The following is a 72,089-nucleotide window of genomic DNA, read 5'->3' on the forward strand; positions in this document are numbered from 1 at the left end:
GTGAATACAGTTTTTAAGGTAAGAAGTAATTGTTATAATGTCAAGTAAAATGTCAGTACATCGAAAAACCTATTTCATTCTTTTAAACAGCTGCATAGTATTTTATTGTATGGATGCACCATATTTGGCATAGGTTTCAAGTTTAATACTCCCAAATAAAATTTTTAATAATTAACAAGTTTTCTTTGCCTAAATATATAGCATTGGGTGGGGGCACTACAATGAATAACATAGTTCTTGTCCTTGATGAAATTCCCTCTAATAGGGAATCTAAGATACGTAAAAAAATAAGGTAGAAAGTAGAGACATATTTATTAATTGCCATGTGGATTTTGGACTCCAAGTTTGGGAGATCAAAGGCTTCATGGGACTGCATCTTCAGAATATTAAAGAATAGGAAAGATTTACTGATATGGAGACTGGGAGATTAGAGGGAGGGAGAAGGTATTTCACAAAGCAGAAACAGGTAAATAAGACATATGAAACTATAGTGTAATAATATAATAGCTACAATTCTCAGTGCTTATGTACCAAGCATTGGGCTACAGTGTTTACATATAATACCCCATATTTCAGTCTCACAGCTTCAAAATTCGAATTCCTACTTAACTAAGTACTACATTGTGACTAAATAAGGTATGAAAGGGAAGATGGGACATCATCAAAGACGACTTTGAAGATCATGCCTGAATATTTAGATTCTGTTTGGTAGATTCTGTTTCAAAACCACTGAAGAATTATGAAGATTATGATTTGAGAAGATAAATCTGACAGGGCTTTGGATGGGTCAGTTACAAGAAGGAAAGGAAGTAGGTTAATTACCAGTGGGGTGACCATATGCCTAGGTTTGCAAGGGGCAGTCCCAGTATATACCAGTTGTCCTAGTAAATTATTAGAAGAACCTCCTTCACTCTCAACAGGACTCTAAAAATGTCCTGGCTTGGAAAATAAATATGTGACTCTAATTATGAAAGAATGTGAGAGCCTGAGTAATTAGGAAAGTGGCAGTATGGACAGGAAGGAGGATGGACATAGAAATCTTGGTGTCGTAGAATAATCAATAGTATGAGTGGCAAGATACTAGTTTCATTAGCAGATGGAAGAAAAATGAGGAAGAAAATATTTAAGAGAGGAAATAATGACTTTAGTTTGCAATCTGATGTACTGGAAGGAATTCATTTTGAGTTGTGTAATAGCTTCTTGGGAATGTGAGGCTGGAGATACAGATGTTCATATGGAAGTGATTAATGAAATCATGTAAATGAATGAGTTTGCCAAGAGATGGAGAATAATCAAAGTTGGCAGAGACCTAGAGGACCTCAAGGAAGACCAATTTAGAATAACCGTCAAATTGTAAATACCGGATGATGCTAAAAGATCTTTCTATAATTACTTATTAATCTTGAGCCCAGTCAAAATTACCTAATGCCCACATGGAATGCCAAGTTTGAAAGTAATTGGTCAGAAGGCCAAAGGACAACTTAAACTGTTTACTGCTTATAATTTCATGACATTTTCATCAATTTCTTTTCTTGTGAATGCAAACTCCTAAATATTATCTAATAAACATATTCTTAGCCCAGGGCTAGGGTGACTGAGACAAGAGGGTGAACACAGCAGTAAGTGATGTGGACCACTCAATTGTCTACATTTCTTGTTGCTTGCTTTTCTGAACACTAATACATGTATAAGAATAATAATGTTATTGTTTCCCACAAAACTTACCCCATACTGTCAAGTTGAGGTTCTTCCACACTTATTAGTGATGACATGAAGGAATCAAATTTAGCTCTATATTATCAGTTATTCCGAATAACATGGCATATTGACAAGTCACTTAATGTTCACATGGGAAAATCCATGACTTACTGTTTCACTTATATACAGATGAAAGGCCAGGTTCATGTTAAAATTCATCTATGTAATTGATAAATGTATATAAAAAGGCATTTTGAATTTACTTGCAAGGCTGCATTAATGAATGAGAAAATAAGGTGCAATTTTAAATTTTATGAGGCAAATTCATATTTTTTTGCTCTAAAAGTTGTATGGAAGCACTTCAAATACAAAATTTTGTTTAATGTCTAGGAAGTTGAAATTAAAAAGTGGGAGTATCAGCATGCTTTAAAAACTTTTTTCTTTTAACTTTGATGCTTCAAGAAGTACCAATAACATACGTAATTTACTATAAGTCTAACAGGAAACAATGACTTCAAAACAATTTATCCTTCCCCTCATTTAACAAAATTCACTTTTTGGAGGAAGAACAGTTTTAAAGCAGATCACTTATTTCTCCATATAACTGGAAACAAATGGTTCAGCTGACTGGGGTTATATTAATTTATGGAAGGAAAATAGAGCAGGATGAAGAATCTTTTCAGGTAACTTCAACATATTCCAATCTTTAAATACTGTCAAAAGTCATCATGCAGCAACTCAGCTACAATTTTGTGGAGAGTCAATAAATGACTATGGCTCTAGGATCTTGTTAGACACGTAGTTGTTTGAAATTATTAAGTCTCATCTTTCTTTTCAAAATAGGCTGCCATATTCATGACATTAAAATTATTCTGCAAATCTTCATTCGCAATATATTTGTCAGTAAGAATAGCCTTTGCAGGTACTGAGCAGCTTTCTTTTTCCCAGTATGACTGTACATCTAAATGATTATATCATTGGTATATTCAGAGGTTGGAGCAAAATAAACTGCTATCTTACAGGTCCTCTGCATTTCTAGAGTCTAGTTTTTAAAGCTGAGATCTTGGACAGGCTATCTCTTTGAACTATTTCCCCCATTTTTTAGGGTGGTAGTAACTTGTCTTTATCAATGCATGGGCCAGTAAATGAAACAAGTGTGGCAGTTTGAAGGCTTTATGGCCCCAAGAAAAATCCTGTTCTTAAAGCTAATCCATTTCTGTGCATGTAAACCTATTGTAGTTGGGAACTTTTGACTAAATTACTACAGTTAAAGGCCTTTGACTAGATTGTATGGCCCAGAGTGGGTCTTAATCCTATTACTGGAGCCCTTTATAAATGGAGGGAAAAAAGCTGCAGAGACAGAAAAAGCTGCAGAGACAGAAAGAAGCCTTCAGAAGTTGAAATCAATGAACCTGAGAGACAGAAAAGCCACAGAGAAACCTGAAACTGAAAGCAACCTGGCTGAGAGGAGAGGGGAGAGATGAGTACACACTGACATGTGCCTGATCACCCACAGTTGTAGCTGTGTTGTTTCCATGAATCTTTAATATTTCACATACATTTGCATATAATGAATGGCTACACAAAATGCTTAAAGTGTCAATCATTGTTGACCATTAAAAAAGAATCAGAGAAAGATTTTTTTCAGACTTTTAAACCTCTGAGTATGAAAATTCTCAGTATTAGCATAGCTATTTATTTTTTAATAGAGAAGTCATAGGTTTACAGAAAAATCATGCTTATACCACCATGTTATTAACACTTTGCATTTTAGCCAAGTTATTCTGCCAGGCAGATTTTTATAAGAATAGTAGTAACTTAAAATATGAGTTGTCCTTGTAAAACACAGGGATCTGTGGTAAGGAATTCACCTGGGATTGGTACTTTGTGAATCCCCACATTTCCACCAGATTTTGTAGAGAAAATTCATCAGCAGGGCTCATTCAAACATTTCCTGTTTCAAAGAAGTAGTACAAATCTAAATTTAGAACTTCACTTCCACTTCCAGAGAAGACAGTGCAATGGATTGGATTTAAGCCCCTCACTCCGATCTGAAACAATTACAAAATTAGATTGTTATATGAAACAGTGGCTTTCAAAGCATTGAATAACTGAGTACAGCATAAGGACAGTGATCCTGAGAGATGGGAAACCGAGTCTTATGATTGCCCCAGTCTATTGCTTGCAAGTTCCAGGCCACAGGGAAGGCAGGAGAGTCTGGGGAGGCCAAGGGAGCTGTAGTTCACAAGGCAGTGTGTCAGAGAGGGCAGGGCTATGCATAACATGAGCTCTGGAGATATACAGAGGGTTCCCCTTGTGTCTTCAACCAAGTACCACTGATCAGCGCATGCATGACAGGAAACTACCCAAGGCTGGAAGAAAAAAACACCCCAAAAGTTGGAGGGAACAATACCCGAAGCTCTCACAGGGCTGGAATAGTTCTTCTCACCAACCAGAGAGGAAAATTTCATAATTCATGGGGCATCTAGTGGAGTACTCAGAAAGATTTTTGCCTCAGTAGAGAGAATAATTAGACCAAAATATATCCAGCATTAAATAAGGTAAAATTCAAAATATCTGTGATCAACAAAATATTATCAGCCAAAAGAAGCAGGGAAATATAATCCGTAATGAGAAAAAGCAATCAATCAAAACTGACACAGATCAAAGAACTAGTAGACACGAATTATGGCAATTCTAATTGTATTCCACATACTCTGGAGCTAGAAGGAAGAATAAGAATGTTAAGTTGTAGAAGACATATAAAAGGACCTATTATACTTTCCTAGAGATGAAAAGTACAATTCTGAGATAAAAAATCAACTGGATGGATTAACATATTAGATACTGCAGAACAATTAGTAAATCTCATGACTTTGCAATAGAAACTATACAAAATGAAAGAAAAAAAGGAAAAGACTAAAAAAAAAAAAAAAAAAGAAACAGTGCATCAGTGAGCCATGTGTATTAGCCACAGGCAGGGGTGCTGATGCAAAATACCAGATGTTGGTTGGTTTTTAGAAAGGGTATTTATTTGGGGTAGGAGCTTACAGATACCAGACCATAAAGCATAAGTTACTTCCCTCACCAAAGTCTATTTTCATGTGTTGGAGCAAGATGGTTGCTGATGTCTGCGATGGTTCAGGTTCCCTGGGTTCCTCCCTTCAAGGGTCTTGCTTCTCTCTGGGTTTAGGGTTCCTCTCTTCCCAGGGTTTGCTTCTTCCTGGGCTTAGAGTTCCTCTCTTCCTGGGGCTTGCTTCTCTTTCCTCTGAGAGCTTACTTCCTGGGGCTCCAGTTTAAGGTTTCAGCATCAAACTCCAACATCAAAACTCCAATATCAAAACCCCTCAACTCTGTCCTTTGCCATGCCTTTTATCTGTGAGTCCCCACCCACCAAGGGGTGGATACACAATGCTCTACTGGCACAAGTTTACTTGATTAAGTAATCAAATAAACCTCTGAATCCAATATAATCCCATATGCCCAGAGGAAAAGACCAGTTTACAAACATAATCCAATATTTCTTTTTGGAATTCATCAATATCAAACTGCTATACCATGGTACAATTTCAAGTGGCCTAATATACATGTATTTTGAGTTCCTGAAGGTGGGTGGGGGACAGAAAACTTAATTGGAAAAATAATGGCTAAACATTTCCAAATTTGATGAAAACTATAAATCAATGGATCTAAGAAGCTCCCTGCACCTCAAGCACAAGAAGCTTGGAGACTACTACATGAAGCCATAACATATCAAATTACCTTTCTTAAAAATTGGGGACTGTACTTGGGACCTCGTACATGTGAAGCATGCACTCAGCCACTGCTCCACCTGCTCCACCAATTACTTATTTTTTTTTTTAAAGACATTTTTATTTCCTCCTCCCCCATTGTTTGCACTTGCTGTGTTTGTCTGTCTTCCTTGTTTCTTTATAAGGCACCAAGAACCAAACCCAGGACCTCCAATGTGGGAGGGAGGCACCTAATCGCTTGAGCCACCTGTTGCCTGCTTTGTTGTGTCTGTTTTTCTTGTCTCTTGTTGGTTGTGTCAGCTTGCCGTCTTGTCTTTTTTAGGAGGCATCAGGAACCTCCACCCCTAGCTTTGCTGTGTCTCTCATTATGTTTTTTTTTTAAGACTTTAAATTTTGTATTTATCTCCCCCACCCTCATTGTTTGCACTCACTGTCTGCTCTGTGTCCATACACTGTGCGCTCTGTCTAATCTTCTCTGTAGGAGGCATTGGGAACTGAACCTGGGATCTCCAAAGTGGGAGAGATGCTCAATCACATGAGCCACCTCTGTTCCCTCTATAAAGATTTTTTTCACTTAACCCCTTTTTCCCAGATGGTTCTGGTCCGTCTTCTCAATGTTTGTTTGTCTTCTCCAGGAGGCACCAGAAATCGAACCCAAGACCTTCCCACATGACTGGGGAGTTCCAACAGACGGAGTGGCACCTGCTCCCATTTCTTTCTTCTTGTATCTCTTGTTGCATCAGCTTGCTGTGCCAGTGTGCCAGCCCACTGTCTTCTTTAGGAGGCACCAGGAATCAAACCAGGGACCTCCCATATAGTAGGTGGGAGCTCAGTTACTTGAGCCACATCTGCTTCTCCAAATTATGTTTTTAAAGGGAAAAATCTTTAAGCAGCCAGAGAAAAAAGACATATTACATGTTGAGCAACAAAGATAATAACAAAAGACTTAGAAACAATTCAAGCTAGAAGATAGTGGAGCACCTTTAAGGTGTTGAAAGAAGGAAAAACTGTCAATTTAGAATTCTAAATCCAGGTAAAATAGCCTTCAGAGTGAAGGTAAATTAAAAATTTTGCAGACACATAAAAGAAAGAATACATCACCTGCAGATCTGTTGCACTATGTTAAAAGGAAGTCTTTTAAGCAGAGGAAAATATTACTAGATAGAATCTGGATCTATACGAGGTATGAACACCACTGAAATTCCAAGCTTATGCATAAATGTAAGTTAATATATATACCATAAACTCTAAAGCAACCACTAAAATAACAAAAAGCATAGCTAATAAACCAAAGGAAATAAAATGGGACCATACAAAATATCCAATCCAAAAACAAAACAAAATAATAAAAGAAAAAGGACACAAAGAAACAGGACAAATACAAATAGTCAAGATTGTAGATTTAAACCCAATCATATGAACAATCACATTATTATAAATGGTCTAAGCATGCCAATTAAAAGGCAGACAATGAGAGACTAGATAAAAAAGCATGACCAACTATGTGCTGCCTACAAGAAAGCCACTTTATATATAATGACAAGAATAGGTTAAACATAAAGGAATGACAAAGATACTGTGCTAACAGTTATCCAAAGAATGTTGGATTGGCCCTATTAGTATCAAATGAAGTACATATCAGAGTAAAGATTATTACCAGGGACAAAGAGAGTCATTTTGTAATGATAAAGGGATAACTAATGAATAGGACATAATAAGTCTAAGTGTTTATGCACCTAGCAACAGCACTTTGAAATACATGAAACAAAAGCTGATATAACTGTAAGAAGAAATGGAGAAACCCAGAATTATGGTCAAAGATCAAGGCCCTTCTCTTTTATTTTTTTATTTTATTTTATTTTTTTTTAAGATTTATTTATTTATTTAATTTCCCCCCCTCCCCTGGTTGTCTGTTCTTGGTGTCTATTTGCTGCGTCTTGTTTCTTTGTTCGCTTCTGTTGTCGTCAGCGGCACGGGAAGTGTGGGCGGCACCATTCCTGGGCAGGCTGCTCTTTCTTTTCACGCTGGGCGGCTCTCCTCACGGGCGCACTCCTTGCACGTGGGGCTCCCCCACGCGGGGGACACCCTTGCGTGGCACGGCACTCCTTTGCGTGCATCAGCACTGCGCATGGCCAGCTCCACACGGGTCAAGGAGGCCCGGGGTTTGAACCGCAGACCTCCCATATGGTAGACGGACACCCTAACCACTGGGCCAAAGTCCGTTTCCCCAAGGCCCTTCTCTTAATAATTGATACAATAAGCAGACAAAAAATAAATAAGGATACAAAAGGGTTGAAAAACACTACTGACCTAATTGATATTTGTAGAATATACTAGCCAACAGCAACAGAAGTGAATATGGGACATTTAGCAAGATACATCACACTTTAAGCCATAAAAAAAGCCTCAGTAATTTTAAAGAGCATTCAAAGCACACAACAAAGTATGTTCTCTGACCATAACGGAATTAGGAATCAATAACAGATATTCCAGGAAGATATCCAAATTTTGGGAAAATAAATAACATCGCTAAATAACCCATTGGTCTACAAGGAAATCAAAAGGGAAATTAGAAAATATTTTAACCTGAATAAAAAAAATTATGGGATATATCAAAATTTATGGGATGCAGGTAAAGTTGTACTTGGAGGGAAATTTATAGCACTCAACACTTATATTAGAAAAGAAAGTTATCAAATCTATGACCTCTGGCTGTTGTATTAAGCACCTAAAAAAAAGAGAAAATTAAACCTAAGGCAAGTAGAGGAAAAAATGAACAAAGATCAGAGTAGAAATAAATGAAAGAGAAATCAGAACATAGAAAAAAATGAGCAAAATAAAAGCTGTTCTCTGAGAGAGTCAGTAAAATTATAAACCTCTAGCCAGACTGAGCAGGAAAGAGAAGACACAGATTACTAATATCAGGGATAAATTGACATCACTACATATTCTACAGAAATTAAAAGAATAACAAGGAAAATAATGAACAATTTTATTTCTATATATTCAACATACATTAAATAAATTCCTTAAGACACAAACTATCAAAGGTCACTCAAGAAAAAATCATCTGTATAGCTATAAAGATAATAAATTTGTAATTAAAAACCATCCCATAAAATAATACATAGGCCCTGATGGTTTTATTGGTGAATTCTACAAATTATTTATGGAAGAGGTAATACTTCCAGAAAGCTGAAGAGGAGGGAATATTTCCCAATTCATCCTACGAAGAGAGCATTTATTTCTTTCTATCTATCCATCTATCTATCTATCTATCTATCTATCTATCTATCTATCTATCTATCTATCTATCTATCTATCTCCCCTCCCTGCCCCCACACCCCGGTTGTCTGTTCTCTGTGTCTATTTGCTGTGTCTTCTTTGTCTGCTTCTGTTGTTGTCAGTGGCATGGGAATCTGTGTTTCTTTTTGTTGCGTCATCTTGTGTGTCAGCTCTCCGTGTGTGCGGCACCATTCCTGGGCAGGCTGCACTTTTTTTCACACTGGGCAGCTCTCCTTACGGGGCACACTCCTTGTGCGTGGGGCTCCCCTACGCGGGGGACACCCCTGTGTGGCACGGCACTTCTTGTGCGCATCAGCACTGCGCATGGGCCAGCTCCACACGGGCCAAGGAGGCCCGAGGTTTGAACCGCGAACCTCCCATGTGGTAGACGGATGCCGAGTCCGCTGCCCAAAGAGAACATTACCTGGTGCCCAGATCAAAGATACTACAGAAAAGGAAAACTACAGACCAATTCATCAATTATGAACATTGATGCAAATATTACAAATAAAATTACCAAGTTTGGTTTTACCATATTAACAAGTTAAAAAGGGAATGCCATATGATCCAGCATCTGAATAAATGTAGAAAATGCATCTTTTCTTGATAAAAGAGAAAAACCCACAGTAAACTAGGAATTTGATATAGGATATGTAGGAAAAACCTACAGTTAACATTATACATATGTGTGAAAGATAGAATACTCTTCATCTAAGACCATGAGCAGGCCACAAATGTCTGCTTTTACCACTTCTATTCAACACCTTATTAAGAAGTCCTCATCATTGCAGTAAGGCAGAAGTGACTAGCTTTTTCTGTAAGGGGACATAAAGTAAATAAGTTAGGCTTTGTGAGCCAGTCAGTCTCTGTGGCAACTACTAAACTCTGCCATCATAGCATAAAAGCAGGCATTGATGATATGTAAGTGAATGGGTGTGGATGGGTTGAATAAACTTTATTTCCAAACCTGGCGGTAGACTGGATTTGGCCTGTGGACAGTTTGCTGCCTCATGCAATAAGGTAATTAGAAGAAATAAAATGGATACAGATTGAAAAGGAAGAAGCAAAACCATTTTTATTTGCAGACAAGATTACTGTCTGTTTAGAAAAGATATTTGGTCTATTAAAAAAGCTATCTGAATTAATAAGCAAGGTTGTAGGATAGATCAAAATGCAAAAACCAATTGTATTTCCATGTAAGAGCAATGAAAAATTTTAAGTTGAAATAAAAAAAATACCATAAGTATGAAATACAAGCCCAATAAAAATCTCAGGTTTTTGCAGAAATCTACAAGTTGAATTTAAAATGCACATGGAATTGCAAAGTATCTAGAATAGTTAATACTTTGAAAAAGATTAACAAAGTGGAAAGTTTTACTCTGACCAATTTTAAGACTTTATTATAAAGCTACAATCACCAAGACAATACGGCATTAGTTTAAAGATAAATAACTCAAAAGTTATTAAAAAAAGTTTAAGTATTGATTAATGGTCTGTTCATTTTCAATTAGGTGCAAAAGCAGTTCAGTGGACAACCTTTTCAGCAAATGGTGCTGGTGTACAATCACATGCAAAAAGTGAACTTTGATCCAAACTTTGCATGACATACAAAAATGAGTCCAAAATGCATTAATGATCTAAATTAAAAATTTAAAACATGAATCTTTGTGTCTGTGTTAAGCAAAGATATCTTAAAGAAGACCAACAGGTACAAGAGAAAAAAAATCATAAATTGGACTCCAACAAAATGAAGAACTTTTGCCCTTTGAGAGATAAGAATGAAAACACAGATGGGAAAAAAATTTATTCGCAAATCACTGATCTACCATAATAAAGCATTTTTATCCAGAATATATAAAAAGCAGTTAAATCTCAATATGAAAACAAATCTAATGAAAAAAAATGGAGGAAATATTTGAACAGACACATCAATAAAGATGCATAGATGATCAAAATACAAAACAAAACAAAACATGCAAAGATACTTAATATCTTTAGTTATTAAGGAAGTGCAAATCAAACAACAAGATACCACTACATACATATGTCTAATGTCTAAAATTTAAAATAAAACTGACCACACAGAATATTGAGGATATGAGCAACTGGAACTATAAACCTTTGGTGGGAATATAAAATGGCACAACCACATTAGAAAACATTTTGGAGATTTCTTAAAAAGCTAAATGTATGTGCTAGACATTCCACTTTTAGGTATTTACCCAGAAGAAATGAAAGTGTTATGTTCATACAGACTTGTACATGACTGCTCATAGAAACTTTATCTGTAATAGCCTGAAACTAGAAACAATCCCAAAGTCTATGAACAGGTGAATGGATAAACAAATTGTTACATTTACCTCTGAAATATGGCTTATTTCACTTTTAAAATACAAGCTCACATTTTGAAAACTATGGCAAAAACCTTCATGTGAAAGCCACTGCACAGCAAATTTCAAAATAGTTCTATTTTCCACAGAAGTTTCATTCTCATTTCTTCAGGCAAGTATGATGACTCTTATTTATGTTTGTGATTACATCAGATATAAAAATGTTAAGTACAAGAATAAACCTGTTAGCAGTCTAAGTTTGTTGTCAATGCCTCTGAAATCCTATTGGCTCACTTAAATTTTTTCCTTTGCTTTTATTTGCCTTTGGGACAAGTTCTGACAGTGGATTTTGCATTTGGTCTTTTGATCTTTAACTATCAAAGGAAAAGAAAAGATGAAAAGATGGATAAGCTTTTGAAAACTCTTAGCACTATGCTCTTTGTCAAGAAGACTGAGCAGAGATACCTCCTTGCATTATTGCATTTAAGAATTTTATAGAAACCTCAAAAATTTTTGTACTTATTTTCCTTAACTTCAAATAAAAAGGTAGAGATCTATGCAGCATACAAAAGTCCTGCTAAATTTGAATAGATGCTATTTCTAATAAATTACAATTTTGCTCTTTCAACTTCCTGAGTGGCAGGGTTTTTTTTAACCCTGTTTATTTTGGTGGTAAATATTTACCACTGTCTCTATCCCCTTCTAATGCTAACCAGTTTTTTATTAAATTAAACTTTACAGACATTCTCTGGAAACCACAAGGTGAAGATTTAAATACTCATTAAACAGATTTAAAAATACTTATCTTAAAAGATAGATATGCTTTACTGAACATAATAAAAAATATTCTATACTGCACTCTCATAGCACATCTAGTTTTCCGTAAGAAATTTTTCAGGGTGCTTGTTAAAACTACAAAGCATTTTTGTATGGCTATCTTATCCTGAAAGTTCTTTGAAAATTCAAACTCAAAATTTCTAGAGAAAAGCAAAAGAATTATACTATCTGGTATTCTCCCTTCAACAAAATTTCACCTTATTTTATGTTCTATTCAGACTTGCAGGGGAGAGGGCAGCAAAGATATCTAAACAAAGGCACAACTTGGTTCTTTCAATCCTGAGAATTTTATCATAGTTTATAGCTTAGTAGAGATGTCTGATGAAATTCCTCATCAGGTGACCTTGAAGTTAATTGCCAAGTGTCTGGTAAGGGACTTTCTCCAAATTTTAAATATGGACCACAGCTAATTCTTTTATGTGGATGGAACCTATGTTTTCTTCTTAGAGTGTTATATTTTGCATTAATGCATTTTACTTAAAGAGTACTTATTAAATGGAATTAAAAATGCTCATTCATATTAATCAAGTATGTTTCTGTCAGATCCAGCATTAGAATGTGGTCTGTATGCAAAGGATGAAAAATACATTTATTTTTACCAAGATGAAACTGTTTGGTTTTGTGCAAAAGTATTATCAAGAGAACAGATCCTACATTTTCGCTTATTTTTGCATTTCTATACTGTAATAGTCAGCCAAAGCGGTGCTGATGCAAAATACCAGAAATTGGCTGGTTTTTATAAAGGGTATTTATTTGGGGTAGGAGCTTATATTTATAAGGCCATAAAGCGTAAGTTACTTCCCTCACCAAAATCTATTTTCATGTGTTGGAGCAAGATGGTTGCCAATGTCTGTGAGGGTTCAGCCTTCCTGGGTTCCTCCTTTCCAGGGTCTTGCTTTTCTCTAAATTCAGGGTTCCTCTCTTCCCAGGGTTTGCTTCTTCCTGGGCTCAGGGTTCCTTTCTCTGTGAGCTTACTTCTTGGGGTTCCAGTTTAAGGCTTCAGCATCAAACTCCAACAACAAAACCCCTCAACTCTGTCCTTTGCGATCTGTGAGTCCCCACACACCAAGGGGTGGGGACTCAATGCCCTAATGATGTGGCCCAATCAAAATCCTAATCATAATTTAACACGTCCAGGTGCAGACCAGATTACAAACATAACCCAATACAAAATACAAGTACAAAATCGTATCACAATTGACTTAAAGAAATACAGTTTGTCATAGGGCAAAGTCCTGTCTGCTACAGACCTATGAAACTTACAAAACAATTTTTCTGTTTCTAGTATACAAATGGACAAGGGATAAACATTTTCACTAAAACAAGGAGAAATTGGGAGGGAAACATGAGTCACAGGTCCTCTACAGTTCAGTAAACCTGCAGGGCATCCTCCATTGATTTCAGTCTGAGAGTCATTCTTAAGATGATGAAGTTTCTTCTCCTTGGTGCCTTATGGGAACCCACCCTTTCCACATTTCCCCAACAGCTCTTTTCTTGGTTCCACCCTCAGCAAGGATCTGGGTGCTGACCAAGCTCCAGATCTCACCCTCCAAGAGTGTTGGGTTGATTGCCACACCTTACCCAATCTTTGGGTTAGTCTTAGTCTCCCTAGTACAGTGATGTGAAGATAAAATTGCCCCCAACCTTTGGCAAACAGGCTCAACCCACTCAGAGCAACTAGCTGACCACCTGGCCTTCCCTAATCCATAGGGGACAGGTCCAACCTTCTCAGACCTGTGGGGTGCTAACCTTAACTACCATAATCCTTGGGGAATCTGCTCCACTCTCTCTGTACCCTGGGGTGGCAAACCTCTCCCAGAACATCAGGTGGGAACATCCACCCTCTTCAACTGCTGGTGCAAACTCACCCTCTCTGTACACATGGGTGGGGTTCCTCTCTTGGCCCAAGTTGATGTCTTAATTCCAGATCTCAGTTTCCACAGTTTTTCTCTTAAAGTTGTTTCTCCTTTAATCTCTCCTTTCCATGTCCCTTTTAGTCCAAGCTGAAAGTGGTTTTGTTCATACAGTTCTCACAAAAACTTTGTTGGTTTAGCATGCAAGCAGCAGGGGTCCAAGCCATCAGACAGTAAGACTTTCCAAAAGTCTTTCCAAGATGATTGCATCTTCAATCCTGATTTCCAAGTTCCAAGTTTAGTTAAGTCCTCCAATGGGGCACTTTTATCTGGGAGCTTGATTTCCAGAGGCTTGGAATTTCCATAATCAGTTTCTATTTTCTTTGTGCCTGACAGTTCAGACCTCAGTATCTCTCTCTTATCTAGCAGTTTACTATAAGCTGCAAGCAGAAGTCAAGCCACATTCCCCGGGTTTCCTTTGGAAATTTCTTTAGCTAAATGCCCAGGCTTGCCATTTTCAAATTCTGCCTTCCACAAAACACCAGGAGTTAATCTTGCTAAGTTCTCTGCAGCTTTAAAACACGGATTGCCTTTCCTCCAGTTCCCAATAATTGTTCATCATTTACTTCTATGGCATCATAAAAAGTCTCTTTAGCATCCATATTGCTCTCAACAGTCTCTTCAAAGCACTGTAGTTCTTTTCTTCCAAGCATCTCACAACTTCTCCAAAAAATACCCCTTACCCATTTATAAAACCACATTTCAGTAATTGCAAAAGCACTTCCCCATTCCTCAATACCAAATTCTGAACCAAAGGGGTGCTGATGCAAAATATCAGAAATTAGTTGGCTTTTATAAAGTTTATTTGGAGAAGGAGCTTACAGATACCAGGCCATAAGCATAAGTTACTTCCCTCACCAAAATCTATTTTCATGTGTTGGAGCAAGATGGCCGCTGACATCTATGATGGTTCAGGCTTCCTGAGTTTCTCCCTTCCAGGGTCTTGCTTCTCTCTGGGTTCAGGGTTCCTTTCTTTCTGGGGCTCGCTTTTCTTTCCTCTGTGAGCTTACTTCTCAGGGCTCCACCTTAAAGCTTCAGCATCAAACTCTTAACATCAAAACCCCTCAACTCTGTCCTTTGCCATGTTTTATCTGAGTTACCCCCTCCTTGGTGGGTGGGGACTCAATGCTCTAATGATGTGGCCCAATAAAAGCCCTAATAGGGAAGCGGACTTGGCCCAATGGATAAGGTGTCCGCCTATCACATGGGAGGTCCGCAGTTCAAACCCTGGGCCTCCTTGACCCGTGTGGAGCTGGCCCATGCGCAGTGCTGATGCGCGCAAGGAGTGCTGTGCCGTGCCAGGGTGTCCCCCGCGTAGGGGAGTCCCATGCACAAGCAGTGAACCCCATAAGGGGAGCCACCCAGTGCGAAAAGAAAGTGCAGCTGCCCAGGAATGACGCCGCACACACAGAGAGCTGACACAACAAGATGACGCAACAAAAATAAATACAGATTCCTGGAGTCACTGATAAAGATAGAAGTGGTCACAGGAGAACACAGTGAATGGACACAGAAAGCAGACAACTAGCAGGGGTGGGGGGGAAGGGAGAGAAATAAAAATTAAATCTTAAAAAAAAAAAAAGCCCTAATCATAACTTAATCACACCCAGGTACAGACCAGATTACAAACATAATCCAGTATTTATTTTTCAAATTCATAATCATATCAAACTGCTACATGTACTTTTACTATATGGTATAGAAATACAGGTCTATGATTAGCATCTTATAGGACTCTACTATCCCTGTGAATTCCCTTGCAGCCTCCTAACATTATGAAGTGGTACGTACAAACTGGGTAATATTAGTGTCTATGACAGCTAGAGTTGTGATATTGAGGTGGTTTGTTTGTTGGCCCCTCAAAACAGGAAAAGTTCTGAGTTACCTATTTATTTATAGGCTTATACTTTTTCATCCTCTTAGGGACAACTCACCTTGTTGACACTACTTCCAATAATGTTTCATCTTTCCAATTTTTCTAATAAAACTTATCAACCCTCACTCTTTTACAGTTTTGTCTTTTACAGATACTATCAATCAGAAACCTTCTGTGTAGGAAACTTACCAATTACACAATCTTCTTAGTTGTTATCCCTAATGTTGAGTCATCAATAATTATATAATTCGTTGCTGCCAAAAAACTTCATGAGAGAGAAGAGGGGTAGGTATGGGGCTGAGGTCTACAGTATATAAGCTATTTCATACATCTAAGGATTCTAGAACACTGCATGTTAGATACCTGAGGCTTTGTACGTCCATAGACAAACTACTCTGGGGAAAAATAACAATCAAGTAATTAAAAAATGGTCAAAAATTTGCTCAAATTAGATTATAATTCTTTTTAGGGTTCTAAACATTTCCTACTTTTTTTTCTTTAAATATAAACTGGCTAGAGCTATCAGTGATTAATTTGCTCCCCTTCAGGGGTAGGAGATAGGTCTGGCAAAGACCAATAAAGATGGATGGTCCAATGATGAGCCCTTGATACTGATGGCTCTGATTATAAGCCTGTGTGCCTGAAATTTGAACTATGCCTATAGCTGTGGGGTGCCTAAGAGTTACCTCCTGAGAGCCTCCATGTTGCTCAAATGTGGCCACTCTCTATGCCAAGCTCAGCATATAAATGTATTGCCTTCGCCCGTAGCGTGGGACATGACTCCTGGGGATGAGCCTCCCTGGCACCAAGGGATTACTACCAAGCACCAGCTGATGATTTAACTACAAAAAGACCATGAACAACGAGGTCAACTCAGACTGGCAGAATATCTCAGCCTACATGTAATATCAGGTATTAAAAAATGCTTTTTGACTTTGGATAAAAAGGGGGAAATGGAAAGGACAAGTGAGTTTATATGGCTCCAAAAAAGAGTCAGGAGGTCATCAGGGGGTGATGCTTATGCATGCCTCAGCAGGGTACCAGAGACAGCCAAGGTAGATGGAAACCCAGGTGCTGGTTCTCCTGAGGGCTGCAGCGATCCACAGGTTATATGGTCAAGGCAGATGGCTATGGAGTTCAGGGCCAAGTCAGTTGGCCCTACTTTGGAGTTTGTGTTCCTGAGTGTGATGGAGCTGGACTCAGATATAACCTTTCTACACATGCCTCTTCTGGCACTTTTACAGGACCTGTGGTTGGCGTTTGGGTTGGTGTATACTCAGGAGACCTGAATCTCTGAACCGTCCATGTGACAGCCAGGCCCTGGGCCTCAGCAGACTTGCAGCTCCTACCCTCTGGTTTCTTGGACTTCCCTAGCCAGCTAACAGGGAGGTGAAGAGGGTCAACCACCACACCAGGGAGCCAAGAGTGCCTACAGCTGCAAGCAGGAGAATTGCATCCATCATCCATGTGGAATCTAAACCCCTCTTGATGTAGAGGGGGACTGGACATAGCCATCCCAGGTAAACAAGATGGAAGAACAGAGTATGGATTAGAGTGGACTTACTTGTGTTCTGCTGGGGAACTACTGTGATTAGTAAGGGAAGAAACTGTAGTAGTGATGTGGAGAGGGTGGCCACTGTGGTTGCTGATGGTTGGGAGACGGAAGAAGAGATATGGTTTGGGGGAATTTTCAGGATTTGGAGTTGTCCTAAGTGGTGCTGCAGGGACAGATGCTGGACTTTGTGTGGTCCACTGGGTAGACTGGGGGAGAGTGCGGACTACAATGTGAACCACTGTCCATGTGCTGCAGCAGTTCTCCAGAATGTATTCGCCAGGTGCAGTGGATGTGCCACAATGATGGAAGAGTTTGTTGTTGTGGGAGGGGTGGGGGGGTATATGGGGACCTCATATTTTTTTTAATGTAATATTTAAAAAAAAATAAAGAAGAAAAAAAAGCAATTCATTGTCCTAAATTACAGCATGAAGTTAACTAGACAGAGCTACAGAAGTTAAGTCCTGTTGTTTACATCCCCTAAGAACCAGTAAAATTTATACATACAACTGAAAACCACATCAGTTGAGAGAAATTTATGTCTCTGAGGACCAAGTATAGTAAAATAATCACCTCTGCTTAAAAAATGTCAATAACATTTTCAAAGTAAATATTATTATACAATTATTCAGATGTTGCCAAATTCTAGTTTAAGGTTCAAATATTGTAGGGGGGTCTAGCAGTTTCCAGCTTTGTCATTTTCATTGAGAAAAAAAGTGCTGTTTTTTTTTCTTTATTCAGAGAACACTGTTATCACCAATAGGATATGTGCTCTTAAGCAAAGGACAAAACCCCTAAAACAAAATTTGGTAATCCATTCTCTCATCTGGTGTTCTCTAAAACACAGCCAATGAAGGATGTACCTGAGTTCATAAATTATGAACACAGTTTTAAGTACCTGAACTATTAGAACAGTATGTATATATGTATGTGTGTGTGTATATTGTTTTAGCAGATTTAATTTTGCATTTTCATTTCTCAGAGTAAATTTTTTTTTTTGAGGTACTGGGGCTGGAGATTGAACCCAGAATTTCTATGTGGGAAGCCAGTGCTCAATCACTGAGCTACACTGGCACCCCGTAAGTTGCTTTTTTCATTTGTGTGTTTTATTTTTAGGAGGTACTGGAGATGGAACCTGGGATCTCCCATGTGGGAAGCAGGTGCTCAACTACTTGAGCTATTTGAGCTACAGGTGCTCCCCTAAAATGGTTTTGCATTCTCTGAGCATATATTGCCTTTATAATGGAAGAAACCTAAAGGCAAGATAGATGAGGACCATCCTAGAATTAATGATGTGTAGCTATCAGAAATTACCTTCACACTGAAACATTGAAAAATAAAGGACTGGTTAGAGCTTATAAAAAGGTTTAAGCTCTTCAAATTATTTTTAAAATGTTTCCCTATTAGATAATGGAATAAATAACCTTTAAACTTTTTCATAACAAGAATAGGACAGGGCAGTGGATGTAGCTCAAGTGGTTGAGCACCTGCTTCACATGTGGGAGGCCTCAGGTTCAGTCCCCAGTGACTCCTAAAAAAAACCAAAAACAAACAACAAGCAAACAAACAAAAAAACCAATTCAGATGTGGCTAAGTGGTTAAGTGGCGGCTTCCTGCATATGAGGTCTTGAGTTCAATCCCTGGCTCCAGTACCTAAAAGAAAAATGGGAGAAACCCTTTCTGGAAACAAACTCTAAAACACAAAGCAGTTTTTTAAAGACACACTGGAGATGGGAAGTAACTGACTATAAATTTGGGTCATGATGCTCTACACTGGAAAGAAGTCAATTATAGTATGGACAGCCAGAAAGTCAATTTCTGTACCAACTCTGATATTTTATATGATTTAAAAAGTTTTCTTAGTTTTTCAGTTCAGAAGCACTTGAGAAATCATTTAGTCTAATCTGTATGCAAAGAAACTAAGATACAAATATTTAAAAATCATATATTGGGAAGCAGATGTGGCTTAGGCAGTTGGGGGCCTACCTCCCCCACATGAGAGGTCCTGGGTTTGGTTTCTGGTGCCTCCGAAAGACAAGCAAGACAGCAAGCTGACATGACAGGCTGGAGTGGTGAGCTGACCCAACAAGCGATGTAACTAACAAACACAACAAGGAAATACAATGAGAGACACAACGAGCAGGAAGTGGAGGTGGCTCAAGCCACTGGTTGCCTCCCTCCCACATGGGAGGGTCTAGGGTTCATTCCCAGTGCCTCCTGAGAAAAAGATTAGCACACAACACACACACACACACACCCACACCCACACCCACAGCAGACAGCAAGTGCAAACAACGGGGTTGGGGTAAAGTGGGGGAGCGGGGAAGAAGGGAAACAAATCTTTAAAAAAAAATCATTTAACTTATCTGAGGCAGAGATGAGATGATGGCCCATATCTTAGTTGCCTTAAAATCCCTTTATATTTGCAAATAACAAAAAAGTACTGTTTTAATTAAAAAACATATATACTTAATGTAAAAATTTATTATAAAAAGGTATGAGTACTAAATATGTCATTAGCAAATCATGCCCCCTTTAAACCTGTTATCACCAGAGTATTTCAGGGGATTTCAGCTCCAAAGGCACTCAACACAGTTTTTTGGTGAATTTGTTCACATTCTTTAAAGCAGAGTAATAAAACGTCAGTAGGAACCACTGTAATACCATGGAACTCAATGATTCTTAAGCAGTATCTAATTAAGTTGTAGGTGATATTTAATTAGGTATACAACCTACTGATTAAAAAACTACCCTTTCATATACCATCACCCATAGTCTACTCTGGAGGCTAAGTGATTACTGTTATAAACTCAGAGTAGTACTGTTAATATTCCTCATGGTTCTGTAATAAAGATTAAGAGGGGGAAAAAAAAAAAGATTAAGAGAACCCTTCAAGTGTCTGTGCCTTCAACTATAGCAGATATTTAATTAAAATCCTGAAAACTAGTATTAAGAAGTTTTCACAGAAAAACTAAAAAAAAAAAAAAAAAAGGTCCATATTTGGTTTTTCATGTATGATGGTCTTTATTTACAACTTTATTGGCAAAAAGGAAGAGGGAAAAGTTTAAAACAGTTTAACACAGGGCATTGCAGCTTTCCTGTCAAATTAAAGTTCCATTTTACATGTCCATTTGACTGTCCAAAGATAAACAACACTGAATCTGCATATGCAGTTTCCTTTATGAAGTACAGTGCTTGTATTTTATGCAGTCTGCTTAATATACAAATACAAGGAAATCAAATCACTCATTAAAAACTGCAGTAAATGAAGAATATTTAAAGTGTAAGTTTATGTTGTTCCTGGTAATAACACATGTTGAATGAAAATCAAAATTGAAAATGCAGTTACACTTCCCACTTGAGTGGACAGTTACAACAATCATTTTCCTGCAATGAACATTATGTTTCAATTTATCATAAACTACTCTGAACTTACATGAGATGTAGTCAAAGTCAGAAGAGAAGATGTAGGGAGAATATTCCTTTTATGGAGAAGCATATGCCCTCCAGAATCAGCATGGGAAATAAACATCCTGCTGTAGAATTCTAGGTGGAAAAAATTAATGTAGTCAATTTTAACTCATGTAAAGCTGACAATTTTTTCATTGACTTGTTTGGTGTCATTCTTCTAAATCAAGAGTGTTTAATTCTTCTTCTAGTTCATCCAAATCTTCTCCAGTAAAAAGATTTTCATCAACAGGAACAGCATCAATGGCTCCATTTTCCTGTCCCTCTCCTTCGTTGTCCTCTTCCAAATCACTTCTTTCACCATTTTCAGCCCTACCGCCAGAAGCTTCACTTAATTTGTTTTCTAAAAATAAAAACGGAAATCAGTAAGACCCAGAGAGAAAATGCTATTCTATTAGTCAACTGACTGCCACCCTCTCTTTTCCTCTTTCCATGAAAGCTTTCCCTGGGATTATCCCAGCAAGTACAGATCTTTCTTTTTCTAAGCTTATTGGTAGCAATTATTTATACCTACTACATAATATTATTTTTTAAAATTTATGACTATTTGCCATAATATTTGCTTTTAATGGTTTATACATTACTTGAGGGCAAGATCTATCTTCTACAACGTTGTGCTCCCTACATGACCTAGCAATTAGGTTTTTTAAACGAACTTCAGCAGAATATTTTGTTGGAATAAAAGGCTTATGACATAAGCAGCTACTCAGCTTTTGTTTTTGCAAACAGTAGTAAAATCACATGAGTTGTAATACTATAAATGAGTGTGAACCCAGAAACTTTTCCTGTTATCAAACTGTAAGAAAACAACCCAGGCCTAGGCAGTGACATTTCCTTACAGTGTTTAGATGACTTAGAAAACTAAAATGCTGCCTTTTCTTGTTCAAGGACACCAATATTTACTCGAAAATAATTTTTAACAATCTTTTTTGATTTTAGCTATTTCAAACTTCTCTGGAAACAAACTCTGCAGGATTATAAACTATGAAGTTTTTGCAATTGTGCCTACTGTCACCAGAGCCCATTTCTAAAAGGAGCAAATCTGCCTGCAGACCAGTTTGAGACAACGGACCTACAGCATTCTCAAATCTCAGGAGAGTTTTTCAAGTTATAACTTGTGTCCTTTTATTGTAAAAATAAGGTTTAGTCTTCTCTCTCAACTTCTGCCATGATTGCTAGTCTTTCTGCCTCATTTTCCTCCCTAAACAGCTATGTCAAACTTTTCATGCCCCTCTTCAAAGCTCTCAAGGCACAATTAGACATTAATTAGATCGACAATCCTTATCTCCAAATATATCTACAGCCAACGTTTTCTCTATTCTCACACTTAAATGAGTTCATCTTCAAACTTCAAGACCTTGCTCTTATAACTAATCTCTCATCTTCAATTTCTTCTTCTCCATATCCTTTCCCTCTGGTCTCCCTTACCCTAAAAAGCCCTTCCCAGGACTATGTATCTTTGTCAAACAAAGTTCTTAAAGTGGACTGTACTCATTTCTCATATCATTGCAGTTCCTACGAAAACTGGAACCTTATTCCTACAAATTCTTTCCTTAATTGCAACTTAAGAACCATCCCCAATTCTTATCCTACTTGATTTTTCTCATATTTGTTTTCTAATTTTTCTGACTGCCTCAGTGTCTTTCCCAGTACTTTCTTCTTTTGCCTTTTGTAAAACACTGATGCTCACAGGGATGCTCTCATTCTATGCACTGTACCTGGATAAGTCCATTTACTTTCAGGTGCCAATACAGAAGGCTTTCAAATCTTTTCCTCCTAAGAATATCTACATAGTGTCTAGATAAATATCACTTTGATAACCCCCCAATCTCAAACTCTTGAAGTTGCAAATGGAATTCACTAGTGGTATCTCCAAACTCATTTCTGTTCCCTTCTAGTTTCAGTTAATGGTTTCAATATCCACCCAGTCACCCATTTTTACAGCCTCCATTGTTCACTACTACCTTTATATATGGCCATTATATGTTACCATATATATATGTTTCCAGTCTAGTACCTCGTTAAGTATTTAAGTTTGCAACTCCTGGCCTAACCCCCTTTAGAAAGCTTCCTAGATCTTAGAATTATGCAAAATTTAACATACTTACCATCTTTTTCTGAAATATATGTGCTGAATCTTTCAAGACTGGCTACAGTAATACCTGTCTCATCAACATCTCTTGGAATGTAGAGGCTTAAATCTATGTCATTCACACTCACATAATCATCAACCTTAACATACAGAAAGGACAGTTGTTACAAATAAGAACAGTTTTCACAAATTATCTGCTTTTTATCCCTGGAATTTACTTAATGGAACAAAATTATTTTTAATGCCAAGGGAAAAGAAATGATTAACTATTGTCAAATTGCATTAATTTTTTTCAACTTTTTTTGGGGAAAAATATAGTAATACCAGGTTTCACATTTCTTTCTTTGAAATCACATTTTTAGATCAAGAGCATGACAGCCACATTCTGCTTTCCTGAGCTGGTTTTGTTTTGCTTGCTTTTTTTTTTCCAGGAGGCACTAAGAACCAAACCCAGGACCTCCCATGTGGGAGGAGGGTAATCAACAGCTTGAGCCACATCTGCTCCCTGATATTCTCTTTTAACTCAAAGATAGAGACAAATTTTATGATAACCACACAAACAAATAACACTAAGCTATCTGCTATTTCTATGTTCACCCAGGACCAAATGATGAAGCTGTTGTCTCATAATTCCTACTCTGTACTTTTTAGGGTCCCTCTCCCATGATTGGTTTTTCAGTGTAAAATATTAAACAAAGCCCTCCCTGCCCCTCCCCCGCCAGCTTTTCCTTTGATGAGGGGGATACAAGCACATACTTAAAAGAGCTAATACGTATAGCACTCAACTATATACAAGGTGCTATTCTAAGTTATTTATTTGTATTAAGTTATTTAATTTTCACAAGCACGCTAAGACATAGGGATTATCATTATTTCCATATTACAGAGAGGGTGGAGGCCTACTCTGTAAGTAACTTCCATGGCTGAAGTCAGGAACTGAACTAAGGCAGTCTGTGTCAGAGTGGATGCTCTTAGTCATGCTGCTCTAATGTCTCTTTCAGAAAATCAACACGAGGAGATGAGGTGCCAAAGCTTCCTCCTACCTCATCACCACCTGATCCCTGAATATAACGGGTGTCATCTGCTTCCTCATCATCATCATCAACCAGTTCAGGACGAAATTCAAACACTTCACGACCACTGATCTATTTAGACACACAAATATATCAATTAGAACAAAATTCAAACATTTGGCTTTAAACACACACATTATTAAAGGCTAAAGTCTTTAATAATGGGAGTTAAAAGCGAAAGAATGGAATTTAAAGTGAAGAAAGAATAAAGAACATAGCTGGGTAAGATTGGGACATACCACTAGTGCTTTCCCTGCTTTGAAATCTGCTTTTCTTCTTTCCATATCTTGCTCAAATTTATCAATCTTTTCTTGTCTTTTCCTTTTCTTCCATGCAAGAAAAGATTCTAGAGTGATTTTGGTAACATTTGGACCTAGGGCAGAACGCTAGAGAAATAAAGAGATAAAAAGTCACCTATAATAGTATTTAATAACAGCTTTCCCTAAATGCCAATTATTTAAACCCTTGCCTGTGCCTATGCTGAAGACATTAAGTTTGGAATAATCAAATCTATTTTACACTATGTAGCAATGAGCGAAACTAGTGAGCAGAGACACAAACATTTCTAAACACAGTAAAATATATTATTTTGAGCTAAAATTGTTTCCAAAATTGAAGGGAAGTAAAACTTGTTTTGAAAGATTAGTTTTTAAATGAGCCAATTGCTGGGGGAAAAAATTCCAATATTCAAATTTCACGCATGTGCCTCAGGAGATGAGAAAAAAACCCAAACAACAAAAAAACCCCACCACCTGCTCCTTAAAGCCAATATAATTTCAGATAATAAATGTACAGAAAAATAGTATTTGCTGAACCCATCCAAGGTACTAAGTGTAAAGTGCTTTATATATATGCTATTACACTGATTTCTCAAAACAAGTAACAGACGGAAAATTTAAGAAATTCACCAGTGTTAACAGTCAAGAGGTGAAGAACTAGTATTCAAACAATCCCCTAACTACCAAACTCTAAAGTCTACATTTTCTATTATTTTATATTGTCTCCAATGTGAGACACCCAAAAATATGTGTATTTAAGAACAAATTTATGTATCTATATCTCAACATTAGGCATTTCCAACATATGCAGATTATTCAAGATGAGGCAAATATTTCAAATATTATAGCCCTAAATCTAATATTTCCAATAGTCTCAACATTCTCATGTTACCTACAACAGTAATACATGTACTAACTCAGTAATCCTATCTTTTAACTCAAACAATAAAAGGCTCTTTTGTGTTGAGTCAGAAATAAGGAGCTGACGATCATCTCCCATCAGACTCCTTCCCTTCTATGAGCAGTGTTTTGAGTCTGCAATGATAACATATAAATGAAAACCTAGACTGTGTCCTTCCATAACTATGTTAGTGTTTAGTGAAATGGTAAAGGAAAAGATCTACATCTAAGAACTAAGTAAACATTTTACTAAATCAATATACTAGTAATCAATTTTAAAGATACAATTTATTGGATAAGCCAATAGCTAAGTACTTGGTTTCATAATTCTAAAATTAACGTCATGACTGGACAGTATTTATGGTTAGGTTTATATTTTAGACATATTAAGAATAATTATAGAAAAAGTAAGGCTACTCTGGGAAAAGGTCACATTGTTTCCCTTCCATAACAAAATACTATTGCCCCCAAGTGGTAAACATCAGAATTTCACAATAAATACTTTTTTTTTAAATGGTAGAAAATACTAGTTACCTCTCTTTCAATTAGATCTTCTAATGAAATTTCATCTTCTTTCTCCTCTTTCTTTTTATCTTTTTTCAACACAAATCCAGGAGGAAGTGCATGACGATACATGCAAGTATCGCCCCCTCCAGGGCACACCCAAAACCAACCATACTTGTTGTTTTCAATAGCTTCAAGGAAGTGCTTGCACACCTAGAGAGACAACAATATTCACAAGTAGTGGCTCAGTGTAGTCCATTTCAAAGGTAACTAACTGCTTAAATATATATGGAACAAGTACATTCTTATCCACATCTTTGGCCAAACCACTTAAGTATAGAGCACCTGTATGCACAAAAATGAAAAAAAAAAAAAAAACCCATTAAACATTAATCTTAAAATCCCAATGTGATGGCAAATTCCCTTTAGAGAGATTCATATAAATTTTCTGAAATTCAGACATTGTTTTAATTCTGAATTATACCAAAAGGATTTGCTTTAGCATAGCTTCTGTAAATGTAATCCAAAAATCTGATTTTTAAGAGACAATACAAATGACTATAAAAAATAAAACCAACAATTTTGTTTTTGTTTGCCCTTTCCTAAATACCAATCGCATGCAGTAATGATTAAACTATTTGAATGGCCTGACACTACAGGCAATCTCTTACAGCCAAAGCCTCAAAGGAGCAAGGTGCAAAAGGAACACAAAGGCCTTTCAAAACCTGAATGGGTGCCAGAAAGCAATTGCATGAAAGCCTCAGGTATAAGCTTTGCAAATAAGGAGAAAATTAATAAACAACTTTCTTCTCCCCAAAATACAGAAAAGAGGTAATTGAACCCAGTATTTAGAATTTTCCAGCACAGCATGTAGTTTTCAGTGCTCAACTACAAATAGGTAAGTATGTGGACATGAATTTAGGATAAAAAAATAAGGCCCCAATTCTTTTTTTTTTAAGGAGGTACCGGGGATTGAATTCCGGACCTCGTACATGGGAAACAGGTACTCAACCACTGAGCTCAACCCACTTCCTCGACACCAATTCTTAAAAAGCATATTTTCTGGAACACTGGAGCCAATGCCTACCAAAAATTCATTTTGGAATTCAAATGTAACAATACTTTTCCCCTTGTGATTTCAAGTCTCTCTTACTATTAAACAGAATCAACTACTGAGTCGGTTAATATCACAGGTCTCTGTTAATTTTGCACAATTAAAAAAAGGGGAAGAATTCTAATCTAAGTGAATGTGATTACTCATCCTTGAAAAAGTTAAGTTACCTCAGAAAGTGGAGTTTAAAGGACTTCTGTCCTTTGAAGTAAGATCTTCAAAGGCTATTTTTTTTAAAAGAATCGACTTTTGCTAAAACTTAAACTCCTGCACATCTTCCAAAAATAAAGTTCAATGTACCTTATCTTTACTAAAAATTTCCTAATAATTTAAAGAATAATCCAATAGAAATTAGCAGCAAATACCTTGCCACTCCCTAATGATAATGACAGCAACTCAATTCAAGAAAAGGACATACTATTTGAGTTTTTGGTTTTTTCTTTTCCGCCTCACCGTGCTTCTTGTTCACTACTTCTTCCAGCTTTTTCTCATCCCAATTATCCATGGTATCTAAATTAAAAAGAGATATGAAGATTAAATACTACAATTTCATCTACCAAAACATACTGCAACATCTTCAACAGTTAGGAATACTAGAAAGTCTCATGACCTAACACATCTGTCTTTAAAACACCAAAGGTAGGATCAAACAGTGTTGTGAGATTACTTTTCTGAGCTTCCTAAGTAGTATAGGCAGATGAGAAGGAGTACCAGAGGAAGGGTGACAAACAAATGAGGAATAAATCACTGGTTTGTAAGCATCTTCATTTACTTAAAGAACTTAATGTGGTAAAATCACATTTTGTGAAAAACAAACCCATTTAATTATGTTTTCAAACACAGTCCTACTAAGATTAAAATGTTCTTCAAGCTATTAATAATATCTTAACAAACCAAAAGTAATAACCATTTATTTTTAAGAAAACATTTTTTTAAAAGTACCTTTCTCAAGTTCTTCATCTCTTGCATCAATGTAAACACTTCGTTTTTCACATTTTCTCTCCAGAGTCAAGTCATGAGAAAACTTACACTTATCTCCTTTAGTACACTGCCCTTGCTTGAAAAATGCACATACTACAGATTTGGGATCTGCACCTAGGTCAAATGGCATATGAGTTCGGTATTACAAAATGCAAGTACAGCTTGTATTTGGGAAATAATTACTTTTGGTTAACTTATTTTCCACTTACTGATGAGAGAGGAGTAGTAAGACATTTCTTTTAGATTTTTTCTAGAGCATTTTATATCTGTCTTTGTTTCTTTTGTTTTTATATAAAAAAAAACAGGCTGGGATGGGAAGCCAAACTCACTGTAGGTTATTTCATAGCCACTTTTGGAAAGTTAGAGTCAATGAGGGAGGCAGAAGAGAAGCAAATACAAATGGAAGTACACTTCAAAAAGTTTTTCACAATAGTTTATACAACTAAAGTTTTGTCTTGGCTACTACCAAATACAGACTGAATATTACAAAGGAACTAGCAGATTTTTAAATCCTTAATTTTGCCCTAAGTGTGAGGGCCAATGGTTGGAGTCATTATTTATACCATGACAAACCGTGCACACATATATAGGAATCCTAAGAAGGTGGTTGGTCATAGATAATTTTGAGAAAGGGAGTACTATTTTCAGAGCAGACACAATGAACTGATTTATGATCTGAAGAAAATAAACATCACAACAAATTAAGAGTTTTTAACATGAATTACATTTGATAAAAACAACATCTGTTAAGTTTAGCTTACCTTTACTTATTTTTTGAGCAGCAACTACAGGTTTGAACAGTTCATTTAGTTCTTGCAATTCTTTCTTCTTGTCATCTTTCTTCAATTTCTTTTCAGCTTCACTTTGTGCTACCTGTAATATCCCCAAGTTTAAAATATAAATTTATTAATAGAACAAAAGAGCTTTCCCTATATAGTAAAATACATATAACCACTAACATAAGAGATATTTAAATATTTATATGTATAAAGTCCTTACCTCTTTTAACAGTGCTACAATGGCCTTACAGTTTAAATTATGTTGAGGCTAAATCTAATCTTGTATGGTTTTTTCGTCTATAAATGTTACCAACTCTAGTAAAAGTATATTTAAAATTTTACTGCAGTAAGTATTAAGCATTTGCTCAGCATTTTTTAGTAAGTGGTTTTCAACTGGAGTATTCCTCCTGTGAAAACAACCCATACCTCTAGAAATGTGTGGTGCATTTTGAGAATTGGAGAAGCAACAATTCTAAAATGTGCAATTCCATACAATAAGGGATTGTACCACCCAAAAATACCATAGTGTCCTTGCAGAAAAACAGTAGGGCAGGTCAATGCAGGAGATTTAAAACAAAAAACAAAGAAGAAAAAAAGATAGGACATGTAATATAATTCCAGGCACATGATTTACATACCTAATTATGATTCATCCAAACATTAATACATCAGGTCCTACGTTAGATGGCAGAGAATACAAAGATAAAAAAACAATGATACTTATTTAAAGTTCAGAATCTAGTGGGAAGACAGATGTGTCAACATGAGGTGCACAGCCTCTCTTTGGCTACCTCAGGTATACTGGTAGCACAGTGTGCCACAGGAAGGGATGGCCACAGGGAAAGGCCCCTGCAGGTATGAAAGCAGGCTTGGAGCTAATGGGAGGAGGGCTGACGCAAACTCCACGTGGGCACATTCCTTTGGCTCCACTGACTCCTTTCGTGAGGGAGAGGCATGGCTGGAGGAGAAACAGAGTAGGGTTATCTTTTAAAGTGAAGGGCCTAGGGCAGGGTAACTCTAGTCTGGCTCTAAAAGCATTACTGTTGCTAATTTCCAAAGTATAGCTGGTGGTTAGGTACCTCATGTTGGAAGATAAAAGCAATGTTATTCAAGAAAGTATAAAAAATATTTAACATACTACCAAACCTAACTACCATCACAAATATTATGGCTTTTCCAGGTCTACGAAACTTGAAATTACAACTGAAATATACTTCCCATTAGGAGAAAAGTAGGGGAAGTGGTAACAGGATTGAAAGGGGCTTAAGAAAAAAAGCAAATACTTCTTACATGCCTGTATTATACCAGGAGAGTTATATTATTATTATATCACAGGAATCCTGTAAGGGTATAATGCCCTCCTCCACTTCACAGGAAAAGACCAGTATAGCAAAGTAATTTAAGATAATGTAATAAAGAAGAGAGAAGATTCAAAACCCAAGTCTACGTGATTCCAAGGCATACATATTTATTAAACCAGGCTACTAAGTTACTAGGATGGAAGATCAAAACTGTTTGGCTTTAGAATCAAGATGGGTGGAGGTGAAATGTTGGGGTACTGATTTGTAGACAGCTTGAATGACAGAAATTTGTTTCAGATAGGGTTAACCATCTCATAAATTTATAATCTGATAATTCTCAAAAGAAAAAACTTCTGTAATCTCTTCTACATTTAATTAAGGAAAAAAAATTGTTTCAACAGGGAAAAGGAGATAAGGTGATCAATATGATACTGGTTCAAGGACAGACAATAAGCAGAGCAGAAAAGAGAATCCTGAAATAGCTCCTAATATATTTGAGACTTTAATGCATGTTAAAAGTAGTAGTTCAATTCAGTGGGATAAATGCCATTGGTGTAAGTGGATATTCAAGTGAAATAAAATAAACTTCACATATCAAATAAATTCATATGACAAACTGCCAACTGTGAAATTAAATAAAATAATTACAAAAAAAATCTAAGAAAACGTATAATTCAGAGGCATGGGAACCTTTTAACTATATAAAAGAAAAGCTAGATATAACAGACAGTATAAAAACTAAAATTGGTTGTACAGCAAAATATAACTGAAATAACAATTATCTGAAATGAGACAAAAGGTTATCTCTAATAAATGTCAAGAAAAAGACAATCAAAAAAGCAAAGGATTTTGGGGAGTAGATGTAGCTCAAGTGGCTAAATGCGTGCTTCCCATATAGAAGGTCCTGGGTTCAATGCTTGGTACCTCCTAAAAACAAACAAACAAACAAACAAACAAACAAAAAAGACCAACTTTCACTGGGGAGCAGATGTAGCTCAGTAGCCAACAAGCATATGAAAAAATACCTGAACTCACAAGTAGTGAGAGGGAAAAAGTAACAAGATACTACTTTACACTTACTAGGCTGGAAAACATTAAAAATAACTTAAATACCTACTACACATGTACTACAAATGAAAAAAGGAAGCATTACAGCCTGTGTGGAAAAGTGATCAGGCAATATTTATTAAAATTAGAAATATATTTCCCCCTGACCTAGAAATTCTATCACTAGGTAATTTATGCCACAGAAATAAAAAAATACACATGTAAGAACTCATGTTTGAGGATATTTCTTGTAGAACTGGTCTTAAGTCAGCTGGAAATAGTGATCAGTTATGAATAGTTAAATGGATGGACATGGTACATAAATATTGTAGAAGAGTATGCAGTTATGAGAATAAATCAGAGCTGTATCAAATAGCTTGGAGGAATATTCAAGAAGTACTGCTGAGAAAGAAAGGTTCACAGGATTCTATACTAAACATAATATACACTAAAATATAATTACAACACTAAATATTTTTACCTATAACAGATGATGTATATTATATATCTATACGAAGAAACTATGAAAAGATACAATTTAAATTATTTACCTGACGAGGATTTTGTTGACCAAACTTAACTTGATGAGTGACAGCTTTGATAAACTTCTGTTGCTTTGCTCCTTTCTTATTCTTTAGACCAAAAGTTTTGTCCTAAATGAGAAAGAGCACAGAAATATCTTAGCAATTTCTCTTTCCAATGACATCTAAATGACATTTATTTATTGATAGGCAAAATTATTCTTCCTTAAGCACTCAACAGACATGCAAAACAGTAAAATATCAAGCCAAGGCAATATATTACCTCAAAATATCACCCAGGCTTCTTTACAATTTAGTGCATACTTACAGTCATCACCATGAAACCAATTACTCTATCATGAATTTCCAAAGTTTGTTTTGGAATATCAGTTTGATGGGAGGTGTAGAGTTGGTATATTGGGATAAGAAATCCTAGAATCAAATTTAAGTTTAGGAAAATGCTGGGTTAAAAGGGTTTCTTAAGCATAAGATATCTTATTGAGTCTTTACCAGAGGTAGATACAATATGCAGCACTTCCAAATCTTATTTTAGTACCTAATACATTTTTCATGAAGTATCCTGAGCGACTAAGTACTACTGAACACATTTTGGGTAATACTGCACCAGAGGAAGATGATACGTTAAAATCTGGACTGCTATTTTTGGTAATAGTTATCCTCTCAGAAATAACTTTTAATAAATTGAACTACTGAAATTTATGCATTTCTAGCTGTTGCTAAAACAGTATTAAATTGTCATGAAAATACTTTTACCTCTTTTTTTCTGAGTTCACACATATAGTACATGGGGAAGCAAGAACTGAAGCCAGGCAATCTAGCTCCAAAGTCTGGTCTCTTAATCAACAAAGCTAGTATCTAAATATACTTATCAAATTTATTTTATGTCCCATTTAACTTAGACAGAAAGGTTGCCTTAAACAATGAAAACGGATTAAAGGAGGACTTGGTAAGTAAAAAAATATTTCAGCAAATGTCCAGTTAAGAAAACAGATGGTACTTTTGTTTGTCCTAGGAACGTAGTGATTCCATTCAGGTTTAGTCAGTTCCTTACTTTCAATCTAAAGGTGTTCTTGCTAACACATTCAATAAAGAAAAATTGAATGTTTTAAAACTGAACAAGCTTATAAGTTATGAAGAGGTGAGGGATGAGGGAGTCTGCCCCCAAAGAGCAAAGAAATAAAACTTCTAACCTCACTGCCTTGACACAAATATTGATGATTTGTAGAATTTTATATTAATAGAATTATATGTTTGAGCTCTGCACTCTGCCAGTACTATCCTGACTCACTTTTCCCATTTAACTCTTGTTAAAAGAAGAGCCAAATTCAACAGAAATATTCAGATAATTATTATATAAATACTAACGCATGGGGAAGGATGATGGCCAAATAGAATGTGGTTGGCTACTAGCCCACGGAGCTAACTTAAAATGCTTGCTCATACATGGTCTGTTTTCTGAATTCCCCCTTTCCCAGTGTGTTTAGGTATCTGCTATGCTGGGACACATGGGTATCTCAAAATTCTGGTGACCCCTGGCTATCTAACCATATTTTAAAACTTTGCAGTGCAAAAAACATTGCACATATATGTGCAAATGTTTATGTATGTGTGTGGCTGTGTGGGAAGTTAACTAGTGTGTTTTACCAAAGGTGATTTGGGCAGAATGCCTGATGGGAAACTACCAAATATTGGTATCCATGTCCTCTGTGTTTCTCTAGAGAATATCCTCCAGAGGCAGCCTTAGCTAGGAGGGCAATAAGCCTAGTTGCAAGACAGGAGAAGAGAGCAGATAGGCTGGGGTGTTTCAGTTTATTGCACAGACAACTTAAGGGCCATTTTGAGGTCTACATTTTTAACCACCCTTCCATCCCCTCTGTGCCTGGTATTCCAAAACTGCAGGGGTAGTTACCTGGCTGAGCAGTGGTAGGTAAGAACTATGAGGGAATTTTACCACTTTTTACCATTTTTCATTCCCCTGCTGTCTGTATTACCTAGTGCTTCCCATTCCTGAGCTTTTCCAGATTTTGCAGAGCAAATCCACTTGCTTCTCAATGACATACTCCTTGGCAGGCATGCAAGTCTGACTACTCTGTTCTACTAGGTCAGTTAATCCACCCATCCACTTTCAATCTTCCATATAGATGTTTCCTAATTTCAAGATGAAGTCTGTATTTTTTTTCTCATTCTCTTGTTCATGGATGACTTCACAACTTGTACAAAATTGCCTGCATTTAGCTTGAAACACAAAACAATGCATATAAACAGTATTCCTTAAGAAATAACTTGAAATGCTGCCACAGCATCATAAGACAAACTTAGACAAGGGAGTTGCTGGTATTTAGGGAATTAATAAAAGCAAGCTGAATATTAAGTATTTAAACATTTACTTTAATAACACCGATAAGGGTAAGAGAACTTGCTGCCAAATTGCCAAATCAACTCAGGATCCCTTATTTCAAACTACAAATAATGTATTTTGCTATATAGATTCTAAACAAATGCAAAACTAGGTTTCAGGATATAAACTCCTATTTCCCAGCTAGAGCCTAGTTTTTCTGTTGCAATCTGGCAGGTTTGAACTTTGAAACCCTCTTGGTAGTTTCCTCTGACACATATGACAACAGTTTTTGTTCTGGAATAGTGAATAGTACAGGAAGAGCAATGGCTGGATGATGTCTTAAAGAGGGTGGTAAAAATTCTTTTTCTATTACAGTTCCAGAAAAAGCCTAAGGATAAAATTTCTTTTGGTGATTTCTTGTTGTTCTTCCAAAATGCTCTCAATTGGTGTCACTGCAAGTGCTTCTTCACAGTTAATACTACTCAGAATTCCCTCCCTGTCTATGACCAAATTTAGCAGCTGTTTTCAGTGGCATCACTATACTGTTTTCTCTGTTTAGGGACTTCAGTATTGATTTATAAGAAAGTATTCTCCATTTACAACATCAACAAACACTCTTTAAATGTCACAGTAGGCAGCTCCTAGGCAGAATGACCACTGCCAGAGCTGTTCTTTTGTTCACATTTATGTTTTATTTTCTCATGAAATTTTAAAGCAGTATTTTTTCCAGCCTTTTAGGTGTGATAATATGAGAAATATAATATATAATATGAGAAAAATACATTGTTGGTGGAGAATCATCTCTAAACCTTAAAACATCAGGGTCATTTTCATTTATCACTATCCTGGGTTGCGACATCATTATCATCATTACAGTGATAAGGATTTGAACTATTCATTGAACTTTACCACTGAACAGTTCTGAATTTGCTAACTTTATGACAACTACTGGAATAAGAGATCTATTACTTGATGAATCACATTCCCATTTATGTTTTAATCTTCCTTTTCCTTTTCAGCTTTATATTCTCCCTTTGCAATCACAGTATTAGACTATCAAGTTCACCCTTGATTCTATATATATACCAGTAATGTCATTTTGAGTCTTCTCCTCCATTCTTACATACCATCCAATGTTATTTATTGCATGTAATTGTCATTTTCTCTTTAATTTCTCTTCTTTTCAAATTGTGGAAGCATACATAAAACATAAATCTTCCCATTCCAAACCCTCCCAAGCATACCATTCAGAGAGATTAATCACCTTCACAATGTTGCAATACCCTCACCACCATCTATTACTAGAACTTTCCCTTCACCCAAAACAGAAATCCTATACTCATTTTGCAGTAACTCCCCATTAATGCTGCCCCTTCCCCCATAACCTGTATTCTTCTCTCTCTCTGAATTAGATACTCTGATTTTGTGTTTACTTTAGGGCCTCTTTCTTGATTTGGCACTTGCCCTATTACTACAGTTCTTTAATTGTTTTCTGTAGCTTTGAAAAAAATGTTCCTGTCACTTCTTGCTGGTTGTTCAAAGCTTCTATGGGGGAGAGAGCCATGAAGCTTCTCATTCTGCCATCTTGATTGAAGTGGGTATCTCAATGAAAAAAGTCTTCTTTTTTGAAAGTAATTAAGGAGCCCTGAGAGGTATTAAGTCTGAAATATATGAAGTTTAAAAGCCTTTATATTTTGGCATTGTTTCTAAGGGAAGGGAAAGAGCAATGGGAAGAAAATATTACAGGTAGTGAATACCACTTATACTGACAAGTTGGATATGGAACAAATTGAGAGAATTGAGAGAATATTTGAAACCATCTATGATGGTTAAATTCATGTCAACTTGACTAGATTATGGTGTCCAGTTCTTTGGTCAAGCAAGCACTGGCTTGTGGAGATATTTTGTGAATTTATATCATCAGTAAGTTGACTGTATCCAACAATCTGAGAGGTTCCAATCACTTGAAGGCCTTTAAAGAAGTAGCAAAGATTTCGTAAGGAGGATTCCCAACCTCTACTTCAGCCAGTCAGCTCTTCCTGGGGAATTCACTGAAAACCTTCATTGGAGTTCCCAGCTTGTGGCCAGCCCTATGGAATTCAGCCATGCCCATGCCACAGTTGTGTGAGCCAATTCCTATTAAAAAAAATCTTGTAATACTTACATTATTTACTTATAAATATCTCCTATCAGTTCTGTTTCCCTGGAGAACCCTAACACAACACCCAATAAGAAATAATCCTTACAGCATCCCAATAACAATAACAGATCTGTCAATGTTAAGATTACAAAGTTCAGTAGGGTCTTGGTTTAAACGGTTATTTCTCACTGAGCAGTATCTCTTTTATTTGTGACGTCTATATCGACCCATATACCAAAACTTCACTTTTTCCTACCAAATTGTATATCCTAAATAATATTACAAAATTCTACTTGAATTTTTATAGCCTAAATATATGAAAAAAGGGGGCACTTAAAAGCTGGAAAATGTCTGCATTGGGCTTTTTAATGGATGGCTTCTTTGTTTTTATAAACAAGTTTAACTTTCAATCCAATTAGTAGGAAAGATGGTCAAGGGTAATGTGACAAAATGGAGAGAGATTATCACTGTGTAATACGTAGGAGCCAGGTGTGAAAGGCCAGTTTCTTTTGACAAAATATGAACTCTCATGGGAGAGGGCAAAACTCACAATAAAAATATTGTATCTGGATCAAAGTACAACAGCATCTATAGATGCTCTGCCAAAGAAGAATATAACTGGGGTTAAACTCATGTTCCATGTACTACTACAGAGTAGAAGTAAACTATGAATAAGAAAGGACACATAGCAAGGTAGATACTGACAACTGACAACTCAGGAAGGAAGAGTTGTCTTAAGTGACATGACCAGCTAGAAAACAAAAGTGTTCACGGCAAGAGCTTCTGTAGATGTTAAAAGCATTTCATGTTTTGTAAACTATTATCCATGTGGTGCAGTAGTGCTCCAAAATGTATTCACCAAATGCAATGAATGTGCCACAATGATGAAAGAGGTTGTGATGTGGGAGGAATGGGATGTGTGGGGGTGTGTGGAGTATATGGGAACCTCATTTTTTAATGTAACATTTTTTTGTGATCTATGTATCTTCAAAAAAAAATACAATAAAAAAATGATGGGAGTGGGGTATATGGGAATCTTATTTCTTTAATGTAACGTTTTGTGTGATCTATTAACTTTAAAAAAGATAATTAAAAAGAAGATTTTCAGGTTTAATTACATACCACATTGTACAAAATTAACCAGTCTCAAGAGAAAATGTGAGTGGTGTTTTGAAAGTCTCTAATTTGGTTAAAACTCAGAATTTTTTTTTCCCCACAGGAAAAATGGGATCTTCTTTACCTAGCATATATTACATAAACTCTTGAATATACATTTTATTTATTCCTCTTAAACTATCCTATGACATGCTTTATCTTGTTCAATAAATATGGATATAGAGACTCAGAAATGTTCAGTAATTCCTTTGAAGTTTTATCACTTAGTAAGGTATAAACGATACGGTCAGATGCTTAAGTTCTAATCCTAGCACTACAAAGTGAGCTGAGTAAATTACTTTACACTTGTTACCCCAGTTTTATTTGTAAAGAGTGTTTAATCTTTTAGTGTTGTTTTGAAAGTTAAAAATTACTACAAAGGGAAGTGGACTTGGTCCAGTGGATAAGGCATCCGTCTACCACATGGGAGGTCCACAGGTCAAACCCCAGGCCTCCTTGACCTGCGTGGAGCTGGCCCACGCGCAGTGCTGATGTGTGCAAGGAATGCCGTGCCACGCAGGGGTGCGCCAGCGTAGGGGAGTCCCACGTGCAATGAGTGTGCCCCATAAGGAGAGCTGTCAAGCACGAAATAAAGTTCAGCCTGCCGAGGAATGGCGCCGCACACACAAGAGCTGACGCAGCAAGATGATGCAACAGAAAGAGACACAGATTCCCGTGCCGCTGACGACAGCAGAAGCAGACAAAAGAAGTACACGCAGCAAAATGAACACAGAGAATAGACAACAGGGATGGGGGCGGGGGGAGAGAGGCAGGGGGGGAGAAAAAAAAAATTACCACAAAGATGCAGTATAAATAGCGGTTGATAACAGGCACTTCCTGGTTTCGAGTCCTACCTATGTCATTTGCCAGTTCTATAACCTTGGAAGAGTTATTTAACTTCTAGGCCTGTTTTCTCTACTGTAAAAAGGGTAATAATACTTACCTTTGTTGTTGTGAGAATTAAAGGAGCTTTGTAAATCTATAACTTGTAGGTGGCTTGACTTCTCCCTCTTCTGCTTTCCCCAATATATACAAAACACTGAGAATTGTGTCTGGTCTAATAAGTGTTAACTATTAAATGACGAAGATATGTGAACCAAGGTATATTTAACTCTGAGCAAAGTCTTTGTTCTTTCCACCATGAAAAGCTATTCCAGAGAAACCTGCTTAGGTACTGGGTTGGTACAAAAAAAGCTTTCTAGATACAACACGGTGGAACTAGGACACCAGCATTAACTCCTAAAAATTGGGTAGTTTGCAATTTGAAAAACTTCAAGAGAGCTTCCACCCTTTTTCCTGGACTTAGAACAGACTCTTACATTAAGATTAACCCAAGTAGAGGGGGGCTGAAGGAAAGGATGAAAAGAAGTTACAATCAATAAAAATCACAGTTAAAATAAAGTTAAGAGGGAAAGCGGACTTGGCCCAATGGATAGGGCGTCTGCCTACCACATGAGAGGTCCATGGTTCAAACCCCGGGCCTCCTTGACCTGTGTGGAGCTGATCCATGTGCAGAGCTGATGCACGCAAGGAGTGTCCTGCCATGCAGGAGTGTCCCCCATGTAGGGGAGGCCCCACGCGCAAGGAGCGCACTCTGTAAGGAGAGCCGCCCAGGGTAAAAGAAAGTGCAGCCTGCCCAAGAATGGCACCACACACACAGAGAGCTGACACAACAAGATGACGCAACAGAAAGAAACAGATTCCTGGTGCCACTGATAAGGATAGAAGTGGTCACAGAAGAACATACAGCAAATGGACACAGAGAGCAGAAAACCAGGCGGGGGGGCGGGGCGGGAAGGGGAGAGAAAAAAAAAGTTAAGAGCAGATGTGGCTCAAGCAGTTGAGTGCCTGCGTCACACATGGGAGGTCCCAGGTTCAGTCCCCAGTGTCTCTAAAAGGAAAAAAACAAACCAAACAAGTAAACAAATGAAAAAACCAATTCAAGGCAGCCGATGTGGCTCAGTGACTGAGCACCAGCCCCCCACATAAGAAATCCTAGACTCAATCCCTGACCCCTGGAACCTCAAAAAAAGAAACAAACAAAAAAGGATATTGCAGTCCTCCTTGGATTCAGTAAGGTTTCAAAAGTTAGGTTACAGTAAAGGAATGGTGTGTGAGTGTGTGTTTATAACCTGGGAAACTGAATACAAAGGAGCTTAGAAAAACAGTTCTAAAAAAAGGAGGTTCCCTGAGACTCCTTTTCAACCTGAAGAGGATGGAAACTCATGGTTTAAAACTCATGCTTTTCTCTTGCCCACTCCCCACTCCCTGCTCTTTTAACAGGCCAGACACCACTCCTTAAACAAGATATTTTAAAAAAAGAAAGGGGGACAGGGTAGCATTGAATAGAGTTCCAAGCTCTTGAGACACTAGGTTGATACTTTTTACCTCATTAATTTCCCCCCAGCCCTCACAATGCACTAATAGATTTCTACTGTCTATCCACCCAACAGATATTATCAAACTCGTTAATCTAGATTCTAGTAATCAAGATTTGACCAGGGCTGAGGTTTGTCACTGGTAACCAAATTTCTTTCTCTATCCGTTATACACCTGGTTCCCATTTCAGCAGATCCCGACCACTATTTCCTTGCTTCTACAAGTCCTTGGCAGGACATCCTTCATTTGCTTGCATAACCCCAAAGATTAATTTCCCTTTTCATAATCAAACTTTCTATTCCTCAGTGATGAAGTCAGTTTGTTATTAAATTTTACCTATAAGAAAGCAAATGGAATATGCCATTTGGGACTGTGTAAATATATAACAAAACTATAACTGTTAGAGGCTTGCAATAATTAAGCTGTAGCTCAGTTTCCTGATATGCAATGGGGAAAGGCTAACCCCATCTCCAATAAACCTACCTGTCTAAGGGCACTGGCACTTCCCCACAGGTTAAACAAAGAAACCATCTAGAGATGGGAGTAAAGAGAAATGGAGAACTTCCCTACCCACATATCAAAGGGAGATAAAGAAACCCTTTAATCCCTACAGATCAAAAAAACATCTGCTCCTGCAGCATTCCAAGAAACCATAACTCACTACCCCACTATCCTCTCGTCATTTTCAGGGAAAATTTTCACCTCTAGGGCTTCCTATTGGTCCCTGCACCTCACTTGGGACTCTCAACCCCCTCCTACCAACTATCATTTCCCTGCCTAGGAAAGTTCAGTATAAATTCATCCCCCCCCACTTCCAGGAGTGGGCTGAAGTCTGTTCTTCAGACCCCCTCTGCTGGGAGAGCTTCTCAATAAATTCATTCTCTGCCTGTGGTCACATCAGTCTCTGTGTCAGAGTGAGCACCATTTTTCTCCAACAATAACCCTTTTTGATATATTCATTTCTGAAAAAAAAAATCTTAAATGAACATGAATTCATAAAATTTTGGGGAGTTATTAAAGGGGGAAAGAAAAGGCTGTAGACAGTATGAATAAATGATTTTCAGGTGGGAAGGAAGCAAGCACCATATAGGTCAGGCTGTGGTTATTTCCCCTAACTAGTTCTTGTCTATAATATTAATAAATAAAATGGGTGCCATTTATGTTAGGCATGTCACCTGTTATCTCATTTAACCCACAGCTCTCTCCAGTAATAATTAGCTCCATTTTGCAGATGAGAAACTATAGCTTAGATGTAACTCGTCCAAAGCTACAGAACTAGAAGATAAAATATGCAAATCAAACCTAAGTTTATCTAATAGATCTAAGTGACTCCAAAGCTAATGCTCCTTTCTATAAATTGCTGCCTTTTATGCTTCTTTTCACTTCACATACTTGTAGATCTCAAAAGTTCCATGCTGTTTTTCTACAATAAATATAGCAGTGGCAGTGGAAGCCATAGAGGTAAAGAAGAGGGACAGGTAGACAGGCAACCATTTTTTTTTAAAGTCCATGAAGTGTTACTTAAAAATCCATGAAAATGAGGGAGAGGGAGAGGGAGGGCATATGGGAGTCCCCCCTTTTTATGTAACATTTATGTAATCTGAAGCTTTTAAAGAAAATTTAAAAAAAACACACACATGAAAAGAAAAAAAAATCAGCGATCAGCAAGATGGTGAAATGAGAAACTCCTGAGTTTGCTTAGCCCATGGCAACATTGAAAAATCTGCAGACATTGGCAGAACCAACTTTCTCAGAACTCTGGAAGATAGTTAAGGGTTGCAATAACTGGGAGAATATGGAATCAAGAAAAAGGAAACTTAAAAACAGTAGGAAATGTGAGGAGGTGTAGCTCAGTGGTTGAGGTGATTCCCATGCATGAGGTCTCAACGTCTTAAAAAAAAAAAAGGGAGGGGGAGGGTAGGAAACTTTTGAAGCATCTTTACTGGCCTGGCCCTTCCTCAACTCCTTCCCCACTGCATTCCTAGTGCAGATCCATGTTCCTCATTTCTGAAGGGAGCACAGTAACTCTATATGCATATTAGAGCACATTTATGCCTGTACCACCCATCAGGTGGCAGCCTGAAAGACTGATCCAGGATACTTATCGCTTTCTTGCTGGTCCCAAACTTGTTCTGGATATAGAAGCTGCTGGCAGAGCTGCTAAACCACCATAAGAAAACAATCAAACCATAGTTTCCTGGGACTGACATAAAATAGGCAAAGGAGTGAATTTCCTAGGGAAAGTTAGGTGCATACCAAGCATGTGTGTATACAGAGGAACTGATAAGGCCATTCTCACATCCCCAGAATAAGACCCATACTCAGAAAAGACCAGAGAACCCCATGCTTTCACCTCAGGCTATTTTTCAGGCCCACTGTTAAGGCTGGCTAAGTGCTGAAAGAGAGCACAAGCACTGAGCCAATCTGCCAAGACGGAGGAAACTTTCTTTCTTTCTTCCTTTTTGTTAACTTCCAGCATTCAAAGTAATTTCTCACAACAGTGGCTGAATACAAGTTCAAGGAATAGAGAACTCAGCAAGATATAAGTCAAGGAGTACAGTGTCCACACGAAGAGTTTGAGAAAATCACAAGCAGACTTCAACAACAAAAACAATAAAAACCCTGGCAAAGCCTGGGAAGGTAAGAATATGATTTCCAGAACTAACACACTTAAATATTCAAATGTCCAGATTCCAACAATAAAAAAAAAAAAAAAAAAAAATCACAAGGCATAAAAAGAATCAGGAAAAAAAAAATGGCTCAATAAAGGAAACAAAATGAAGGTGCAAAATCATCCACAAGGAAGAATTCCATATGTTTGACATACGAAGACTTTTAGAAAATGCCTTAAAAATGCTCAGACTCAAAAGAAAATAGAGACAAAAAGCTAAAGGATATAAGAAAATCAAAATAAGAGTAAAATGTGAATTTCAATAAAAAGAAATTAAAAGATGGAATTAAAAAGAAATACTCGAGCTGAAAAGTATAATAACTGAAATAAAGAACTGCCTAGAAGAGTTCAACAGCAGATGGTCTGTAATGAGTTAGCATAAGAAAGAATCAGCAAACTTGAAAATAGGACAAATGAAATTATCCATTCTGAAGAACAAAGAATGAAAAAAGTTAGCAGAGCCTAAAAATCTATGGGACACCATCAAGCACACAAATATAGGTATTATGGGTATCCTAGGAGGAGAAGAAAAAAAGGGGCAGAAAGTTTATCTGAAGAAATAATACTGAAAACTTCCCAAACGTAAAGTCATATACATCTCGAAGATGTTAACTGAACTCCAAATATCATAAACTCAAAGAGATTTACACTTAGACACATCATAGTTAAACTATCTAATACTAAGGACAAAGAGAGACTCCTGAAAGCAACAAGAGAGAAACACACATACTGTACAAGGGATCCTCCGAAGACTGAGTGCCAATTTCTCATTAGAAATGAGATGAGAAGATAATGGAATGATATAATTTAAAGCGCTGAAAGGGGGAAAAAAAACCTGTCAACGAGGAATTCTATATTCAACAAAACTGTCCTTCAAAAAGAGGAAAGATTAACTCATGAAAAATCCACAACAGAGCTACTAGAACTAATAGAAGAGTTCAGCAAAGGGGCAGGATACAAGATTAATACACAAAAATAATAGTGTTTTTATACATTCCTGAGTGCAATCTGAGGAGGAATCAGAAAAATATTCTTTTTATAATAGCAACTAAAACAATCAAATATTTAGGAGTAAACTTAACCAAGAACACAAAAGACCTGTATTCAGAAAACTATAAAACATTGGGAAAAGAAACTGAAGAATTATTAAAAAATGGTTAGACATTCCGTGTTCATGGACTGGAAAGACTAAATGTCATTAAGATGGCAATTCTACCCAAACTGATCCCAATAAATATCTCAAAAGCCTTTTGTGTGGAAGTGGAAAAACCAATTATCAAATTTATTTGGAAAGGAAAAGAGCCCCAAATAGTCAAAAAGATCTTAGGAAAATGAAGTTGGAGGACTCTCACTTCTGGACTTTAAAGCATATTACTTAGTTACAATGGTAAAAACAGCATGCATAAAGATACATTGACCAATGGAACCAAATCAAGAGCTCAGAAAGAGACTCTCACATCTAGTCAAGTGATGACAAGGTGGTCAAGCCCTCTTAGCTGGGACAGAACAGTCTATTCAACAAACGGTGCTGGGAGAACTGGACAGCCATATCCAAAGAAAGAATGAAGACCCCGATCTCATACCTTATGCAAAAATTAACTCGAAATGGTTCAAGGACCTAAATATAAAAGTGACAACTATCAACTACTATAAGAAAATGTAAGAAAACATCAAGATTTTGTGGTAGGTGGTAGTTTCTTAAACCTTACACCCAAAGCATAAGCAACAAAAGAAATTATGATAGATAAAAGGAATCTGCTCAAAATTAAACACTTTCACACCTTAAAGGACTTTGTTAAAAGGGTGAAAACAGCTGACTTAATGGGAAAAGATATTTGGCAATATCTGACATGCATTTAATACCCATGATATACAAAGAAGTCATACAACTCAACAACAAAAAGACACACTACCTGAGTAAAAAATGGGCAAAAGACCTGAAAGGACAATTGTCCAAAGAAATATGAAGTGAAAAGAAAGATAAAAAAATGTTCAATATCACTACACGATTTGGGAAATGCAAATCAAAACTACAGAGTGATATCATTTCACACCTATTAAACGGGCCACTATTAAAAAGCCAGAAAAAAGTTGGGAAACTGAAAATGTTGGAGAGGACAGGGAGAGATAGGAATGCTTATTCACTGTTGGTGGGAATGTACAATGGTACAGCCACTGTGGAGGACTGTTTGGTAGTTCCTAAGGAAGTTGAATATAGACTTGCCATGCGACCCAGCAATACCATTACTAGGTATATACGCAGAAGAACTGTAAGCAGAGACACAAATAGATATCTGCACACTTATGTTCACAGCAGAATTATTCATGACTGCCAAAAGTTGGAAACCCAGTCCACCAACTGATGAATGGATAAAGAAATTGTGGTGTATACACACAATAGAATATTATGCAGCTAGAAGAAATGAAGCAGCGAAGCATATGACAACATAGATGAACCTGGAGGACATAATGTTGAGTGAAGCAAGCAAGACACAAAAGGACAAATACTATATGACTGTGCTATTATGAACTAAATATACTGTGTAAATTCAAAATAGGAGGGGAAAGAATGGAAAGCTGAGGGTTAATCTGTGCGGAGTTGGTAAAAAGGTTGTTTGTAAATCTTTGTAAATGATAGAAATGGAAAAAGCATATCACTTGTTTGTAACTAGCAGATTATAGGGGTATGACTGGTTGAAAGGGAAAGTCTTAGGACATGTATATTACTAGAAGGAAAGCTAAGAACATGGGACTGTATAAGATAATAAAATCTCATGCAAAACACGAGTATGGGTGATATTGCGTATATAAAACTGTTTCTACAAAATATAAATACAAATATACTAGAGAGAAGGAAGAAGAGCAGGTATGTATAGCAGGGGAAGCACAGAGAGAATGAGAGGTGAGTTTTGTTTTTTACTATTTTTGGAATAATGAAAGCACTGTAAGAATGAAATGATGAATGCACAAATATGTGATTACACCAAATACCACTGATTGTACATTTTGAATGATTTATGCTTTATTAACACGTATCAATAAAACTGATGTTAAAAAAAATATATGGGGGAGCAAGACATATAGATAAATAAAAGCTGAGGGAGTTAGTCACCACTAGATCTGCCCTACAAGAAATGCTAATAGTAGTTTTTCAGGTTGAAAGGTAAGACCACTAGATAGCAGCTTGAAGCTGTACAGAAATAAAATCTCCAGTAAAGGCAACTAAATGGGTAAATATAAATGTCAGTACCATTCTATTTTTAGACTGTAACTCCACTCTTTAATTCTTATATTATCTAAAATGTAAACACACACAAAAAGCTATAAATCTATGGTGTTGGTCACATAATGTATGAAGGTGATATTTGTGACAAGAACAGCATACAGAGAGGAATGGAAGGTAATAGGAATATAGTATATGTATGCTACTAAGTTAAGGTGGTATCAACTCAAACAAGATTGTTATAGATTTAGGATGCTAGATTTACCAAAAACAAAAACAAAAAAAAACCAACAACAACAAAAACAAATAGGAGAATGGCAGAAATAAATACTGATATATCAGTAATTACTTCAAATGTTAGTGGTTTGACTCTCCAATCAAAGGCAGTGACTGGCAGAATGAGTAAAAAGCATGATGCAACTATATGCTGTTTATAAGAGACTCACCTTAAACTTACACAGTAGTTCAAAAGTAAAATTAAAAAAAATATTCTATGCAAATAATAACCAAGAGAACTGGGGTAGCTCCACTAGTAACAGACAAAACAGACTTTAAGTAAAAAACTACAATGACAAAGAAGGACACTATAAACTGATAAAAAGTCCAGCTCAACAAAAACAGATAACAGTAAACTATATACACCTAACAACAGAGCCTCAAAATACATGAAACAAATATTGACAGATTTGAAAGGAAAAAACAGTCTACTCTAGTAGTAGGAGACACTTCAATACTCCACTTTAACAAATGGATAGAACATCTCGATAGAAGATAAGTAAGGAAACAGAGAAGCTGAACAAACTTAACACACATATATAGAATACTTGACCCAACACCAGCAAAACATACATTCTTCTCAAGTTCACATGGATCATCTCCAGGATATACCCATATTAGATCACAATACAACTCTCAATAAATTTAAAATGATGAAAATCACACAAAGTATATTCTCTGTCCACAATGGAATGAAGCTAGAAAGAAACAACAGAAGGAAAACTGTAAAATTCACAAATACATGGAAATTAAACAATATGTAATCTTGACCAACCAATGGGTCAAAGAAGAAATCACAAGAGAAATTAGAAATACCCAAACATGTGGGATACAGCAAAGGAAGTGCTCAGTGGGGAATATACAGCAATAAATGCTTTTATTAAAACAGGAAGATCTCAAACAGATAACCTAATTTCACACCTGGAAGAACTAGAAAAACAAGAGGAAACTAAACCTAAAGTGAGCAGAGGGAAGGAAATAATGAAGATTAGAGTGGAGAGAAATAACACAGAAAACAGGAAAATAGGGACTCAATGAACCCTAGAGCTGGTTATTTTAAATGAAAAAAAAAAAAAAATAGACAAACCTTTTAGCAAGATTGACAAGAAAAAGAGAGGGAGTAAAGAATTAAAATCAGAAATGAAAATGGGGACCTTACTATTGACCTTACAGAAATAAATCTACCAGCAATGATACAAGAAGAACCCAATAGACCAATACCAAGTAAAGAGATCAAATCAGTAATCAAAAACCTTAACAAAGAAAAGCCCAGGACCAGATGGTTTCACTAGTGAATTTTACCAAACATTCTTAGAAGTAACACCAGTTATCCTCAAACATTTCCAGAAGTCCAAAGAGGAGGAACAGACCCTAACCCTTTCCAAAAGGCCACCATCACCCTAATACCAACATCAGATAAGGACATTCACAAGAAAAGAAAACTACAAACTATTATCTCTTATAAATGAAGATGCAAAAATCCTCAACAAAATATTGACAAACTAAGTCCAAAAACACATTAAAAAGATTACGTAAGGGCGTGGATGTGGCTCAAGTGATAGGGTTTCTGCCTACATATGGGAGGACCCAGGTTTGATCCCTGGGGCCTCCTGGTAAAACAGAAAAAGAGCAAGCATGCCTGTGTGGTAAGCCGAGTGCCCACATGGTGAAATGAGTGCCTGCGTGGCGAGCCAGTGCTGGTGCAAGTGATTCACGCATATGACATAACAAAAGAGAGACAAGGGGAGAGTCAAGGTGGAGCGCAGCAGAGACCAGTAACTGAGGTAGCACAATTGACAGGGAACCTCTCTCCAATCAGAGGTCCCCAAGATGGAATCCTGGTGAACCCTAGAGGAGAAAGATGAGAAGACAAAAAGATAAATAGATACAGAAGATCACACAGTGAACCAACAGACAGCAAAAACAGCAGGGAGGGGGGAGGTGGAAGGGTAGAGAAAAAAAAAGGATTATGTACCATGATGAATGGTAGGATGCTTCAATGTAAGAAAATCAATCAATGTAATACACTGTAATAACAGAACATAGTGAAAATGCCAAATGATCATTTCACCCAACAGAAAAGACATGAGAAAATCCAGCACCATTTCTTGCTATAGCAATCACCCCAGTGTGGTAATGGCATAAGGACAAACAGACCAATGGAACAGAAATGAGATTTCAGAAATAAACCTTCACGCCTATGGCCACTGAAATTTGATAAGGGTGTCAAGTCCGCACACTGGGGAAAGGATAGTCTCTTTAGCAAATGGTGCTGGGAAAACTAGATAACTATATGCAAAAGAATGAACTTGGACTCCTACTTCCCACCACATACAAAAATCAATTCGAAATGAATCAATGAACTAAACATAAACTTAAAACATTAAATTTAAATCTCTTAGGAGAAAGCACAGGAAAGTCTCTTCAGGACTTCCTGTTAGGCAATGAATTCTTAAGACTTTACACTGAAAGCACAAGCAACGACAACAAAAATAGATAAAGTGGACTTCCTCACAATACTTCTGTTCATCAACGGACATTATCAAATAAGTGAAAAGAACCCAAGAATGAGAAAAAATATTTGGAAACTATGTATCTGATAAGAGTTTAATATCCAGGATATATAACGAACTCCCACAACTCAATAATGAAGCAATCTAATTTAAAAAATGCACAAAGGGCTTGAATAACATTTCCCCAAAGAAGATACACAAATGAAAAGATATTCAACATCATTAGCAATTAGGAGAAATGTAAATCAAAACCAGGAGATACACTTCACACCAACCATGTTGGTTATTAACAGAAAATAACAAGAGTTGATGAGAATGTGGAGAAATAGTAATCCTCATGCATCAGTGGTGGGAATGTTAAATGGCATAGTCACTGTGGAAATCATTAGAGGTTCTTCAGAAAAGAAAACAGAATTATATAAGCAGACTTTGCTTAAACAGGCTGGATAGCATAACATTCTCTATAAATCCAATTCAATTTAGCGTTATTAATTCACAATATTATTCTACATTTCCAGTGGTAGTAAACGTCCATGTAGTACATAAATCTTCAAAACTTCACTAGCATTTAAATATGATGTTCACTTTGCCTGACTGGGAACTGAAGATTATATGAAAAGAAAAACAAAGCAAGAAAAAAACTACTATTTTCATTACATCTGTAATGATACTAACATTAAAGGCATGGCTTAAACATATTTGGCATTAATCTTGAGTTACAGTGATCTTAATTCATTTGACTAGTAAAAGCTAATCATATGTTAAATGGGAAAAGCAGGCTTAATTTCACCATATGTAAATTAATGTAGCTGTCTTATTTTGTATTTATCTTTCAATAGGCTTCATGAATAAAACTAAAGTTGCCTTCTCTTTACTCAAAAATAATCTTTCTTACAAGATGACTGGAGCCATGATGTGTATTGCTTTTAGTGCTGATGGAAAACTTAAATAACTTCCATGTATAATTCTTTAAAACAAAAATGACAAGTAAACTGACATCCTTAAAATCTGGTTGGTTACATAGTAGCTAATGATATTAGATGACCATTCCCAGAGAACTACCTTAGTTTCAATATTCCACCTTGTTCAAAAAGGTGATATAGTAGACATTGGTGTGAAGGAGATAATCATTTTGTTTTAAAACCTCTGGCTATGTTACATGACAATTCTAAAGAGCACAAGTCTGCAATAAGAATACAGGGTCTTCTTCAGAGGTGGAACTTTGCCAAGGTAACTAGAATTCTTCATAAATATTTTACTTTCATCAAATTAGACGGAAAATTATGTCAAATTTGACAGACATGTCCTAATTAGGTTTGTATAACAAAGTTCTGAAGGACTTTCAGTCACTTTTCAAAGACTTAATAACCGAGTATTTTATAAAATCATTTATAAACATTTAAAATCACTCAATATACACTGTGTTTTAATGAAACATTACTCTTTCATAAAGGGATGTCCATCATTCAGATATAACTTACGCAAGAAAATGCTCACGGTTTTTCCCAATTACATCCAAAGTACACGAAAAACTAACTACAAAGAGGATTAATAGTAGGAATCGAGGGAAAAATTATCTCGTAGGGGGCTACACCGTATGAAAATGTCTATGGAACCTCAAATATGGTTCACTCTGTTAAGGAAACTCACTTATACTGTCACTGAAAAACAAATGCCAAATATTTAAGAATGCCAACTGCGTTCCTCGCCATCCAAGAGCTACAGGCTCAAATGCACTAAACCGTATATATATAATTCGGGTATAGCATTTAATACAGCAAATGAGGGTGAAACCTAATCTGTTTGGAAGCGTTTTTCTAGGTAATTTAATCCAGAATATATTTATCTAGTACTATGTACAAGACACTGGGCTGTGACAGAAGGAAAAAACCTCCACTTTTTTAGGGTTCTTTAAATAGTTTACAAATGGATCGAAAAGGCCATTAAATAGTAATTTGTTGGCTCGAAATAAATAACAGTAACACTCTTGGGATCATGAGTAAAGAAAACACAAAGGCCCGTCGTGAGTCGGCTTTCCATACTCTGGCCCGAACCCGTTCACCATATTCCTTTAAACATAATCCTAGAAATGTCTCCAATTCAGAGAGGACTAGGGAAGGACAAAGCCGGGTGGCGGGCCCCAGGGTCGTTTCGAACCAGGTTGGATGAAGGCGGGCGTGTGGGCGGAGAAGCAAGGCGCGGGGGCGTCAGCAACTTCACTATAGCGATGAGAGGCAGCGAGCGTCATCAGGGGGCTGGGGAAGGGGCAGGGGGCCACACAGAGCCGAAGGGCGGGACACGTGGATCCGGAAGACACGAGCGGGAGTCAGGGAGCCGGGCGGCTACTTCTCCCAGGGCTCGCGGCGTGAGTGGGGGGAGGAGGTGGGTACTCACTTCGATAATCTTCTCCTTCTTTTTCTGTTCCGCCTTTTTGCTGCCCCCGGCCTGGGCCTGTTTCTTGGGGGGCATTGCGGAGATAGGTGGTACCGGCCAGTCTTAAAAGCAGCTGGAAACCGTCGGGGGCTCTGGCCCCGCGACAGGAGGCAGAAGACGACCAGGGCCACCTTCGCTGCCGCACAGCGCGGAAGGCGATTCACTCACTCGCCGGGGAAACGCGGTCTTTGCGACAGGTCGGTGCCGCAGAGCATTGTGGGTGTAGCGAAGAGCGGTGCGCGGAAGCGGGGCTGCGCAAGCGCGTTTGCCACAACCGGCAAGGATTGGGCAGAGACTGGACGTAGGAAAATGGCTACGGGTCATGTGTGTTGTTGTGCACCTACCTGGCACTCTAGGTCGCGGAGGACTGAGGATGAATTCGGGAGGGCGGTTTGGGGTCCAGTGCGTGTGTGTATTTGTTTCTCGTTTTCTCTCTCTTGAGTGTGGGTGACTCTTGTCTTGCCTGCTGGGTCGTCTGTAACATCTCGGTCCTGAATGACCACGGAGCAGCCGCAGCAATTCCTGACTGCTCCGGACGGTCCGCGACTTTGCATGCTTCAGATTGTTGTGAGGAAGGTTTAAGAAAAAATGGAAAACGTTTCCCTTTCATGTAAATAGTTCCAGAGAGCTCCATAGTTAACGTCCAGGAGGAGACGATTGACCTCTTGAAGTTTTTATCTAACTTACTTGCAAACTTTAAGAAGGTCCTTAGATGATCCCTAAGAATCCTTTGTAACGTGCAATTAACCGAACTTTGAGGATGGAGGGCAAATCTTAAGGGCTTCTTTTGAGTGCTTGCTAAATCCAGAAACTCCTTGGCACATTACACCCATTATTTGGTTTAGTTATCACAGTGACATTGAGGTAGGAATTGTTACTGTCACCATTTTATGGATAAAGCACAGAGAGAAATACAACCCAAAGTTATGTTAAGGGCTGAGCCAGGTAGTCTTAATCTTGGCACTTGTCTGCTTCAAAGTATTCAGATTCTAAAACTTACTAAATAAATTTTACTTTTATTTAAATCATCCATGATTTTTGTAGACTGTTAATAACCTTTATCTATGACCTTCATCATTTTAGATAAGAGTTTTCAATCATTTCCAGTCATTTCCAAAAGGAGAAAACTATAAACTGCCTTAATTAGTGCAATTATTTGTTCAGTAACTTTTTACATACAATAATGTAAAAAAATACTAAAAAAGTGTGTGTGTGGTTTATTTAAATTTTTCTACATCTGGGCTCCCCAGGTCAATGAACTCTCCCTCTTTTATGGATTTACTTACTTCCTTATTTCTTGATGATCTTGCTTAAGGACCCAGGGACTCAGCCTGTGTATTAGTCAGCCAGAGGGATGCTAACACAAAAGACCAGAAATCTATTGGCTATTATAAAGGGTATTTATTTGGAGTAAATGCTTAACAGTTACAAACCCCTAAAGAGTCCAATTCAAGGTTACTTTCTCACCAAAGTCAGTTGTCACGTGTTGAAGCAAGATGGTTGCTGATGTCTGAGGGTTCAGCCTTCCTCCCTCTCAACTACAGGCTGGCATAAGTCTTGTTTCTTTCTGGGCTTCCTCAGCTGCTCAGTTGCAAACTGTCAGGTGAACGGCTCATTTCTCTTCCCAGGATGGCAGGATCAAATCTGCAGTGTCTATGGAGCTCTCTCTCTCTTCCTGTGTGTCTTCTTGAGTGAGTGTCCCTTTATATCAACCCACCAAGGGGGTGGGGACTGAACCCTGAGTCATGCCCTACTGATGTGGTTGAATCAAAGCCCTAATCTTAATCAGAGACATCTCAGTTAAATCTAATACTATCCAAGAGAATCATACATAGAGAAACAGGCCAGTTTACAAACATAATCTCTTTTTTTGGGATTCTTAAATAATTTCAAACTGCCACAGTCTGCTTCCCTCTTTACCCAGTTTTATAATCTACTTGATTCTTTGGGGATCCTCTCCTTTCAGGCACTCTATGGGAGTTGAATGTAGCAATCCCTTTAACTTCCTCCTTTTAGTGCCTGCAAAGATATAAGTGAACCCTTTGCTTTTTGAGGAAATTTATTGGTAATGATTATTATCAAGTCAATGAACTAATAAATAATAGGGGGAAGTTACAAAGAATCTAGAATGACATTAAGTTTTAACAATTGCTCCTGGTTCATAGTTCTTTACCCACTTCTGCCCCTGACCTTTGTTTTTGTTTCTGCTTAAAGTTACGCAAGGAGAGAAAAAAGATCCTTACTTGTCCCCAGTGGGAAATTTACATTTCTAAATATAGTACCTGCCCTGACAGCCCTCTCTTCTCTTATATTCATTTCTTCATAGACTTAAGAAATAAAAAAGTCCAGCTTATTGAATTCACTGTCTTTTGAAATAAGGTAAAAACTTGTTTGTGGTTTCCATTACAGCAAATCAAAACAGGATTAGGAATTGAATCATCTTCTGTTCCTGTTATTTTTCTTGACTTTATAGTTCAGACTAAACTTTCAGAAAACAAAATTTCGAAGGTGTTGTCCAGGTGTTAGAAGCTCAAATGTCCTGAGGTACCAGGTGTATAAACTTGTGTGTTAGGACGAGTGGGATACAGTAGGGAATAGTAGGAACAGGTTCAAACCTGAGGCAAATGCCCACCATTAAGGAACTCAGTTAAAGAAAGATACTTTAATCAAAAGTGCCAACCCCAGTTGGTAGATTTGGTGGAAAGGCTGCTATTTTACTACTTTGGGTATAGCCCATTCCCATAAGTTTACAGTTATTAGACAGAGTATTTTTTGGACCTGAGTCACTAGGCAGTAGAAGTGGAAATCATTTTTTGCCGCCCAGCAACATCCAAAGGTCTTTTTGTTGTTGATGCCAGGTAATGGTGGAGACTGTTACTCATTGTGCTAAAATTCCTGCTTTGGAAGCTACATAGTTAAGTTACCCTTTCTCCCTTCTCCCTTGGAGTCAGAACTAGGGACATAATTTAGGATTAGGCATGCAGATTCTCCTGCCATCTCCCTTCCACCCCTAAGATTTTTAATCTCTAGGTAATAGGATGCTCTGGTCCGGTGGGGGTGAGTCCAGGGACCTGTGGGAAGAAGCAGGGTGGGGCAGGAGTCGAGAGAAGAATGGAGACAAGACAGGATTCTGATCAAGTCTCGTTTATTGGGGGTAAAACACGGGGATATATAGAGAGGGAAGGGAACGTGTACATAGGTGATAGGCTGGTCTTGTGGGTGGTAGACGTCCAAGGAGGGGATTGGCCGACAGTTCGCACCGGATCTGCGGAGTTTCACGCCTTGCACATGTGTATTGCTGTGGTCACCTGAGTAGAGGCGGGAGGGGGAGAACAAAGAAGCAGGGAGGAGAAGAATAAGGAAATGACAGGGCAGATTTGTGAACTCCGCCATGTTGTGAGATCCGCCATGTTGTGGGAGGCTATAAATAGGTCTCACAGCGGGTGGCTCCCTGCAATAGGACAAAGACTTAGGAATAGTTGAGTTCTTCACGGCATTTGAAGAATAAATGTATTACAAGTTGGGTAGTAGCAGACCATGGCAGGATCTGCACTAGAACTTAGTTGGATTCTTTGCAGCCTATTACCTCTTGCTTTCTTTGTTTTCTAAGCTTTATTTTCCAGGCTTCCTGTAGATTCTATGAGCAATCTTTTCAATGAATTCCTTTCTTCCAATCTCAGCTGTAGCCTGGATTGTTTCTTTCTGGGCTCAGTTGCTCTCCATGAGGTCAGCTGTAGACTATTAGGCTCATCTCTCTCTCCTGGGCCATGTCTACGGAGCTCTATCTTTTCTTGCATATCTGCTTCTGTGTTCTCCATTTTTACTTCCCTGTCTTTCATTGAGCATTCGTTCCTATACCCCACAGCTGTAGGCTAGCTGTAGGCAGGGAGTCAAACTAAGTCTCCCTAATGGTGTGGTCAAATAAAAGCCCTAATCTTGATTTAATAAAGTAAAAGTGAAATCTCTGAGTCTAATACAGTCTAATATGCCCAGAGGAACAGACCAGTTTACAAACACTATCTACTTTTGGAATTCATAAACAATACCAAATTGCCACACCACCCTATTATTAGCACCTTGTATTGGTGTGGAACATTTGTCACAATTGATGATAACCCAGTTTTATAATTGTACTATCAACTATAATCCATGGTATAACTTTGGGTTCACTGTGCAATGTAGTTCTATGGCTTTTTAAAAACTTTTAAAAACAATACTATATTGTATGTATATAGTAATTTTTTGTTACTATATATACAATCTAACATTTACTGTATATATAATCTAACATTTCACCCCCTTTTTTTTTTTTTAGTTTCCCCTTTTAATCACATTCAGATATATATTTAGGTGCTATAAATTATGTTCACAATGTTGTGCTACCCTCACTACCATCTACTACCAGAACATTTCCATCATTCCAAATATGATCCCTGTACATTTTAAGTCTTAACTTCTCATTCCCTATCCCCACCCTGTCTCCTGGAAACTTTTATTCTAGATTCTAACTCTATATGAGTTTGCTTGTTCTAATTATTTCAAATTGGTGAGATCATACAATATTTGACCTTTTCTGTCAGGTTTATCTCACTCAACATGTTATCTTCAAGGTTCATCTGTTTTATTGTACTTATGACTTCATTCCTTTTTTACAGCTAAATTATATTCCATCATATGTATATACCACATTTTATTTATCCATTCATTAGTTGATGGACACTTGGGTTGCTTTCTCAGACTTTACACCCAAAGCACGAGCAACAACAACAAAAAATAGATAAATAGGACCTCATCAAAATTAAAAACTTTTACTGGACCAAATGTGGCTCAAGTGGTTGAGCCACCTCCTTCCCATAAGGGAGGTCCCAGGTTTGGTTGCTAGTGCCTCCTAAAAACAAACAAATGAAAAAACCAACTCAAGGAGCCAATGTGACTTAGTGGTTAAGCAACAGCTTCCCATATACGAGGTCCCAGGTTCATTCACTCCCCAGCCATGGTACCTTGAAAAATAAGGTGGGGGCGGGGAGCAGATGTAGCTCAGTGGTTGAATGCCTGCTTCCCATGTATGAGGTCCTGGGATTCAATCCCCTCCACCAAAAAAAAAAACCCCAAACTTTTGCATCTGATGGGACTTTATCATGAAAGTAAAAGGACAACTTAAGCAATGGAAGAAAAGATTTGGAAGCCACATATCCAATATGAAAAGGAATCCTTCAACTTAACATAAAAAAGACAACCTAATTTAAAAATAAGCAAAAGACTTGAGTAGATATTTCACCAAAGAGGATATACAGATGGCTAAAAAACACATGAAAAGATGCTCAACATCATTAACCATCAAGGAAATGCAAATCAAAATCACAGTGAGATACCATTTCACACCCATTAGAATGGTTGTTATTAAAAAAAAAAAAAGAGGAAAGCGGCTGTGGCTCAAACAGCTGGGCTCTCATCTACATTATGGGAGGCCCTGGGTTCACGTCCCGGGGTCTCCTTGTGAAGGCAGGCTCGCCCGTACACTATGGAGAACCACCTGGACCACAAGCACCGTGGAGCGCTGCCCAGCCCACAGATGCCGTGGAAAGCCAACTCAGCAAAGTGACACAACAACAACAACAATGAGAGACAAGCAACAACAACAACAAAATGGACAGAAGAGCACACAGCGAATGGACACAGAGAGTGGATAGCATGCAAAAAACCACAAGGGGGGTAGATAAAAAAAAATCTAAAAAGAAAAAAAAAATCAGAAGTGTTAGAGAGGACTTATTCATTGCTGATGGTAATGTAAAATGGTGCAGCCACTGTGGAAGACAGTTTGATGGTTCCTCAGAGAGCTAAGTATAGAACTACCATATAACCTGGCAACCCATTGCTAGGTAAATTTGCACAACAGAATTGAATGTAGGGACTCAAATAGATATTTACACACTGATGTTTATAGCAGTTCAGAGCTTTTCATAAGGGATCTTATGTATATTATTCAAAACAAAACCTACTGTCTACTTGCCATCAAGGTACCAGAGCTAGAAACTTTGGTAAGACAACTTGATTCTTTCTCTTTCACCTCCAAATCTAGTCAAGTCCTAGTGATTCCACCTGTATCTCACTACATTGTCAGGACAATTGCAAGAAACTCTCGGTTTTTTTTTCTTGCTCCGATTACTTCATTTTACCTAATTCCAAAGTAAGTTCCCTAATGAACGCGTTTGATGGTGACAAATGCATTAAAAAAATCGACAAATGCGTTCTTTTGACAAGTTTATTTCTTAAACTTCTTCAAAGGCTACCTATGGTCTGTAATAAAATCTGAACTATATATGGGTTTTTAGTTTAAACTGATGACTAAATGTAGTTACAAAAGTTAATTTTTCATGTAACAGGCATATACATTTTCATATATTTATACATTAGAAAACAAAATTTAAATCCTGTAAGGAATTTCCCCATCTTTGTTAAATTATAAACTGTCATTAGTGATTATATCTCTTTGATTTCCCATAATATCTTGCATATTTTCTTTAATAGCTGTTTAGTAAACATATATTACAGTGGTTCTCAATTTTGCTCATATGGAAGAGTTCAGCAATTTGGACTAGGATGATATGCTACTGAAATTTAATGATAAAGCTTTTCTACTTAACAGAAAAATCATAAAATTTTCACAGTTTTAAACTTTGTGCCCTCATATTTGTTCTGAAAAAAAAAATTAGTAGATTGCTAGTATTTTTTCAAGTAGCAGGTCACCAAACAAATGAAGAAACAGGTCATAATGTATAAAACATTTCATGTGGGCTTATTCCTGTAAAATAAGTCTTATTTTGTTTTAGAAACATAAAATAATTTTTTGGTGAAATTAAATAAATCAATGTTTTTTGTTGTTAAAAAATACCATGACTTTCAGGTGTTAGCCACCTGAATACATTTGAGAACAACTGATTTAATGAATTGAACACCATGTAATTTACATAGCTAGATTTAGTACCAGTTGTTCCAGAATCCTAAAACTTTTTGACTGGTGAAGTTGTTCCTAGCGCGAACTATCAAGTTAAATTCTTAATTTTTCTCTTACCAAAAGCTGATTTCCTACTTCTTTTCTATAATATATTAAAAATCAGCTTTTAAAGTCAGATATATGTGGGTTAAATCTCATCTACTCTGCTTCTAAAGATGATTTTAGGCAAATTCTAATACCTCTAAGCCTCTGTCTTTTTAAAAGTAAAAGAAATAATTATACTGTTTCTAGCTTATAGGGCTTTTGGAAGGATTCAGTGATATAATGCATGTGAATCACCCAGTAGAGTGCCTAGCATATGGTAAGCTCATAATTAATGTTAACTTATATTACTATATAATCCAGGTCAAAGTATAAAAAAGTAAAAATAGTAATGAAGTAAAATCAGGAGATTGGGTGGCTAGAAATGGAAGATGAGGGAGAAGGAATCAAAATAGGAGAGGACTTCCTACTCTCAGTTATGGGCGGACTGAGATGCATAATGGTTCTAGGTAAGTTTTACAGGCACTGTATGGAGTGTGTGAGAAGGAGAGGGAATAATGTATTCAGTTTTGGCTCTGTTGAATTTGGAGTGCTAGTGGAACACCCACATGAAGGAATCAATGGCAAATGGATATTTGGGTTGGAAACTCAGGAAAGAGTGTGGAATGTATGGTTGTCAATGGGAACGGACAACTTTTAGGGACATTATACAGAGCGAAAATGGGTAGAAATGTGGAAATCTATGTTTAAAAGGTAAATATAAAGCTTAGGGGAATGAGAAGAGGCAGCTATGCAGGGAAGATCAGGGAGAAGAACATTTCAGGTGGGAGGGTGTCAACAAGGTCTGGTAATTTTGACTTGGATTGGCTTAAAATGTGTGCCTACTCATTCAGAATTAGGATGAATTATACCAGGCATCCAATCTAAAACATGGAGGTCTGAAATGAGTGGATATTTTAGACCATCTTGGTCTGTATTTCTCTTCCTTTACTCTTCCTATATGTATTGATACTGTCATTTGCTGATAACTTGTGTTTTTGAAGATCTTTTTCTGTGGTTAGATTAATGCATTTAGTGTATGATTGCCCTTGTTCTCTCTTTTGGATCTATTCTTCCCTTGGATCTCCACATGGCTGGCTTATTTTCAGTCTGCAGGAGTCAACTCAAGTGCTAGTTCCTCTAAATGACTGCCCCTGTCCACTATATCTAAAGAACCTCAGCCTCCACCTTCAGTTAATTTCTCCCTCATCACCCTCTTCATTTCTTTCATAGCGCTTGACATAATTTGTAATTATTTTGTGTTTTGTTTTCTTTAATTGAGTGTCTCCTGCCCCAGAATGTAAACTTAATGGTAGCATGGACCTTGGCTCTCTTGTTTACCACTGCATGACTGGTGCCTAGTAGAACTTGTCTCTTGGAAAGTACTCAATAAATGTGTTAAATAAATGAATGAGGGCTAAGAATTGAGGTGAGACCTGAGAGTTTTCCTTCCATTTTCTGTGTAAGAGTATATCATTAATATTCATCTTATCTGTTAATAGTGCCAAGATGTTCTGACACCCAGATCCATCTGGGACATTTTCTAGTGATAATGGGGATGTGCTGTCTGTCTCTAAATGACAAGATTCCACAAGAAAAAAACAAACTTAATAGATGAGATTTCTGAGGATAAATGTCTCTAATTGTGTGTATAGACACATTGGTAGGCTTTTTTTCTTCCAGTTCATTTGATAATTCTTCAGTTGCTTTTGGAATGTGTGTTTTTTTAACAGTGTGTTGGGGTTGTGATGAATAGGAATCGTGCAATGTGGAGAATGGCATAAACTTTGATAAAGTATTTTTATTTAGGCTTGAAATGATACTTTGCCTTTTTTGTTGATGCAGACAGGAAACAAAATCAGAAAAAATTTGTAAAATTTTGCAATTCAGGTCTCTTTCCACAATAGATTAATATGGGATTTCTGGTGTGGCCCAGTAGTGTCATGAGCTTTCTGAATTAAAAAGAGAAATGGGGGGACGTGGACTTGGCCCAGTGGTTAGGGAGTCTGTCTACCACATGGGAGGTCTGCGGTTCGAACCCCGGGCCTCCTTGACGCTTGTGGAGCTGGCCCACATGCAGTGCTGATGTGCACAAGAAGTGCCGTGTCACGTAGGGGTGCCCCCGCATAGGGGAGCCCCACGCGCAAGGAGTGCGCCCCGTAAGGAGAAAGAAACACAGATTCCCGTGCCACTGTCAACAGAAGCAGACAAAGAACACACAGCAAATAGACGCAAAGAACAGACAACTGGGGCGGGGGGGGGGGAGGGGAAAGAGAAATAAATAAAATCTTTAAAAAAAAAAAAGAAACAGGGAGCAGATGTAGCTCAAGCAGTTGGGCACCTGCCTTCAACATGGGAGGTCCTAGGTTTGCTTTCTGGTGCCTCCTAAAGAAGACAAGCTGATGTAAGGAACTGATGCAATGAGCTGACGCAATGTGCAGGGAGCAAATGTGGCTCAAATAGTTGTCCACCCGTCTCCTACATGGGAGGTCCTGGGTTTCTGTCTGGTACCTCCTAAAGAAGACAAGCAGACAACAAGGAGACACAACAAACAATGAGCGGACACAGCGAGCAGAGACAATGAACAGAAACAGTGAGCAGACAGATGAGGGAGCCATTTCAGGGGAGGAAAAGTGGGAAACATAGTCTGACAAATGTGCTTATGAAGATATAAAGATAGAACATATGAAATTGAAGCAGTCCTGAAAAATCCACAATGTATAGATGATAAAGATGCTATCAGGACATGTTAAATAATGTGGAACCACCATAGATAAAATGACTTCTTACCTATAGAAGTTAGAGAGGTCTTCTCATAGGATGTGCTACTTGAATTCTTGAAAATAGGAGTTTTCCAAGTAGGGCATAGAGTAATGGGTATTTGAGGCAATGGAAATAGCATGTGCAAATATATGTGTATTTGAAAGGGTACATGGCATTTTCAGAGAATGACAATAATTTGGTGAAGGTGTATTGAGATGGTGAAAGAAGATGCAATGAAAAACATATTAGGATCTGATTTCAAAGGGCCTTATATATTTTATTTTTGTTTTTTTATTTTTCTTTTCTTTTTTATATTTATAATTTTTAAAGAGCTTGGGTTTTAAAATGAAGTTAGGGAAACATTCAGAGTTTTTATGGAGCTATATGGTCTCAGAGATCTGATTTAGATTTAGTCAAGATAAAGTCAAAAAAGGTAAATTAGAGGGGGGAGAGACTAGACATTGAGAGATCAACTATTCTACTGTAGGAGTCTTGGAGAGAAATGACAGCTCATACAAAGAGTGTGATGATGAAGAGAAGAAAATAAATTAAGAGTTATTTAGCAGGTATAAATAAGAAAGCTTGAAAGAATATGGGAGGTCAGAAAGAGAGGCAGGAATTGAGGATGCTTTTATGATTTCTATTTCAGATAACTGGGTTGAAGATACAGAAGAAAGAGATTGGGAGCAAGAGAAGGGGAAAACAGGAATTTGATTTTGGACAGGCTGAGTTTAGAGTGCTTTTGACCTTGTAGGTGGCAATGTTTGATAGGCAGTTAAAAATGTAAATATGGTATTTGAGAGAGAGGTCAGGGTGAGAGTAATGATTTGCAATTCATCTACAATATAGAGGTCAATTGAAACCATGGAAGTAGTTGAGATCACCCAGGGAGAGTGAATAAAGTGAGATGGTAAGAGGGCTGAATGAACACACCTAAGAAACAGTAATATTCAAGGAATGGTATGTAGAAGACTGTGGTAGTTTAAATGTATGCCTGCAAAATCATTGATAATCTACCTTTCAAAAGGTAGAGACTAATTCCCCTCTCCTTGAGTGGGACTGGACTTAGGGACTTGATTTCAGCAAAAAGAAAACAGAAGTGACAATGTATAACACTGGGGACTAGGGCATAAAAGGTGCTGTTGCTGCTGCTGCAAAAAAAGATACTGTAGCTTTGTCCTTTATCTCTATCTCTTGCTTGCTCTGGGGGAAGCTAGCTGCCCTGTGGTGAGGACACTCAAGCAGCAGATGGGGAGATCTATATGGTAAGGAGCTGAGGCTTCTTGCCAACAGCCAGTAAAGAACTGAGACATCTAGTAAAAAATCCAGTGAGGAACTGAAGTCTTCTGCCAACAGTTATGCGGTGAACCATTGTGGAAATGGATCTTTCAGCCCAGGTAAGCCTTTGGGTGACTGTAGCACAAACCAATATCATGACTACAACCTCCTGAGAGACCATGAGTCAGAACCTTCCAACCCATTCGCCTCTGCCCTACCAACTTGACCCTGAGTGCTATCCAACAGGAACTTTGAGATAAAAAATGTTTGTTGTTTCAAACCACTAAATTTTAGGGTAATTGCTTATACAGGAACCAATGTCAATACCAAGACAATGAAGAAAATAAGAAATGATCAGATAAAAGGGAAGCAAGGAAATAGTAGTGTTGGATTGGGGAGGGTATTTTGAGGAGGAGGAGGAGGAGTTTCAAATGCTACAGGCAAAAGGTAGTAATACAATTGAAAAATAAGGCCTTTGGGCCTTGTTAGGAGGGCTATGGTGATCTAAAGGAGATCAATTTTACTAGAGTTGATAGAGATGGAATTCAGAATTTAATGGATAGAAAATGCAGATAGCAAGTGGGAAGAGTAAGTATACACTATACTTAAGGATATTGCAGTAACAGAAAGGAAGGTAGATTGAGGGAATGACAAAGTAAGGAAAGAAATATTCAACACGGTAGGGAGATGAATATAGATTGAGAGGTCAGACTAGATACAGAAATGATAAATGAGTTGTTGATGCAAGAAAATCAAGGAGGCTGTATAGAATTAGAGAACATAGGAAGAGATGCTCTCCTTGGAAAAACTCCTATCAGTCTCAATAAGATAGGAGAAAATGGAGTGTGAATGGATCCAAATATAGGCATTTTGAGGTAGAGTAAGAACAGTGAGTTTCTTCTAGTAGTTTATTATTATTATTTTTTCTGAAGCAGTCATTTGCTGAAAGTAACAGGGACACAGGGGAATAGGCAGATAACTAATGAACTCTGGGAAGCATTGTGCACCCAGTCTAAGTGTTGATCTATTTTGTTGTAATCCTTTTTTTTTATTTCTCCTGTTCATCTACCATTGAATACTGCTGGAGAAAATCATGCTGATTTGTACTATAGTTAAAATATATCCTCTCCTATATGTTCTTGTAAGGAAAAAATTTTTTTAAGAAGTGTACTAACTTCTATTAGGGGATAAAATTTCAGTTGCTTCATTGAGTTCTACAGGATAAGGTGGGGAAGGTGATATTGATTTACTATTAGCAAGTGTCTTTTTGGAGCTTTTTGACTTCTCTTTACTTAAAAGACTAATAACCTAGTAAATCACAGTTATTATCTGACTACCTGCAGATAGTCAGTTTTTGTGTTATTGTATTGCTGTATATTCTTAAACAATTACAATAAACTTAAAAGTAAATTGGAAGGAAGATTGGGATATATAAATTAAAATGTTAAGTGCAAACAAGACCCAAAAATGTATAGAGGAAATGGTGTCCTTCGGTAAATGGTCTCTTTTCATATTGGGAAGCAAAATGAACATACATAGGTTGAAAAAAATCAGTGTGTTAAAGAAGGTAAATCTACAGCAAATCTTATTTCATGGTTTTGAGCAAGTTATTAATTTCCTATGGATAGTAACAGATTCTCTCAAATGCGACAAATTTTGCGTAAGAAAACATCGGGAAGTTTTGCTGACATTTATGTGTGAATCCAATGTGTCTCTAATTCATGTTTCATTGCCTTATGTCAAAGCCAAAAATTAAAATATATTTGTTTGCCAGCTAAATAGAAAATACACTTTCAAATTTCTATCTGAGAAACAATTTTACTGACTGTGGTCTGATAGCCATGCTTGAATACTTACAAGAATTGTTTAGTGGTTTAAATGTTTACAGAGTACTTTCACATGTATTATCTAATTTGAGCCCCCCAAAAATCTGGTTTTGAAGCTTTAATTATAATCTCCATTTTTCAAAAAAGAAAATGAGGTGCAGAGAAAAAGACATTACTTGTCCAGAATCAGTTATTAAGTAGAAGTGCCAGGAATAACACTCTCTTTCTGAAATTGCTGGCTTTTAAGCCATTAGGTAGAACAGGCTTTACTGGTGTTCAGTTTTCAGTTCAACTAATATTTATTGAGTTTCTTCTTGGTAGTATGGTTTTATTTACCTTAGTGAAATTAGTTTTCTAAAAAAGTGATTACAGTTGTTCAAATTTTCCTTTTGTATTTTAAAATTACTTTAGGGAATTATGTATCTTTCTGTTCATAAAGTTTAAGGAAAAAAACCCCACCAAAAACCTTATTCTTATCTATTATATTAACTTGGTGGCTAATTTTTCTGATTTCAGATATTAAATTTCTTAATATTGAAAAAATGAGCACTGTTTCCTCATTAATATTAATATTAACATTAATATTGAAAAAATGATCACTGTTTCAAAAGGAACTCAGGAGTAATTTTTCTTATTTGTATGGCTAAACATTTTCATTACCTGAATTAAAAAATTCCTAAAATTATTACCTCCTTCAAAAAGCTTTTCCCATTTTATCAGACCATTTTTGCTCCAAAGTCATCTCTGAGAAATACTTATGATCCCATATTTATTCTTCATCATAATCATATAAAATATTTTTTCTTATTTCACAAGTATGGAGTCTTTACTTTTCTTTATATGTTCTTTTTTCTGAGAGATTTTATCTTCTCTCATGGCTCTATCTAATAACTGCATGTAGATGGCTCTCCGTTGGTTACATGCAAACCCCTTGGTTTCGTTAGAAGTAGCAGCTTTAACTGAATTACTGTTACATGTGGTCTTATTGTGTTCAAATTCTATGATCCTGCTCAAATGGCTATGAAAACTTCTCAGAGTTAGCTGTTTCTTAATTTTTTCTTATATTGTCATCATAAATATAACCATATTTTATATCTGTCTTTCTTACCAAACTGATTTCCTCAAAGGCAGGACCCATGTCATAGTCATAGCTACTTCTCCTCTCCTTGGTAAAGTGACTGAAACAAAGGTAATCTATATGTGTTCATTGAATAAGTAAATGGCAGACATCTATCACCTCACACTTTCTAGCCATCAGAAATGTGGACTTGGCCTTAGTTACATCCTCTGGATCTCTCATAAGCCTGTAATCTATGGGTTGGGTGGGGCTTATCTGCAGGCGTGGATAGGTAAGGATCTGCTTCCAAGCTCATCCAAGTGGTTGTTGACAGGATTCCCATCCTTGTAGGCTGTTGACTGAGAGCGTTTACAAGGTGGCTTTCTTATAGGACAGTTATAACATGGCAGCTGGCTTCCATCAGAATGAGCACACAAGAATAAGAAAGGGTGAACAAAGGGGACATTGATTTATCATGATGAATTTATAAATAAAAATTTTCAGACTTGAAGTGGGAAAAAAAAAGGGATGTTAATGTCTTTTTGTAACTTAAAAGTGACAGCCCATCACTTTTGCCATATTCTATTATTAGAAGCAATCACACCCAAGGATTATATTAATAGAAGGTCAGAAATACCAGAACAAGGATTCCAGGATCATTGATGACCATCTTAGAAAGTGCCTACAATATAATTTGTATTGATTAACAGTAGTAAGTTCACATACTAATGTCTAAACTGACTGACATGCCCCTTTACTACATAAGAATGTACTTTATGCTTTGACACATTACCTAAGATGTAAAAATGCTAAGCTTTTAGTGTTATTTCTTGGCTTGTGCTGGTATTCTGTAAAACATCAGGTACCAGATACTATAGTGTTAATATGGTAATAGTAGATAAAGGTAAATAAATGATACCAGGAAAGAAGTGGGACAGGAATTTTACAATTTGAATATTTACTAGCATATCACCTCTCTCTCTTGCCCTTTTTTTTTAAAAAAAAAAACGGAGCTTAAATCTAAAACCAAAAAAGCTTAGAACACTGCCTAATTCAGTAATTGTTAGATATTATTACTGTTATTATTTTATTTTTATTCTTCTTTTCCAAACAGTGACTCCTTCTGATTCTACTTTCCTCCTAAAAGTACCACCAATCCTGGACTTGAGAAGTTGGCTTTTACTTTACGTCTGCCATGTTTTCCCAAAGCTGGGCATTACTGACATATTGACATTTCCAATGGTGATGCTTTTTAAATTGGTTGGTGCCTTTCCTTTTTACTATTGTGATTATTGCCACCTGAGTTCAAGTTACTACATTGTTTTTGATTATTGCAAATGCCCTCTCATAGTTTCCCTCTCCTAATGGGTTCTACACAAACCTAATCTTTGCACCCTTCTTTGTCTAGGGGACTTTTGGGGATAGTACATACTGTTGCATTTATTTGCTACTAAGGTACCTATGATGGTTTGAAGTTGTATGGACCCCAAAAAAGTATGTTCTTAAAATTAATCCATTCCTGTGGGTGTGGACCTATTTTGAGTGGGTCCTTTTGACCTAGTTCAGTTAAGGTGTGGCCTAGGGTGGGTCTTAATCCTCTCACGAAGTCTTTTATAAAAAAAAGAAATTCAGACAAAGACCCACAGAAGCAAGAAGCTGGAAGCAACAAAACCCAGAAGAGAAGGGAGAGACCAGCAGATGTTGCTATGTGACAGAGGAATCCAGGATTGCCAGCAGCCAGTCTTATGGAAGAAGATATTGTCTTGATGATACATTGATTTGGCCATTTTTTTTATGGCCTCAGAACTGTAAACTTGTAAGCTAATAAATCCCCATTGTAAAAGCCAATCCATTTCTGGTATATTGCTTTCTGCAGCTTTAGCAAATGAAAACAGTACCCCATTTTCAGCCAGGAGATAAGTAAAAGAACTTTGCCATCACCTTGATTCCCAAAACCCCAATATTGCAGATAAGAGGCTCTCAAAGTAAACTATATAGACCTTGAGGGGTGCTCAAGACTTTTTCAGGGGGTCTGTAAGATGAAAAGTATTTTCATAACCAAACTGAGACTTTATTTGCCTTTTATATGTGCTAACATTTGCAATGATAGTGCAAAATCAATAGTAGGTAAAACTTGCCAGCTTAGACAAAATCATGGCAGTGGCAACAAACAGTACCAGTAGTCATTGTATTCTTTACTGTCACATACAGAAAAAAAGCAAATTTCACTTAAGATTATCCTTGATAAAGCAGTGACATGGATTGAATTATGTACCCCAATTCAAACATGTTCTTAACTTGAGCTGCATTCTTGTAATGTGAACTCATTGAAAAGAGCATCTTTTGAAGATGTTCTTTTTAGTTAAGGTGTGACCCAACTAGATTAGGTGGTTCCTTTTTCAAGATTACTAGAGTCCTATACAAGCAGAATAAATACAGGCATAGGGGAAAGGATGGGAGGAGCCAGAAGCTGGAAGCTGGAAGTCACTAGAACATGGAAGAGAAAGACGAGGACATCACCATGTAAGGGGAAAGCCAAGGAACTCAAGGATTTCCATCCAGCCAGAACACTTCTAATCCAGGAGGCAGCATGCCTTTTACCCTCTGAAACCATGTGCCAATAAATTTCTGTTGTTTGTTATTTGTCATAGCAGCTTGGAAAACTGAGACATGTAATAGTTGTATTAAATTTTGGTGCTGAATACATCTTCTGCATGACAAAATCAGAAGTTTATATACAGCTTTTTTGCTGAATACCAAAATATAATGGTTTTCCCAAGGAAAACCATTTGTGCAATTGTTTGGGTTGTAAGCCTATTTACTTGCTTTTATTATGGAACAGAATTCTTACTTGAAGGAATGATGAACTACAGTTATCAAAACTTGGGTATTTGACATACATTTTCTTTAAAATAGCTGGGACTATTGCTTTGGTTTGGTAAAAGCTACTGGGAGCAATATACCAGAAATGGGTTGGCTTTTACAATGGGGATTTGCTAATAAGAGCTTACAGTTCTGAGGCAATGAAAATGTCAAAATCAAGGCTTCATCTGGAGATCCTTTCTCCCCAAGCTGCAGCTGTGGGCATTTAGGCACAGGACAGAGTCCATTTGTCTCTCCCCTCTCCTCTGGGCCTCGTTACTTTCAGCTTCTGCTTAAAGAGGCTTACTCTCAGCTTCTGTGTTTCATTGATTTCAGCTTCTGGCTCCCAGGACCTTCTCTCTCAGATTTTGGATTCCTCTTTATCTCTACAGCTTTTTTTTTCTAACAGTGGCTTTTTATTCATCTATTTATAAAGGATACTGGTAAGAGGATTAAGACCCACCTTGGGTCACACAATCTAATCTAAGTTCCCACCTACAATAGGTTTACATACAGAAATGGATTAATCATAAGGACACAGTTTTCTGGGGTCCACAAAAGCTTCAAACTATCACACTCTCACTTTAAGGAAGACAACTGACAATATTTTTTGCTAACAATAAAATGCTATCTTTCAAGCAAAATTTAGAATTTTGTATCTGTCACTTTGAGCTTGACAACTTATTAATACTTAAAGACTTTCCTGATGGATGGTTGAATCAACAAATATAATTTTTTGTTTTATATAATAAAATGTGTTAATGTTTGAAAGATCTGTGTATCTTATTGAACTGATATTTTCCAAAAGACCAATGCATCTGTGTATAAAATCTTATGTAGGTAAAAGATCCATTCAAGTTACTAGATGGATCAATGGATTTTAATGTAATGCAGTTGTTTTAGTTTTCTAGACTGTGAAAGCAAATACCATGGATTGGGTAGGCTTAAACAATTGGAATTTATTAGCTTATGGTTTTGAGGCCAGAAAAATTTCCAAATCAAGACATTATCAAGACAATGTTTTCTCCCTCAAACCTATGGCATTCTGGGACTGACTGCCAGCAATCCTTGACTCCTCTGTCACATGGCAAGACACATGGCAGCTTCTGCTGGTCTCTTCCTTCTTTTCTAGGTTTTGTTGGTGTTGGCTTCTTACTTCCCATGCTTTTTTCTCTTTCTGTCTGAATTTCACTCTCTTACAAAGGCAAGAAGTGATAGGATTAAGACCCATTCTGACTGATGTGGGCTACACCTTAACTGAAGTAACCTCATTGCAAGGTCTACTTATAAAGGGTTCACACCCACCGGAATGGATTAAATTTAAGATTATGGTTTTCTGGGGTATGTACAGATCCAAAATACCACACTCCGCCCTGTGGACCCCAAAAATACATGTTCTTCCTACATGTAAAATTCATTCATTCCATCACAACATCCTCAGAACCTTGTTTTTTCAGTAACAATGCTAAGTACAACTCCCCTCTGTCTGTGGACCTGTGAAACCTGGAGAATAAGTTATCTGCTTCCAATATACAATGGAAACTTAGGCATAGGATAAACATTTCTGTTCTTCTAGGGAGAAACTAGAAGAGAAACAGGGGTCAAGAGTCCCAAACAATTCCAAAACCCAGCAGGGCATATTCCTTTACACTTCAGGGCCTGAGAGTCATCTGTGGACTTACGTTTTTTCCTCTGGGCCTGATGGAAAGGCAGCTCTAACCCTTTCAAGCAATTGCCTAGTGGCCATGCTCTCCCTGAATACTGGAGTGAAAGTTCTATCCTCTCCAAGCACTGGGATGGTGGCCAGATTCTCTGCAATCTGCAGGTCACAGGCTCTACCCTTGCCATTCTCTGGGGTAGCAGCCAGACTCTCCTCAATCCCTGGGTCACAAGCTCCACCTTCTCTGAGGATTGTGATGGCAGGACTCTTTCTGAACAATAAGCCTACAGTAGCCTGCCCTCTACAAATGCAAGGAAAGACTCATCCTATCCACACACATGGGTAGGCTTGCTCTCTTGACCCAAAAATATATCTTTTGTCCAGACCTTTCTTCCATCATTCTGACCTTGAAATTATTTTCCTTTCCATTTGTCCCTTTTCTATCTCTTTTAGAATTGGCTGGCAGTGGTTCCATTCATACAAATTATGCAAGAAACTTGTTGGTTTTGCATGTATTTCACAAGATTCCACATGATCAGACAGTAGGACTTTCCACAAACCCTTCCTGTATAACTGCACCTCCCATTCCTAACTTGCATGGAAATTACTGACTGTTCCCATGTCCAGTTAAATCCTCACACAGAGCACTATTCTATGGGAACTTACTGTCCAGAAGCTCAGAATTTTCCAAACTATCAATTTCTAGTCTTTCTTTGTGCCCAGGATTTCAGTTCTCAGCTTTTCCCTTTTCTCTCTCAATTTGCTATAAGCTGCAAGGAGAAACAAAGCTGCATTTTCCACACTAGCTTCAGAATCTCCTCAGCTAAATATCCAAGTTCATGCTTTCATGTTCTGCCTTCCATTGACATCAGAACTCAATTTCGTGAAGTTCTCTGCCACTTTAAAACAAGAATTGCCTTTCCTCCATTTTCCAATAGCACATTGATCATTTTCTTCTAATGCATCATCAGAAGTACCTTTACCATGCATATTTCTATCAACACTGTCTTCAAACAATCTAGGTCTTTTCTGTTAAGCACCTCACAATTCTTCCAGCCTCTACCCATTTCCCAATTCCATTTTGTTTCCATATTTCTTAGTATTTGCAAAAGCAGCACCCAGCATCCCACTTTCTTGGTATCAACATCTGCTTTTGTTTCCTAGGCTCCTGAAGCAAATAGCATGAAATGGATTAGCTTAAACAATGGAAATTCATTAGCTTATGGATTTGAAGTCATAAAAATGTCCAGATCAAGCCATCATCAAGGTGATGCTTTCTTCCCAGAGATTGTTGTGTTCTGGGTCTGTCTTGCTGGCAATCTTTGTCTCCTCTGTCAAATGGCAAGGCACATATGTGGCAGTGTCTCCTGGTCTCTCCGTTCTTTTCTAGGTTTCATTGACTTCAACTTCCTACTGCCTGTGGCTTTCTTTGTCTGAATTTCATTCTTTTATAATGGACTCCAGTAATAGGATTAAGACCCATCCTGATTGATGTTGGTCATACCTACTTGATGTAGCATCTTCAATAGGTCCTGCTTACAGTAAGTTCATACACACAGGAATAGATTAAATTTAAGAACATGTTTTTCTGGGGTACATACAGGTTGAAACCACCACAAGAGTTTGTTCATATAGTTTCAGTTTCCACATTTCAACTATCCTTTTAAAAAAAACACGATTTGTTGAATTTTGGTTTAGTATCAAAGAATAATTTCCACAATTATATGAAAAACATTAAAATACAACTTCCTTTTTATATTTGTGTGAGACTGTATTTTTACCATATACTTTAATTAAACAACATATTCTAAATGCAGAGGAAGATATGAACATTCAGCTGTCTTCTATTAAGCTGGACATTAAAGAGATTTGCAAAAATGCAAAACAATGCCACTCTTCTCATTAATTCATTAGGTTTTTGTTTTAGAAAGTATAGTTATTTTTCATAAACTGTATTATATTAACACGTAATAGGTTTATTATTGTTACTTTGCAATGAAATAATAAATATAAAAAATTTGTCAATATTAATTGCTAGTATGGTAAATATTGAGAAAATAACTCACAGACAAAAGCTCTTCGGCATCCCCCAAGAATTTTTAAGAGTGTGAAGTGGTCATGACACTAATAAATTTGGGAACTGCTGTTGTAGATGGTAATCAACAAGGCAGATCTTATGGGAAACTTGGGTGTTCTCAGTTGAGCAGTCCAGGCATCTGTCTCTTGCAGAGGAGAGAAACTTTGAGTCTGTTTCCTGTGTTTGCAGAGGCTGTGTCAATACTCATTAAACAGCGTTCCCATTGGTGCCATGCAATCACTGTGATCCACTCTATCCCTGGAATAACTGCAGTAGGATCAGTGGAGTTGTGTATCCAGTTATTTGACATTTCTTGTAGCTAGTATCAGTTCACAAATGTCGGCTGATATATTTGCAGGAATTTTGGCGAGACAGTTATTAAACAGTCATTATTAAAAATTAAATTATACAAAGTAAAAATGAAATAAATTATATTATAAACCAAGGTGATAAATAACTTAGCATTATCTATGTTCTTGAGGTTATTTATGCCTATTGTATCTGTGTGGTATAAAAACTACTTAATTATATGCTACTGTATATCTCTTCTCAACTCTGTGCTTTATGATATCACAATGGTAGCTTGAAATTAGACACTGAGGACAATGGAGTATGTACAACATGAGACAGGCAAATACTATAAATAAGGGTTCTTTGCTGCTCCCACCCCCAGAACTGGTTGTTAAACATTACCATATATCACTGAATATGACAATTTTTAAAATACATTAATTTGAGTTTTGGTCCTCTGGTATTTTTATCTTCTCTCCATTATTAGCAGAGAGGTTGATCTTTGTTCTTCCTTGTCTCAGGAATAATTTGTATTACTTGATGAAAAGTAGATGTTGTTTGCAAGAAGCTTGCCTTCCAGGCTCTTACTAAATGGGGAGAACTGAACTTCTGAAGAGTATTCAGGGATAGAGGAGAGAGATGAATTCCTCTGAAGGCAGAGCGTGAGGGAAGAGAAAATCCCTAGGGCTGAAACTGGAGGTTCATGAAACCCAAGAAGAATAGCCATCCACATCCTATTCCCTAGCAATACCTTGGGAACTGGCAAGACTTCAGAGTAGATTTGCTGTGTGG

General features: G+C 37.2%; 1 protein-coding gene across 1 annotated transcript; it reads right to left on the minus strand.

The window, feature by feature from the left end:
- Positions 1-20,242: 20,242 nt before the first annotated feature.
- Positions 20,243-50,663, minus strand: ZC3H15 (zinc finger CCCH-type containing 15). The gene is made up of 10 exons (XM_004477036.4): positions 50,409-50,663; positions 31,329-31,430; positions 28,412-28,523; positions 27,612-27,764; positions 27,088-27,179; positions 25,589-25,771; positions 24,116-24,262; positions 23,847-23,948; positions 22,820-22,943; positions 20,243-21,054 (listed from the first exon to the last, which is right to left on the minus strand). Exons 1-10 carry the CDS (start codon positions 50,481-50,483, stop codon positions 20,864-20,866), a joined length of 1,281 nt encoding a protein of 426 aa, XP_004477093.1. The 5' UTR covers positions 50,484-50,663; the 3' UTR covers positions 20,243-20,863.
- Between the last annotated feature and the right edge of the window lie 21,426 nt (positions 50,664-72,089).

The sequence above is a fragment of the Dasypus novemcinctus genome, chromosome 7 (genome assembly GCF_030445035.2).
Source record: "Dasypus novemcinctus isolate mDasNov1 chromosome 7, mDasNov1.1.hap2, whole genome shotgun sequence".
Classification (NCBI taxonomy): Eukaryota; Metazoa; Chordata; class Mammalia; order Cingulata; family Dasypodidae; genus Dasypus; species Dasypus novemcinctus.

What these genes read in the sequence shown, in the direction of transcription:
- ZC3H15 (XM_004477036.4), bottom strand. Translation starts at nt 50,483, where the DNA reads ATGCCCCCCAAGAAACAGGCCCAGGCCGGGGGCAGCAAAAAGGCGGAA. An exon ending in GTCAACAAAATCCTCGTCAG is followed by an intron (nt 28,524 to 31,328) that starts GTAAATAATTTA and finishes GGGATATTACAG; the next exon opens with GTAGCACAAAGTGAAGCTGA. An exon ending in TGCTCAAAAAATAAGTAAAG is followed by an intron (nt 27,765 to 28,411) that starts GTAAGCTAAACT and finishes CATTTGACCTAG; the next exon opens with GTGCAGATCCCAAATCTGTA.